Source organism: Cyprinus carpio, chromosome A15 (genome assembly GCF_018340385.1).
Source record: "Cyprinus carpio isolate SPL01 chromosome A15, ASM1834038v1, whole genome shotgun sequence".
Taxonomy (NCBI): domain Eukaryota; kingdom Metazoa; phylum Chordata; class Actinopteri; order Cypriniformes; family Cyprinidae; genus Cyprinus; species Cyprinus carpio.
The window spans coordinates 9,941,917-10,014,005 of NC_056586.1; positions in this window are offsets into that span (position 1 = coordinate 9,941,917).

Below are 72,089 nucleotides of genomic sequence, written 5' to 3' on the forward strand. Positions count from 1 at the left end.
AAAATTAACGTTTCCATAATGTCTGCAAAATGACCATGATAAAAAAAAATATCAAAACACCAATAACACATTCAAAATTAAATTATTATTATTATTATTATTATTATTATTATTATTTCATTTTTTAATCAACTTCTGATAACAATTATTATTTCATTTTTTAATCCAGTAAAAAAACAAACAAACAAACAAACAAACAAACAAACAAAAAAATAACATTCTGAATGTTCTTTAAATGTAGTTTGCAGACTATATATTAAAGACAACATAACAAATTTATCATAACACAATTCATTCAAATTTATCCATTCAAAAATAACTTCCCAAAAAACAATATCCCAAAAAACAATACCTAAAAAACAATACTTCAAAATTACAAAATTGCTAAAAAAATGTTATGAAACATTTTGTTTGGACATTGGTCTTATTTTATTTTTATTTTTTTCTAGTTTCAAAATTTTCAGAGGACATTCAGAAATAACATTTTCATAACTGAAGATGAACAAAATCAAAATAAAACAAAAACATATTAGCTGGGTTCTTGTAATAAATAACCAACATCTTTAGTGGATTGCTCTCCGCATTCATTCTGTGATGACCTCACTATTGTGTATCATATGACGTTGTCTTGAAAAGGGTGGGCAGGGGAGTATCCATCCTTGCAACTGACTTAGGGTCATCACTGCTGGGCTGCACCTGGTTTTAGAGACAGCAATCCTTTTTTCCCCTTCTATCTCTGGCTCTCAGTGTCTCTAGCTTTGATAAATGGTTCTGCATTGATGAGCAACTGACTTAGGGTCATCACGGCTCAATTTCCCCAGTAAGGATCTGTCATTATAAAGATATGGTTGAATCTAGCCACTTCAAAACCCGGAAAGGTTTACGTATGTTGATCGGACCATCTGTTTTGTCCACTTCAAAACCATATGCTATGGATAACCAGAAAGGTTTACGTATGTTGATCGGACCATCTGTTTTGTGTTGAACACACTTAAACCTGTTTGTCAAGACCAACTAAAAGTCGTCTTTTTAATTTGCATTATAAGCACCCGCTGATTGAATTTGCACAAGTAAAACTTCTTAAAGAAGAAAAGTGCTTGAGCTATCCCATAAGTTTACACAAAACATCTGGTTAATTTGAACTCCTTATTTTTCTTCTTTCTCTTTCAGTGTTTCATTCATTGTTTTCTTCCAAATTCACATTCTTAAATATCCAATTTATTTTATAAGATACATTCTAGATATACTACATTATGTCCTCAAACCTAAACCGCATTTAATATGTATTTCATTGTATTAGATAAAAATGTTGTACCAGTGGTATCTGCAAACAAATTATGCAAATTATTACATTTACATTTTACATTTAGTCATTTAGCAGACGCTTTTATCCAGAGCGACTTACAAATGAGGACAATGGAAGCAATCAAAAACAACAAAAGAGCAATGATATATAAGTGCTATAACAAGTCTCAGTTAGCCTAAACACAGTATACGTAGCAAGGGCTTTTAAATAATATAATAAATAAAAAGAAAACAGATAGAATAGAAAAAGAATAGAGCAAGCTAGTGTTTTTATAATTGTATAATAAATGAAAAGAAAATAGATAGAATACAAAAAGATTAAAAAGGTAGTTAGATTTTATTTTATTTTTTTAAATAGAATTAGAATAGTGAGTGAAAAAGTTAGAGGGTCAAATAAAGATGGAAGAGATGTGTTATTAATTATTAAGTTTTAACCGACTGCTTGGTTTTAGGGAAAATATGAAAATTGTTCCCCTCAAGTTAATTGTGTAGGGATGTTTATACAATGAACTTTATGAATAAATGCAATTTTTACACTCTCACCGGTTTATTTATTTGGTCCACTGACAATGTCCACCACATCTCAAATCATGATGTGCACGTATGGTGATTTTTTTAAAAGGCCAAGCGTTCAAAATACAGTTCAATAATAATTTCAACATTTTTAATAATTTGACAAGATGTTTGGAAAAGACATTATTAGGGGCAAAACTTGGTGCTATGAAAGTAATGTTACAACTGTGAGTCATAATGCAAGTATATATGTACATATGCATTTTATGTTATATATCTATTTTATTTTTTATTTTATTTAAAATATATTTTTCCCAAAAAAGTTTACATGGTTTCTTTCTCTCTTAATTTCTTTCTTTCTTTCTTTTTAGATTATTATAGTGATTATAATTCATATATGTATGATGGATATTCATAGTTTTCAGATTCAAGGTCTGGGACAAGAGTAAACAAATACTATTTTATACATAAAGGTAATTCGAAAATTGGAAAAAAAATAATAATAATAATTAAGGCATCATTCATATGTCTTTTAAATGTGACTTACCGCAAATGTCCAAATACTTCTTGGGGCCATTGTAGATACATGTGCAGGGAATATTTGTTTTCAAATGTTGTCGACTGTATGTGAAACTGCACATTTTCCCCCAATAACAGCTTGTAAAGACAGCATAGCTAATTCAAAAGATAATAGATGTGGCAGATTGTTTCATCATGCCACAAGCCAAGAGGAAAAGCTGGTTTCCTTATTGTCTCTTAATTTGCCCTTTTGTGTTGTCAAGAACAATGTTCATTTTCCCCAGCAACAGCTCCATATAATTTGTGCTCCTGCCTGATTGCATTTGTCCATGGAGCAGGTGCTAATTGTATCCATAAACAGATCTATTTATGTAAGAGTTGGAAAAAAATTACTAGCATGGTACTTGCCTGGCAGATTTTCTTCTCTAAGTGATTAAATAAACCTACACAATATACTTTATTTATATAATATTATGCAATATTATATGAAACTAGTCTGTTGTGGCACACAGGATGGATGACCCAATCCTGGCATGCATACATGGAGCGTGAAAATCTCAGATTGCATTCACCCACGCTCACATCTTAGGGGTCGGCCATGCTAAAATGTCATCACACCATGTGGCCAGCACCCAAAAGCCAGAAACCACTTCACCACTACGATGGCGTGAGGACTTTGATAGCGTTGCCCTTTGTCTGCCCCCATGCACAATGTATGGGGAGCCCTGCGGAAAATGTCAATGGTCAATTACGTCAAAAAATCCACTCGTTGGAATAGCAAGCATATCAAACCCCAGGCTTCAGATATTCATGGATAGAATCTGTGGACTCAATCTTAACTTGAATATTGAAGACAGATAAAAACTAATTTGCCTCGCTGGATCATTTTTAACCACAGCTGAAATCTTCTGACTTTTCATAACAGAAAAAATTGAGACAACCCCCAAGGGAGACATTTATGCAGAAGAAAGTACAACTTTTATTGCATGAGAAAGTGCTGTCGTTGCAGTGCTGTGCTGCTAAACAAACACTTTATTTATTTTTTATTTTATTTTTTTTGTTTAGTTTATTTGTTTGTCTTTAAGCAAACATAATTTTTAAAGGTTCAACACAGGGCCGTGGGGCCATTTTGAGGCGGTGATGTTGAATTCAGCTGGACTGAAGATCTGTGGGTCATTAGGGAGTCGTGTACGGCACTCTCTTAGAATTCCAATGCTAGCTTGGCCGCAATTGTTTGGCCACTCTCTTTACTTCATTAATGCACATGACCTACTCACAGGCAAACTTGGCAATGCTAATTAGCATATTAGTTTTCTCCAGGGTCATCCGCTGTCTTTTCATCAAGTAAATAGTTGATCCTGTTCTCACAGCTGTGGGGAGACACAGAGGTGTTCAGTTGGTGGCTGCAAGGTTAGTGAGTCCATGGGGCTGTAGGAAGAACACTGATGAGATATCATTGCTCACTGTTACTAACCTCACACAACAGTGACGTATGATGTTTGTCAAGACTGGGGAAGCTCAGAGGTCGCTTATTAAAGGCAAAAACTCACATTTTTTTCTTTTATTTTGTGCATAAACATTGTTATCATGTATTGCAAACCTGGCAGGTCTAAATTTAAGGATCTAAGAATTCTAAGGGCCAGATATACTAACAATTTGCACCAGCGCAAAGCTAAAAAAAAAAAAAAAAAAAAAAGATTGAAACAAAAAAAGTAAATCAGGATTTACTAAACACATCTGAAAATTAGCAACACATAGGCATGGGCAGTTATTTTTGCATATGCATTTGTAGGAATTTCCCTTTCAGAAGCTAAATTTATGGGAGGAGAGTATTTAAATAAATCATGCAAGGTGATTTACTAAAGTCTGAGGTTGTTAATTTACTGCTTCATCTCAAAAAAGCAGGTCTTAACCCATTTTGGGTCTGATTATCTTCTGATTATAACTGATTTGTGACACTACAGTAATTTGCACTGCAATTAATAGACTACTTTGGTCATTATGCATATGGATTATGGAACCTTTGTGTGTGTTGCTTCAAAAGAGTGACCATACCATACATAAAAAAAAATCCCTTGCTTTAGCAATTTCAATTCAGAATTTCAATCTGTGATATTTTTCTTTACAAGCAAGTGATAAAAGAAAGTCTTCATTTCAAGGTTTTGTACTCAGTCTCAGGCCATTCAAGATGTAGATGAGTTTGTATGTCATCTAAACAGATTTTGAGAAAATTTTCATTGCATCACTTGCTTACAAATGGATCCTCTTCAGTAAATATGTGCCATCAGAATGAGAGTCCAAACAGCTGATAAACACATCCCAATTATCCTCAAGTAGTGAACACGACTCCAGTCCATCAATTAACATGTCAGGCATATGGGCCCCACCAGCATGCTTTTTTTTTATTTTATTTCATCTTATAATAGTCTAGTAAAATAAAATTAATATCTATAAATTATATAAAGTGATCAGTAAAGTGAACTTGTTCTCCTGTCACTTCAATATACATCACACATGACGTTAAAGTCACCATGAAATCAAAATGTTTTTTTTTTTTTTTTATGGAATATTGCAGTTCATTATAAATGATTAATATGTTTACATCATTATTATTATTATTACTGTTTTTCAATTAATGTGCCCTCGTAATGTTTAATCAAAATAACTTCCCCTTGCAACGGCATCTCTTCAGTTTTCTGATGATGTCTACATTGGCGCAAGGGCAGGACAATCTGTCACTTTCATGAGATTACAACAATAGCAAATGACCATGATCCAATCAGTCCTTGATGGATCAAATTAAATCCCACACTACATTTTTTTTTTTTTTTTGAGAAGCTGTTTCACTCAGATATATGTCAAAAAAGACTATCACATCTTCCATTCAAAGTTGTTTGCAATCCCTTTATCAAATTTTGTAAGGATCCCTAAAGTTTAAGGCCCTGTGTGGTCACACACTTCGCACAGCATTTGCAACAGCTCAACTTTTACTGTTCCAGTGACAGCGTTGTACCTTTTTTCTTAGAATGTAGGCATATGGTCTATGTTTGTATGGGCATTTTATGGGAGGAATATTCTTTGAATAACAGCATATATTATGTCAACGAAACAATTCTACCATGATGTATAAATACTGTATAATTTAAACAAAAATGTATTATTGTAAATGCAAATATTTATATTAACAACAATGGGGAAATATGTCTTAATTGTCATGAAAGTAATTTTCATATGAAAATATTTTTATATATTCAAAGTCATATAAAGTTAGAAAAACTTAAAATATGCTAATATGCTTCACACTTCATGCATAAAGCATCTATTGTTGCTGTCTGTAGCTCCAATCAAGTCATCATTGTCTTATTTTGCCAGACTCACTTTTTCATAATGGGGCCTGTAAATATTACTGGTGTTTATCAGCTGAAAAAGTACACTTCAAAGACAAGTAAACTTCAGACATGGACAAGTGACAAAGACAAAGCGTGCGAGACAAAAAAAGAAGAAGCAATTTCCATCATAGAAGGCTTATATCTACAAATGAGTGTTTCTTTTTTGTTTCTCACATCCCTGCTATCTATCAGGAGAAACCAGACTTATATCATATTTAGAAGCTGCTGCATAAGTTAGAAAATTGCTTGATGCAAATCCTCTGAGGTAGTTATCCGCATGCTAATTCAAACAGGCAACTCATTTCCATAAACAAATTGGAGAGTCTAGTTTTAACCATGTCCATATCATCTTTTCCTGCTTTGTAAGACCGATTTATGTTAAAGCAATGCTCTCTGTCCTGCACAATTATATCATGCACAATATCATTTTAGACACTCTCAGGAACTATGCATCATGTTAACATGATTAAATGAGCATGTTTGTGCATAACTAAACAATGCTGGCAGATTACATGCTGGACATGTGAAACGGTCGACCAAATTGGCTTCATATCTGAAAAGTTGTGACAAAAATGCTGTAGAACTGGACGTTTTTTTTTTAACACATTTCTTGTCTAGTGACAGGATATGTACAAATTATATTTTTATTCTGTGACTATAGGTATATTGTGCATATAACAGGTCTCATTAGTATATACTGTCATCAGATGGGGAGGACAGTAACAGTAACTAAAAGTAATATTAATAGTAACTTAATGCTGGGAAAAAAAATGGTGTTGGCCTGGGTATACTGAAACATTTATTTATTTATTATTATTTTTACTCAGAAATATTACAGAAGTATTTGGTTGATCGAAATGAGTGTGTTTTTACTTTTACCTCAGTTTAATAGTATTGCATAGTAATTACAAAATATGTTTGCTGTATGGTAAATTTATAATCAAATGTTGTTTAATGCCTTCACCTGATTGAGGTCATCCTTGTTTCTGGGGGAGAAATCACTTCAATAGAGTTTACTTGTAAGTTGCTTGTAGTGTCGCTGACTACTGCTACTTTGAATTGGTAGCTTGCCTGATTTCTAGTTTCTAGTCTGATTTCAAAAACAGTAACTGTTTTCAATTATCTGTTTCCCAAATAATCCACTAGTTGGACTATACAGATATTATAAATATTAAACTATACAGCTAATCTGACATCACTGGTTGAGCAGTTGTTGCTGTGATGGGCTGATCGGGAGGCAATATTTTATAGAGTCATAGAGTCACAAAAATCAAATGTTACATGGCTGCACACTAGAACAGTGCTGTGAATGTTGTTAATGAGTGTCAAATCAAGAAGAAACATACTTTTAATTAATAATTCAATTGTAATATAACTGTAAGTTAATGGATGTGAACTAGTTGCAGTAGAAAATTACACTGATCTGATCTGCACAGCGCTATTATCATCCCTCACACATTTTTGGCTTCTAGCAGGTAGAGCGACTGCTTATCCTGTTTCTGTGAGGCAGACAGATAGCAGCCAACGTGAGAGGAGGCGGCAAAGTGGAGCTCAAATAACTGCTTGGAAAAGTTACCTGCAAGGTCACAATTCATTTTCAATGATTGGGGCAATCCTGCGAAACTGCCCTGATTCTGAAGATAAATTAAAGCAATAATCTTTTAAAAATACAGTTCTTGGCCAAGTTCTTGAAAAGTAATCTTTGTATTAATGCTATTTTATTTTTTTTATTTTTTTTTTGATTTCATAAATGTTATAACATTAACAAAAGTTATAACAAATTCAATAAAATTTTTATTTCATCTCTGCAAAAACACCTACATTATACAAATTAATACATTTTCTAAAGAAAATAATAAATAAATAAATTTCTCTATTAGTACTACTGGATCTTAGTGCAGCGTTTGATTATATAAGGAGTAAATAAAATATATATATAACAATAAATTTAACAAGAAAATACAATTTATTTATTTTTTTTCTTTCTTTTTATTTATCCTCTCAGCTATGTTCATCCTCTCAGCCAGAAAGAAAAGGCATCTGCAAGGATTTCCAGTTAGGATTTAAACCATATCATAGTACTGAGACTGCTCTCATCAGAGTAACAAATGACCTGCTCTTATCATCCGATTGTGATTGTATTTCTCTATTAGTACTACTGGATCTTAGTGCAGTGTTTGACATTATTGATCACAACATTCTTTTGAGTAGACTACAAAATTATGTTACCATTAGTGGAACTGAATTGTCATGGTTCAAATCTTACTTATCTGACTGTCATCACTTCATAGCAGTGAATGACGAGATATCATATTGATCAAAAGTACAGTATGGAGCACCACAAGACTCAGTACTAGGACCACTGATTTTTACACTTATATATATATATATATATATATATATATATATATAAATATATATATATAACTACCCCCTCCCGGAAGGCACATCCTTGTGGCGTGAAGTAGTCCTAATGAGGAGTGAGGGTGGGGGCTCAAGAGGATGATAAGGGACAGGTGGAGGGCAGGCAAAAGGGAAAGGACACAGTCCATAGGGCCAGGGTGGAGTATACGGTGGGAGGAGCCATGGGGGAGACAGGGCTATCAACACCAGGGGGCCAACAGACAGAGATGGATCCCAGGATGGAGACGGCAAGCCACAGGGCCAGGATGACACCAATGTTCCGGAGGGCCATGGCAGAGTGGATGGCTCAGTCGGGTGAGGCAGGGATCCGGAAGGGTGAAGCCGGAGCTATAGAGGACCAAGGTGGAGCCAGATGGAGGGAGGAGCCTGACAGAGCCAGAGGGATGAGGCAAATCAGGAGGAGTGTAATCCCGTAGCAGAGGATTATCAATGACTGACCAAGGTGGAGCCGGAAAGATGAGGGAGCCCGGTGGAGCCAGTGGGATGATGGGCTAGGGTGGAGATGAGGGAGCAAGGAGCCGATGGCTCGTAGGACTGAGATAGAGTCTGGGACTCAAAGGCTGGAGGCGGAGACAGGGGATCTTTATGCCTAGGCAGAGCTGGAGTCTGGAAGGCCCAAGGCTGATCAGGCTGGGATGGATCACAGGAGAAGAGGAGCTGGGCGGAACCAGCAGAGACGAAGGAGATTCAACGATGGGTGGAATCAGTGGAGATGTAGGAGATTCAAGGCTGGGTGAAACCAGCGGAGACATAGGAGACTCAGGAGAACTGGGTATTACTTCCCCAAACCAGTCTATTAAATCCATATAAAAAATGTCCATAAGTTCCTCCAAAAATTTCCAGAGGCCAGTTGCAGCTCACCCTCAGCAGCAGGAGTTGGGGCAGGGCTTCCCTCCTAGCCATTTTGAACTCCACGAGGCTCGCACACCTGTTCAGACATATCTTGAGGCTCTGTCTCTGGGGCGTTGATCAGCTATGTTGCTCTGTTTTGCAGTGGCTCATTAATCGCGGCGGGCTCTGGCTCCCCATCTGCGGTGGTCTCTGATGTCGGGATGAAGGCTGGCTTGACTCTGGGCCTGGAGTGGGGCTGTTCATCAGCACCCACTCCACAAACATGGCAAAACATTCTATTGAGGTAGAAAATACAAAACGAGCCTAATAATAATTACTCAATCAGGCACACCAGATCTAAAAAGTCCACCGTATGGTCCTCCAACGAACGATCCTGCTGCTCCAAGCAAAGGAGTTGGACTGCTGGTAAATTGAAAGAAAGCAAAGGAGTTGGGACTGGCATTTTGGGGATGGCAAACAAACAAAAAAAAAAAGAAAAATGCCACAATATTCTTATTATACTTTTTTTGAGGGTCTGCTTTTCTGTTACAGGCTAGTGCAGTATAAAGTGCACAATGGAGGAGTATATTCCAAGAGAGTTCTTTTAATAAATCCACAGAGAGAAAATAAGCACAACCGATAACCATAAACAACAGCAGACACTAAACTGAGGAAGACATAAGGTATAAATACATGAGGAAAGTAATCAGGAAGAACTGAAACAGGTGAGGAGCTGATTAGCACTGAAACCGAACTACTCAATATAACTTTTTTCCCCTTCAAATTTTATGGCTTTAATTCATAAATTAAAAAACATTGAAGAGGAGTCTTCAAGTCATTACATGTATGATCCAGTGTTATACGGGTCAACCAGCCAAATTATTCAGGTCTTTCTTAAGAACGATTAGTCGACTGTCTGTTAATCCCACTGACTACTTAATTTTATCTCTGCATATTAATTGAACTAACATAAATTCTGTCAGGACCACTATCATCAAAGATTATTGACAATTAGCATACAGTTTGGATTGGCGGCAAGAACTCCATATGCATTCATACAGCCTAGCATGGATAGGAACCAGAGAGAAGAGAACGGATAACCCCCCTAGGGTAAACAGAATAGAACCAACATAATATAATTTATGTTCAATAATTTAATGTACATATTTAAGGAATTAGTCTGATTCAAAGGGGAATCAGAAGGCCGAATCCTGACTGGATGAGAGTACTGTAGGAGTTAGGGATGGAGGAGGATAATTAGCTATTAAGCAATGCGAAAGCTGCTGATAACACTGAAGGATCTTATATATGGATGCTGTGATAGGTGTCATATCCCTTTAGGTAGACGTCTATCAGCTGAGAGTCAACTGATGCAAGCTTGACTAACGTGACCTGCCAAATCTAATGCTACGCTTGATATAAATGATTTTCACATTGAAAAAACAGCATACTTCAAATGTAACTTTTAAATCATGAATATTTTGTAGCTTGGTAATCCACAGTTTGAAAATGGCTTCCCTGACACTGAATATCATTGCATTCCATTATGGAAAGAATATTATGTCTGGTTCACTTCCCTTCACATGTTTTCTTATGTAGGTGTGTGAATGAAAGATATCAGGTTCAATCATCAGTAGCGTGATATTTCTTCATCGGGTAATATAATCCATCACGTGTGTCTCAGCAGGGTACTTACGCTGGGAGGAGGCCGTGGCTGCAGGAACTGGATTCTTATGGAGACAGACTGCAACCGATTGTAGAAGAAAGCTTAGCGAGAAAGGTCACAAGATGGATAGACTCTGGAATAAGACATAGACTGGAAAAGGGCTTGAGTTAGTTGATTGTAGAAGAGATCAGAGCTTTCATTTGGGCTGGAGGAAGACCTTACGGGAAAGGATGGACAATATGGCCACATAATGCTGAGGTCAAAAGGGGAATCCCATCGACAGCTTGAGTCCCATTGGATTACAGAAGATAAGGATATAGGGATGAGAGTTTGGACACATCAGTGCAACTGAAATACAATGGAAAACACACAAATATAGAACAGAACACGCATACATCTGTTCTAGATACAGCAGCCATTAGCAGATCAATGTCAGCTTAATCCATCTGGCATACACAGCACATGTTTTAATGATTAATCCTACAAAATTTACTTCCATACAACTGCAGTGCATTTTAAGGATGACTATTTTAAACAATTCTAAAGCATATAAAAAAGACACACTTAACTTTTAACCATATAAATATTACAGTATCACATTTGATACATACATTTTTAAGGTCTATAAATGATCAATGTGATCAAAACTATGCTGAAAAACATTTTGTCCACAATCTACTATGTACCCTCTGTTGTTTGATATATATATATATATATATATATTTAGGGCTGTGCGATATGGACAAAAAAAAACCTAGCACGATTTTTTGTTGATCAATTTTGCAAATTTCGATTTCAATCACGATTTTGACACACAGACATGCTTTACAGTCATAAATGCATTCAGTATAAATTCGAAACATATTTCCAAAAGAAAACCAATGAGAGCTTTATCAAAAAGTTAACATAAGTCAAAATAATCACTAACTAAATATCGGTGCCTCAGGTGCTGAAAAAAAAAAATTTCCAAACATACACCAAAAAAAAATAAAAAAATAAAATAAAATAAAACCCGTGTCCTATTGTAACGCGAAAGCACATTAAAATGATGCGCGAGCGCGAATCTCTCCGCTCTTATGCAGATTTCCTTTGCTTTGTCACAAAACCAGACGCATGCTCAGATACACGCTCCTCTCGCCCGGAGGAGAAATGCGCGCGCTTCAAACATGTCTCCTCTCACTCACTCACTCACTCACTCACTCACTCACTCACACAACTCTCTCTATGCTCATGCGCTAGATATTCATTCTTTTCGCACCTCTCGATTGCTAACCTTTTCTGTTCACATCTTTAACTTGGAGTTAGGCATATTCCCAGTCTGTTCTGTTCTCGCGCTCACTTAGGTGCGCTGCATTCTGATTGGATCGGATAGCATACTGCGGGAGGTCGGGACCACGGAAAATCGTGCTGTAAAGCGATTTAGAAATCACGCACGCTCAAATCGTGATTTTTATTACGATTTCGATTAATCGCACAGCCTTACAAAAATATACATATATTAATAAAAAAAACTTCCATTACAACCATTAAATATACTCAATTTTCATTATATATATATATATACATATATTAATAAGAAATACTTTTAGTACAATTGGTCAGGATGTGCTATGTGCCTTTTTTACCATGAAATGTACTGATTTTTTATAAAGTAAATGTACAAATACATTTTATATTGTTAGTAATATTTCAAGATGAACAGTTACTGGACAGAAACAGTTTAGGTTTAATACTTTTAAGGAATATATATTTATTTATATCTCATTTATAATTGTTTTGCACTGCATTATGCATTTTGCCCCCACAATAAAAATTAAAAAAAAAAAAAAGGGAAAAAAAATCACTGTATTATACATGACAGGCCACTAGTTGATGATGTCACATTGCCTGCGCTGCAGTGACTGCTCCTATAACACCAATCTAATAAAGAAACGAAAGGAAACTTTGACAAGCAACAACAGCAAATGACAGACTGGTTAACAGTTAAAGTGTGTGACCAAGTTACAACTTTACTCTCATCCATTCTACAAGTCTCATTCTGCATATACTGTACTGTATATGTTGGTATACTCAAACACACCTGCACTTGTCCATTCTCGGTCTAGAAAAGACATCTGGCGATTTTCCATGGAGATAGTATGTCAGAACTGACAGCTTCTTAAATGATTGATACTGAGATTGTTGCCCGTCCATCTTCAAATGACCATCAAGGTCACCAGACACTATCTGGCCAGTGATAACCAATGAGAAATGAGGAAATACTATAGAGAACAAGAACAGACAGCCCTTATAAAAAGCCCTTACCAGGATGCTGACTGAAGCAACAGCCTTTTTCAGCTGCCACAGCACTTACAGAGCTCTGTAGACTGCACAAATTGTGTCACAATGGTTCACCCACTGAAATGTCCCAAAATATTTCTTAAATGCCATTTCATTCTAGCTAAAAGCAACTCAGGAAATAATAATGCATGCACTGTATGCTGTTACTGAGCTTTTAATTTATCCACAGAAGACTCTGCAAGCTTGTTTTTGATGCATTCAGTCCAGGACAGTCAAGTCAAACATATTTGCATTTATGCTTATTTAGCAAGCTGCAAATGAGGAATGCTACAACACAGCAATTCATGCTAAAGTGACAATACTGCAGCACAAAGTTCCAAAATTGGCAAGAAGATTATGTTAGAACACAGATGTGGGTGTGATAAAGAACAGGGTAACACTTTATGATAATTATGTATACAGTAACAAAGCACTTATAAATCATTCAACTCATCAATCAAACTATTAATTTATAGGAATCCATTGTTTATAATCTCTAAATTGTTTATTCATTAATCGGCTATATACAAACAGTGAGTTCTTCATCCATTTCCACTGTAATTTACAAATTATTATTGTTTAATATGTAAAGAGTTATCTTTATCCGTTGTTTACAGCTTGTTAAACGTACCTAACTGATGTTGATATTTTTAAACCAGTAGTATCAGAGTTGTTCATGGTTATCAGGAGTAAATGGTTCTCAGATCTAGTTCCTAGATTAGGTCACGGAAAATACTAAACTGCTGCTAATTAAGTGCTTTGAACTATTAGACATCGATTGCATTAATTGTGAGTGTTTCTAAAATGTTTTTAAAAATACATGTTTATGGTTCAATTCTCACTATTAACTAACTATTAAAGACTTTTGCCCAAGTAAACTCCTAATTTGCTGCTTATTAATAGATTAAGTGATCTAAAATGTGGTCATGCAGAATAAGGCATTAAATAGGTGCTTTACCAATAAACAGCTAATATAATAGTAATGTGCATGCTAGTTAATAGTGAGAATTGGTCCTTAAAATTAAGTGTTACTAAATACATTAATTAAATACATTATATTAATTAATTAAATGCTCTGACCTAGTCATTTGACCATCACAATTTGGCCCAGTCAAAATCACTCAGATGCTTTCAATTGACCATTTTCTTGTGTCCATCATATAAAATTTAAGACCCGACTGCTCACTTGCTGTATATTCTGGAATTTTTTGTAGCAGATATGTGCAATGCTGTCTATGCCAAGGACATACTACAAGACTAAAGCTTGTCACCCTGCACACATTGAAAGATGGACAATTTCTTGTCTTCTGTCAAAAAGAGGTGTGCACACTACACAACTGATCACATACTAGGTGTGTCAATTTCAAGATTATTCTCCTCGACGTTACATTGTCACAAAAACTTATGCACATTGCACAAGTTTATTCATGCCAACATGCCAACAAACAATAAGGATGAAGGGATGGCAAAAAGATCTGAAAAATATGCATGAGACCTGGGGAGACAGTTTGACAAGGTTTTTTTTTTTCTTTTTTTTTCTCCTGGCTCTCGCTTCCCACTGCCTGGTCCTCTTGTTGCTCACTTCCATCTTCTTAAAAATTTATTGAAGGTGTATAACTATTTTTAGCCTTTAGTTTTGTTACGCAGAGCAGGGTTAATATCATTAACTAAAACTAAAATGAAAACATTTGTTTATTAAAATAGAGGTGAAATAAAATAAAATATAAATATTTGAATGAAATTAACAACTGAAATAATTTAAAGTACCACAATTACTAGCTGGAAATAATTAAAAACTGAAACAATAGATAGATAGATAGATAGATAGATAGATAGATAGATAGATAGATAGATAGATAGATAGATAGATAGAATCAAACAGAACAATCAGGGAACATGAACAGGAAGACCAAATATGGGCATAGGAAAATATGAGGGAAAACTAGATCAAAAGGAACATGGGACATGAGGGAAACAAAACAAAACAAAACACACAAAATTGTCCTTGGACGTGACGGACGGAGGGACAGACGGATAGATAGATAGATAGATAGATAGATAGATAGATAGATAGATAGATAGATAGATAGATAATTTCCAGCAACTGTTATTCAAGATGTTGATAAAAAAAAAAAAAAATAGTTTATAGAGTGGCAATAGATTCACAATTGTTTGTATAAGACTGTGTGAATTTTCACCCCTGTTACCAGCAAGAACCATTACTTCTGCAGTAGTGGCCTGTTTGTTGTGTAAATTACAAGTGTGAATTATTTTAATGGCAGGTCTTGCAACAGCATCTCGATTAGAGTATCTGTGCCGATCACCTGCTGTGTGCCGCTCACTTTACTTATTATTATTAATTCAGTTCTCTCAGAGTGATTGCTGCCTCTACCTTATAAAAGCAACCTGAGAATATTCAATATTCAAATTCAATATTCAAAGAGAGTCAAACCACCAAACTGCAGATTAACAAGATTGTAAACCATCGAATTTACAAGATGAACGATAGACATTAAAAGAGCATCGTGAGAAATTAAAACAACAACATTAAGAAAACAAATTTCTCTTTGTCATACCTCTTTACGATGTTTAATACGGGTTAGGCATCATACATCCCCAGAAGGAAAGAGCCAGACAGCCTGTTGGTCATCATCTGCTCGGGGTAGACTGAAAAAAGGGCCAAGAGGGGGGTTGGGGATGGCGGCAGCTGAAAAAACAGGGCCCTGGAGATGGCTAGTCCAAGGCTACCCATAACAAAACAGCTGGGATAATAGGAGAGAGAATGTAACATGGTACTGAGGTGCAATGTGCACATCTGAGGGTAGAAAATAGCAGACTGCATATCCAGACCCAGAGAAAACAAGACAGCAGGGGCCCTGGGGTTCAATTGGAGGTGTAATTGAAGGGAAAACTTAGATTATGGCCTTTGCCTTTCAGTTTGTAAAAGGCAGCTAAAGAGCCTAAATGAAGGTTCTAGTTGAGCATAAGGAGGAATTTAGAGGTAGAGAGGTTGATTTTGTTTGATTGGGGTCACTGTAAAAGATCTCTGTAAAAACAGCTGTTAGCAGTCATGCTACAAATGAGCCAGTTGCATGTGTCTGACCAAAGAAACGTTTAGTCAGAATTGAAAATTCTATTATCCGCCACAATGTTCTAAACAGCTTGAGCTTGGTTTCATGTCATTGATGTATAAGTACAATTGGTATTTGTTAGTTTTTTTTTCTAATTAATTGGTATTAATTGTTTTGCATGATTTTATTGTCAACTAAATCGAGAATGTGTTTTTTTTTTCTTATAGCTTGCATTAACTTATTTCTGCTAATTTCCACATTCTTAAAAGTACAGAGAGATAAAATGAAAAAAAAACTAAAAACATTTAAAATATTGTGCATCAATTTTCCTTATTAAATAGGAAATTTAAATGGTCAAATAATAAACATATTATTTTTATTGACTTTTTGTTTACAGATGACAATCATGTGAAACATTGCCAAGCTACAGAACGTTACCTGCAGAAATGCTAGTTCGTGCATACATGACCTCTAGACTGAATTATTGTAATGCATTACTATGTGGTTGTCCGGTAACTTCAATAAACAAGCTTCAGTTATACAGTTAATGCAGCTGCTTGAGTTCCTACCAGATAATGAAAATATGATCATATCACCCCACTTTTACAACCTCTACCACCTTACACTGCTACAACCTGTGTGCTTAATCATCCTCTACATCTCGCTACAATCCGTCATGCTTAAAGTCGCAAAACTCTGAAATTTTGGTAGTACCAAAGGATAGCAAAGTCTGCAAAAGGCAGCTCTGGAATAACCTTCCTAATAATGTTTGGGGCTCAGACACACTCTCTCTGTTTAAATCTAGATTAAAGACAAAGCTCTTTAGCTAAGCATTCACATAATGCATCTCATAACCTTGTTATCCAGTTATATCTGATCAAATGCGGATGATTATTCTTTGCTTGAAAAGGCATGAGCAGCAGCTATGCTAATTATTCTCCATTTGCTTTTCTGTTTCTACCTCAGGTGCCCATCCTGGTGTAACTATAGATTACACAAGATCCAGTCTGGACCCAGCCTATTTTGAAGACTTCAGATGACCCAACACCTGAGAAGAGATGACATTAATAAATCGGCATCTAAAGGCATGAGATTTATCACAGAGGTGCCATGCTATTTTATTTTTACAGACATCCCAATGAAAAACAAGTATCATCCAAATAGGGCTTTTGACACAGTCATGAAGGTCTGATGGGCTCTCCTCTAATACATAATTTCCTGCTGTATTTCTGCATGTTAATTCACACCAAATGACTTTAATTTTTGGAACAGATCGGTTTTGTAAAAAAAAAAAAAAATAATAATAATAATAAAATTTCTCTCTAGTGTGGATTATGCCAAACTATGTAATACGTTTTTTTTTTCATTTCATTCAATTTCATTATTTTAATGAGGATTGTTTCTTCTTTATGAAATCAGAACAGTTTAACCACCAACAAGTTTGACTTTGTGCCCCCGAAAATTTCAAAATGAATTTTTAATAAAGTGTTTAAAACATGCTCATTATGCAAGAGGTGAATTTGACTCACTTTGTGTGCAAATTGGCTTTTTAATGCATGTTTTATCTATATTAATAGATAGAAAAAAGTGTCACATCACTGACCCGAAGAACAACATGAATTCAATCTGTTCTTCAAACAAAACTATAATATGGTTTCAGAAGACTTACAACTATTTCATGACTCACTCCGAATTCTATTATATTATTTATTTATTTATTTTTATGAAACTCACAAACAGTATCATGCTTCATCACTGTATACAGTTACATACACAAACACTTAAGCAAACACACAAAACATCAGTGCAAATTAATGTATCAAAAAAAAAAAAAAGAATAAATGAAAAAAATAAAATAGTAAAATAATAAATAACAAAGTCTTCTTGCAGAAAGTATGAAAAAAATAAAAAATAAAATAACATTGTCACATTATTGTGTTTATAGCGTCTTCAGCACAGTAGATTTCTGTAGAGTTCTTTTACACTTCTTTGCTTTTTGCTTTTGTTCCAATTTAGCTGGAAATGAAAAGAGCCATTGAATTGAATTTCCTGAGAGTTTGCAGGTCATGTTGCAAGTCCTTGGGACCACCTACAGATTTGATAAACCTGCCAGTATATGACATTTATACTTTGAAGCTTTGTTTATTTTCTCTCTCTGCAGGTCTAGAGTCCTTGGGAGTCAGGTTGCAAGGGGTTGAAATGCCTTCACAGAGAACAAAACATGAAAAAGACTCCAGTACTAATACAGAGATGGGAATGATTGTAGGTCAATATGTTTAACGTTCAGTTTACATCAAATCAACGTCTTGTCAAGCTTTGGACATCAGTTTGAATTGCATATTCAACCTGTTTTTTGATGAAAATTTTGATGTCAATTTGATGCAGCTGCTTGAGTTCCTACCAGATAATGAAAATATGATCATATCACCCCACTTTTACAACCTCTACACTCCTACTTACTTAAATGGTTTAGTTCCTGTGTACTTAACCAGTCTTCTATCTCACTACAATCCATCTTGCTTATAAAAGTCACAAAACTCTAAAAATTTTGGTAGTACCAAAGGATAGCAAAGTCTGCAAAAGGAGATCGTTTTTGCATTGGCTCATAAGCTCTGGAATAAACATGAAATATGAAAAAGGCTCCAATACTAATACAGAGATGGGAAAGATTGGAAAGGTAGGCCAATATGTTTAACGTTCAGTTTACATCAAATCAATGTCTTGTCAAGCTTTGGACATCAGTTTGAATTGCATATTCAACCTTTTTTATTTTTTTTTGATGCAAATTTTGATGTCAATCTGATGCCTTTTCAACATCAATTGGCCACTCGTATTGTGCTTGGACCCCAATGATCACCACTTGTGATCATGAATCTCCGGAGCAGGTTATGTTCAGAGAAGTTGCTATGGCTACTTACTTACCATGAAAGTTACCTCCATTTTTGGAATTGAAAGCTGAGTTTATCCGCTTACCCAGCTAACAAAAATGAGTTGTCAGAACATTTTGCTAACATATCCATTAAGTTATGAAAACGTTAAACGTAAGTTTTTTTTAATATATCAAGAACATTTTTTGTGGGGTTTCTGCGAACGTTACAGGAACATTCAATCCTACCATTCTGAAAACATTACGAAAACTTCATTACTGAATGTTCTTTAAATGTTTAAAATGGCCAGTTCCTCTTCAGGAACTCAAACTGCGTCAGAAATGCTTCAGGGAATGCCCCCAGCGTGAACCGCTCTGAATCACGTGTGTAATCAGTCCAATGGATGGGCAAGACGTCATAGGCGGTTGACGTCAGAGACCAGGAAGCTTAAAAGCATGTGTGGCGAAGCCGGCATTAGCCTTCTGTCTTCAGCGAGCGCTCTGTGTATGTCTGTCACATTTTCCGTTTTGTCAGTCTTATTTAGTGTTGTTTGTCATCCAAAAATGTCAAAAGCACTCTCCAAATCAAAGCATCATTTGGGCGAGGGCAAACAGCATTTCAAACTGTGTGTTCCTCCCTGCCCGCGCTACATTTCGGGTGGGGATACACAGTTTGTTCTCTGCATCTCTGCCAGCGCATGCTTCATCCACTTGAGGCTAATGCCGGCTTCACCGCACATGCTTTTAAGCTTCCTGGTCTCTGATGTCACCCGCCTATGACGTCTCGCCCATCCACTGGACTGATTACACACGTGATTCAGAGCGGTTCACGCTGGGGGCGTTCCTCAAAGAGTTTCCGACACAGCGTCTCGTTCCTTCGAGGAACCATGCTTACATACGTAACCTGAGACTTTTTTTTTTTTTTCATTTATTAAGAACGTTTTTTTTTCTTGGTGTATGTGAATGTTACAGGAACACGCTGTGTTGAAGTGCACAGCGTGCCGGACGTGGCCCGGATTCATTTTTAATATTTACTTTACTGTTCACTAATCTTTCATTTAGAATTGCTAAACAGCCAAAATGTTTACTTGCCCCTAACCCTAACTCATCTCATTATGATAAATGCATTTTAAAAGTAAAGAACTCACTTGATTAAGTTGGCATGAGAAAATTTATTTACAAAACAATTTATTTACAAAAGTATGCAATTACAGCAAAAAAGGAAGAAACAAAAAAACACAAGTTATATAGACAGTATATATATAAAACATAACAAAATTATTTAATTCCCTTCATACTGTCCATACCTGACAAACTTGTTGGGTTTGATTACCAGCATTCTTCAAAGTATCTTCTTTAGAGTTCTGCAGAAAAACAAAAGTCAGAGGTTTGGTAAAACGTAAATGACAAAACATAGATGTTCACTAGTCATCGCTATGCAGAAATATAACATTGAACACTGCAATAAAATGCTTGAAAGATACACATTCAGTAGATTCAAAGCTTGCTGTTGATCAGGTCTCTTCAGTTATTATTCCCTGCAGTAACTGCAGAAAATAACATGGTGAAACGGTCAATGCAGACGTTTTACTTGAATTTACTTTCTCATTGGCTCTAATGTTCCTTGCTAGTCCAGCCAGAAAAGTATAATAAAGTTGATGTCCACGAACTTGGACTCAAAGCACTGCTCGGTGTTCACAAGTGTCTGAGTAACATTTGCCATTCCTTCAGCGATGACACTTCTCTTGATATCTACAAAACATAGAAATATTAAAATAAATATGTAACATGTTAAGAGAAATAATCAGTTACTCAGTTACTTGTGTCTCTACATCCTGAGTGAAGAAGCAATTAAAGTAGCAACAAAAGAGATGAATGGTGATGCTGTGTTTGTGTTGTAGTCACATGTGTTTTGGCAGAGATGAGCATCTGCATAGTCTGCTTACATTAAGCATCTGTAAAAGCAGAACAGAGATATTGCAGATGATCTCATACTAATGCATATATGACTGCAGTACATTCTCATCATAAAAATAACTGAAACTAGCTTATGTATTTAGTTGAGGTTATTTGAAAACAACGACCTTATAAACTAAAACAAATCTTCACTCTCACGTACTTTAAGAAATATGGGGGGAAACAATGTTTGCTTGTTGCAACTGCATTTACAAAAATAAGAATGCGGAGGCTAAAAATACAAACAAACCTTTCTCTGCGTAGATGCTGGACCGCCATTAACCTCCCCTACCTCATGTTTGTTGGCGGATTGTAGTGTTGCTCGTCAGTCAAAACTCTAGACCCACACAACACTTCAAACAAAAATGAAAAATATAACACTATCGTTTATTTATTTTTAACTTACGTTTTGCACAAAGTTTGCTGCAGTCTCACGCGTGAGGTAAACTTTTGCAGTTCCTTTATGAGCTAGCACCTGCTAGTAAAATACAATGCTTACCAGAAGTGTTTTATCGAAATGAGTCCATACATCCATATCTTTTGGTAAATAATCCATTGTTTTGTTTGAATTCAAACCACACAAACAGACAGCACTCACGAGCACAGGTACGAGACTATGCCCACACTGCACGAGTGAAGGTGTATCATCTGAGAGCACAAGAAACCAGGTCAAAATACATACAAGCAAGCGTATATAAGAATGACCTGCTGCGTTACATAAATATAGATTTGCTGTTGTTATAAATATTAGAGAATATTCTGTCCTATAAAGCACTTTTTTTTTTGGTAGTTAAACATTATAAGATACTGTAAAGGTCTTAAGTCAAGTTTAAAACAGTTTTATGTTAATTATTGCTATATTACTGTAATTATCTACTGAACGGATCCGGACTCTACAGCCAGACTCGGACCGGTTATGGTGAACAGGAATCAGGCCAGTGCTTTACAGCGGCATCACAAACACTTGCGCGACAGTGAGCTGTGGGCCACACTCGGCCCGGATAACACTCGCTGATGCCGAGTCTGAGCCGGAGGCGCCGCAGGGCAGCCGAGCTCAGGCCAATTACTACATGCTATCTGGGTTAGTCAAGTAAAAATAACACTATAAAGACGTTACAAGAACGTTGTTATGAGAACGTTTTCGCTCAACATTATGAGAAGATCAGTCAAGTAAAATAACACCATAAAGACATTACAAAAACATTGTTATGAGAACATTTTCGCTCAACATTATGAGAACATCAGTCAAGTAAAAATAACATCATAAAGACGTTACAAGAACGTTGTTATGAGAACGTTTGGTCCCACTTTATATTGTGTCCCTAATACCTGTGTACTTACATAGTAACTAAATGTGTATATAGTATGTAACCACAGTGTAAGTACACAATGGTACATAGTATCTACAGCTGTAATATTTCTGTAACTACACACATGTAACAACCCTCAGGATGCTTTGTGTAAGTACAAATGTGTAACAGGACATTGGTAACAACACTTTTTTTACAGGAATTATATAACTACATTTTGTACATTTTGTAACAATGAAATGTATAAGAGTAATTGGAACCATTTGATCCAGGGGGTGGAGATGGGTAGGTTTAGGGGTGGAAATGCGATCCAGGGGGTGGAGATGGGTAGATTTAGAGGTGGAAATGGAATCCCGGGGGTAGCGTATGGGTAGGTTTAGAGGTGGAAATGGGATCCAGGGGATAGGTTTAGGGATATGTGAAGTGGCAGGAGTTGGATGCACCACTGTAATACCAGTGTACTTACATGGTAACTCCTCAGGAACTGTCCACTTAATATAAAGTGTAACATTCTGGACACCAACCACAATTTATATGTAAAGCCTAACTTGCTGGCCACTGCAGTGTAACATCAGAGTAATTACATGATAAATCTAATATAAAGTGTAGCACTTTCGTTAGGAAAAAAAAGTGCCATTAGTCCTGTCACACATTTGTTCTTTCATTAACAAAAAGTGTTGTTACCAATGTCCTGTTACACATTTGTACTTACACATACCATCCAGTGGGTTGTTACATATGAGTAGTTACACAAACATTAGAGCTGTAGATACTATTTACCAATGTGTACTTACACTGTGGTTACATACTGTGTACACATCTAGTTACTATATAAGTACACAGGTATTAGGAACACAATATAAAGTGGGACCAAACGTTTTTGCTCAACGTTACGACAATGTATGTTAACAATGAAAACATTATAAGACTGTTCCATAAACATTATGTCAGGAACGCTTTTTTTTTTCTAACATTTACATAACTTTTACATTACGTTAGTGAAAGTTTTGGGAACATTCCCTGTTAGCTGGGTAGTTACCCTTACCCAGATACGTCTGCAAGATGTCTGTTAAAGATCACATTGTTTGGAAAGCACCTGCTGTGTACAAACATCTGATAGACATCTTTAAGATATCAGTTTTACATACAATCTAAATCATAAACATCTAAAATACATTTTCTAAATGTCTTTTTGACATCTACAGTTCTACAGATGTATTGCAGATAAGCAAACAATCTAAAAAATACGTCTTGCAGATGTAAATGCAGACATCAAATAGACGTCTCCGTGATGTACGTGTGCTATCAGGGTAAACACACAGTACCCGGGTATGTCACATAACCTGCTTTCTGGAATACCCCCTGGATTTTGCTGTCACAGCCATGAATCATGATTTGTTGATTGGATGAAGGAGTTGGGACATTCTCATTCTATAGAATATTTGATTGAGCAAAACTGTTGTGCAGGATCAGTCATTAACATTTTAATCCATTCTCCCAAAAGAGGTCTGTAATTTGTATCTCTTTTATGAGAATGCTAGCATTTAAATGGCCTTAAAACTAACACACATTGAATAAAACCCACAAAACTTTTGTTTTTCAATTTTAAAGATGCATTTCAATGAAAAAAAGTGTTCTTTGGTGAGTGTATTGGCAACTAAGCAGAAACCGCTGTACCATTTTTCACCACAGCTCATATTGAAATAAACATGCAGACATTCCTTCTAAGATACAACTATGTGCAAGTTGTGCTATGAATTTCAAGTCTGCTGCTATCTTAAAGTGTGAGCCTTTTATTCCACTAAGGGCTGCTACAATCCTATTATCCGTTTATGACCTCCCCTTTCTGCCATGTAAGGATCAGGCTTTGATAGCAGCAAAAAGCATTTTCCAAGACAGATGTACATTAATGGGTGTTACCGGTGCCAATAATATTCTCTTTAGGCCAGCTGGATTTGAAGAGGGAAATGGGTCTATTAATTAGATAAATTATAGTTCTGTCACATGAGGCTTTATATTGGTGGTTCAATGCAATGACGGCATGTTGGGAAGGAGGAATAACCTAATGAGAGGTCCTGACCTTGAATGCTCTGGAAGCAAACACCGCCTGCTCAGCAAACAGGCGGTTTATGATAATAGTTCAGGATTTTATGTGTGAGCATTTTCAACATGGTCTTGATAGCTTTCCCGGGTGATTGTATGTAATGTGGTTTACATTTGGATACAAACTGATATGTATAATATCACAAGTGCTATTTTAAAGTTTCCCAATATTGTTTTGGGAGTCTCCTAAAATAGGATTACATGCATGCAAGTTAAAAAAAGGCTTTCATTTTCTCAAAATGTGCATTTAATATCACCTCATTTTCCAGCGATTCTCAAATGATTTGTCTGAAGCAGTTCTAAGATTCAGTCTCTCTAAACACCTCCTTTACGTAAGCCTACTCTGCTCTGATTGTTCAGATGGCCCAGTCTGTTGTGATTTGTCTACCATGTACAGTGTGTGTCGGAAAAGATACGCCCATTGCCATAGTTCTGTATTTTGAACACTTGATAGAAATATTTATTATTTATCATACTTATTTATTATTTTAGTGGAGCCACCTGGTCCAAGTGAACTGGGTACTGAGCCATCTTTCAAGATCAAGCATTTTGTCAATCCTGTATTGAACTCCAAGAGATTCAGTGATGCCAGATCAGGTGGACGATTTCCAGCCCAAAGCTCACCAAAACCCACACAATCCAGCAGCCCCTCATTGTGGAACACAAAATCCAGGCAGTGTGGTTGGACCCACATTGACAGGTGGAGATTGGTAGGTTTAGGGGTTAACATGGTTGGGTTTAGGGATTAGGGGGTGGAGATGGGTAGGTTTTAGGTACATGTCAGGTAGGAGGAATTGGATCTGCATCCAACCAGGCCCTTGGACTTGTGTTCTGCAGTGAGGACCATCTCGCCCAATCCAAAAAAAAAAAAAAAAAAAACACCCAAACCTTTAACTGTCAAAATAATGCGATATAATTTTATTGCCATGTCAATCAAGGTTGACAAGGTTTTTTAACTCCTTAAAACAAACAAACAAAAAAAAGATAATATATATAATAAATAAAATAATATAAAAAAAATAAATTTCCCTGTTACGGCTCGCTAGCTCTAGCATTCTGGCCACTTCAAATCAAACAAACAAAAGAAATATGACAGTTGTGTGAGTTATCTGTGTCAGCACGTCTCTCTCTACAAACAAGGAATATTGATCGATCTATTGAGAGAGATAGAGAGATGACTATTTTGTGTCTGTGAGTTACCCGTGTCTGCACGCCTCTCTTTACAAACAAGGGAGTTGCTTAGTTACTTCGATTTTACCTCATTGCTGAGGAAGATAATGTAGCAATCTAGTATTTATGCTATTTTATTAATTAAAGTCGCGGGGCAGCACCAACAATAAGTTTCTGTGTGTGCACAGCGCAATCTGCAATCTATGACCCCTCTCCCTCTCATTGTCTTTATGTGCGAGTGATGTGTGTGTGCATGTGTGTGTGTGTGTGTGTGTGCGCGCATCAGTTAAGGCAGCACATTAATATAGAACAGTCATTAAACTTACTTGGAACTACCTGTGCAGAAAACGGTTTTAATGCATACCTGCCAGCCAATCAGAATTGAGTATTCAGACAGACCATGGAATAACTAAGTATAAATGCCCAGGTAGACACTAGCCTATGTCAAAAAGACAATCAAGAAATTAACCGATACCCTCTGAAACATAACATGCATCATTTCAGTGTCAAGAGTCAAAATAAGCCAATTTAAATGGAAAAAGTGCCCAGAATAAGTGATTGGAAGCAACGTAATTAGCAGGTAGGCTATTTCACACTCTTCCACGCACACACCATGACAGTCAAAACTGTGTAATTCATTGATACTGTGCGTTAATCCGATAACAAAAAAAAAGAAAAAATCTATAAAAATAATGTGCTTTCGATTCTTTATTTTTGGAGACAATAACTTTATTTACCATGAACTTTTAGCTTTACAACTTTGCAAACTTTGTTTACATTCACATATGATACATTACACACTGCATGAAAGGCAATATTGGAAATGGCATAATAGGGGCACTTTAATTTTTTAAAGCTATTTTAAAATGTAATTAATTTCTGTGATGACAAAACTGAATTTTCTGCATCAATACTGCAGTCTTCACTGTCACATGATCCTTCAGAAATCATTCTAATATGTTGATTTGGTGCTTAAGAAACATTTTGTACTTTTTGTTTAAAACAGTTGTGCAGCTTCAAATACAGGTCCTTCTCAAAAAATTAGCATATTGTGAAAAAGTTCATTATTTTCCATAATGTAATGATAAAAATTAAACTTTCATATATTTTAGATTCATTGCACACCAACTGAAATATTTCAGGTCTTTTATTGTTTTAATACTGATGATTTTGGCATACAGCTCATGAAAACCCCAAATTCTCAAAAAATTAGCATATTTCATCCGACCAATAAAAGAAAAGTGTTTTTAATACAAAAAAAGTCAACCTTCAAATAATTATGTTCAGTTATGCACTCAATACTTGGTCGGGAATCCTTTTGCAGAAATGACTGCTTCAATGCGGCGTGGCATGGAGGCAATCAGCCTGTGGCACTGCTGAGGTGTTATGGAGGCCCAGGATGCTTCGATAGCGGCCTTAAGCTCATCCAAAGTGTTGGTTCTTGCGTCTCTCAACTTTCGCTTCACAATATCCCACAGATTCTCTATGGGGTTCAGGTCAGGAGAGTTGGCAGGCCAATTGAGCACAGTAATACCATGGTCAGTAAACCATTTACCAGTGGTTTTGGCACTGTGAGCAGGTGCCAGGTCGTGCTGAAAAACGAAATCTTCATCTCCATAAAGCTTTTCAGCAGATGGAAGCATGAAGTGCTCCAAAATCTCCTGATAGCTAGCTGCATTGACCCTGCCCTTGATAAAAAACAGTGGACCAACACCAGCCGCTGACGTGGAACCCCAGACCATCACTGACTGTGGGTACTTGACACTGGACTTCAGGCATTTTGGCATTTCCTTCTCCCCAGTCTTCCTCCAGACTCTGGCACCTTGATTTCCGAATGACATGCAAAATTTTTCATTTCATCCGAAAAAAAGTACTTTGGACCACTGAGCAACAGTCCAGTGCTGCTTCTCTGTAGCCCAGGTCAGGCGCTTCTGCCGCTGTTTCTGGTTGCAAAAGCACACGCCTGTGCATGGTGGCTCTGGATGTTTCTACTCCAGACTCAGTCCACTACTTCCGCAGGTCCCCCAAGGTCTGGAATCGGTCCTTCTCCACAATCTTCCTCAGGGTCCGGTCACCTCTTCTCGTTGTGCAGCGTTTTTTTTTGCCACACTTTTTCCTTCCCACAGACTTCCCACTGAGGTGCCTTGATACAGCACTCTGGGAACAGCCTATTCGTTCAGAAATTTCTTTCTGTGTCTTACCCTCTCGCTTGAGGGTGTCAATGATGGCTTTCTGGGTTAACCTCTTACCCATGATTGCGGTTTTAGAGTAATGAACCAGGCTGGGAGTTTTTAAAAGCCTCAGGAATCTTTTGCAGGTGTTTAGAGTTAATTAGTTGATTCAGATGATTAGGTTAATAGCTCGTTTAGAGAACCTTTTCATGATATGCTAATTTTTTGAGATAGGAATTTTGGGTTTTCATGAGCTGTATGCCAAAATCATCAGTATTAGAACAAAAAAAGACATGAAATATTTCAGTTGGTGTGCAATGAATCTAAAATATATGAAAGTTTAATTTTTATCATTACATTATGGAAAAAAATGAACTTTTTCACAATATGCTAATTTTTTGAGAAGGACCTGTATATATATATATATATATATATATAGGAAAACATGATAATTATTTTAATGATTCTTTGATGAATATAAAGTTTAAAAACAGCAATTATATAAATATTTTGTAACAAATGTCTTTATTGTTACTTTCGATCAATTTAATGCATCCTTGCTGAATAAAAGTATCAGTTTCTTTGATAATAAATATAAATAAATAAATCAATTACTTATTACATTTTATTTTATGCAAAATTTATTTAAAATACAATTTTAAACATTAATGAAAAATAAAGAAAGGCTGACATACTTTTAAAATATTTCGAATTTGGCACTACACTGACAATATAATAATATAACAATGTACATAGCTTTTTTCAAATTAAATTATTATTTATTCTTCAAAATATTATTAATAAAAGCAATTTATTTTAAAACTGGGTTATGTTTACACATTAGTTTTCAACTTAAAACATAAGAAAAAAATATGGATTAGGCTGTTCGTTTACATGATGTATTGTTAAATAAAGTGCACATTTTTTAAATTGTTAATGTTATCATCTCCACGAAAAAAAAAAAAAGTGATTTTGTGAAAATGGTGATGTGATGCACATGCATATTACATTTTATAGGCATTTGTGCATATGTGCGCAGGTGCGTGAATGTTTCATTACAAAATGATGATGACTTCACTGAATCATCAATGAACTGACTTTAGCTGAAAATGACTCTTTGTTATTGTCCTCATGAATTATTGACAATTATTTTTCTTATTTGACACTGTAAAGCTGCTTTGACAATCAGTATGGCATGCATAATCCAGCGTTTTAGTCGTTTTTTTTAATATATATATATATATATATAAATTCTAACAATCATATATATATATATATATATATATATATATAATAAATTCTGAAAGTAAAAATACTGAATCAGAGTCAAGACATTGGGTTCTCACAATCTTTCAGCTAAAATTTCCTCAGCAGTTGGTGTAGTTTACCAGTTTCAGTCACACTCCTGCCATCTCTGAATTGTGATTACAGGGTTGTCAGGATAGAGTCAAACCCTTTGAGACGGCCTAAAAAGGTAATTGGAGGGGAAACGCTAATGACACATTTATCAAACTGGACCAACACCTTAACCCACTTCTCAAATGACCTCCCACGGAACACTGAATCACTGTGAATCGCGGCATATGGGAATGGAACATTACTGCATTAGACCGGAGTCCATGCCATCCATTTAGGAGTTTCATGAACAGCAACACATAGAACTGAAACCTTTCTTTTTAAACCAGAGCATTTAACAGCCTTATCTTATAAAGGTATTTTATTTAACAGAATATTACAATTCCTTGAAATGCTAAAAATTGTCAGTTGTAGTATCTTTCATTGTGACAGTGAAAACACCAACAACCCAACATGTTTAAACCAAGACCTCAAATACTTTGTAATAATGTAATACATTACATTACATTTACATTTAGTCATTTAGCAGACACTTTTATCCAAAAGCGAGGACAATGGAAGCAATCAAAATCAACAAGAGAGCAATGATATGCAAGTGCTATAACAAGTCCCAGTTAGCTTAATGCAGTGCATGTAGCAAGTTTTTATTATTATTATTTAATGAATAAAAAGAAAACAGATAGAACAGAAAAAAAGACCAAGTTTTTTTTTTTTTTTTTTTTAAGAAAACAAGCAGTTAGTAAATTAATAGAGTGAAAGTCTAAAAGGGGCATTTAAAATAATAATAATAATAATAATAAAATTAGAGTAGAGAGTGCTAGAGTTAGAGGTTCAAATAAAGATGGAAGACGTGTTTTTAGCCGATTCTTGAAGATAAGGACTCTGTTTGGATTGAGATGGGCAGGTCATTCCACCAGGAGGGAACGTCTCAGGTTATTTGACTGTAACCCTGTTCCCTGAAAAAGCGGGAACGAGATGATGCTTATCAAACGCTAATGAGAACATTCTTTGTTCGACCAGTTGCGAAGCACGTGTGTCAAATACGCCAAGAATTGGCTTAAATAAACTCAGTGAGTTACATCATTGATTATGTGCACCTGCAGGTTATAAATAGACGTGAAATGGACATACCTTCAGGTTACGCTTTGTCTGAAGAGACGCCCAGGCACGTCTACAGTGCGGCATTGAGTAGCAGCATCTCGTTCTTACTTTTTCAGTGAACAGGGTTACAGTCAAGTAACCCGAGATGTTTCCAATCAAAAGCTACTCTCGATGCTGTGTATCAAACGCAAATGGGAATGAGAATACCAACGTCGCCGCACTGCAAGTGTCTGGACCCCCAAGGTTGTGTAGTGTGTGTGCACAAACATTGAAAAAAGGTCTCAGACATGCCTAAGGGATGTTGACTGAAGGACATGCGAGCCCGGAGTAGCATGGACATCCAAACTATAGAATCTGACAAATGTGTGCGGAGAGGATCAACCTGCCACATCACACACTTGCTGCAAGGGTAGACCTCTTGCCAATGCCATAGAAGATGCAACCCCCCTGGTTGAATGGGCCCTAACTCCTAACAGCGAAGCTTGACCAGCGTCTCGTAGGCTAGGACAATTGCATCACTCACCCAATGTGACATAGTTTGCTTAGTGGTAGCCGCCCCACCGGTTGCGGCCCCCATATCACACCAAAAGCCTGTTCCAACTAACCAAACCTGAAGATCACGTACACGAAAAACTTAACATCAATTACAGAATACAGTAAGTGAAGTCTTTCCTGCTCCATTGTCATGAATGGCAGAGGGCAGAAGGCTTCAAGAACGACCTGATGTATGGTCGAGAATGGAGCTTTCGGAAGATAATTAGGGTAAGGATGCAAAATAGCTTTGACCAGCCCAGGGGCAAAGTTTAGGCAGGACGGCAAGACTGACAGAGCCTGCAAATCCCCAATTCTCTTCAGAGAAGTAATAGCCATTAGAAAAACCATCTTTAGGGTCAGAAACCTAGCAGGTGCTGACTCTAGTGGTTCAAAAGGGGTGTTAACCAGACCCTCAAGCACTATAGCTAAGCCCCACAAAGGGACTGTTGCTCTAGTAGGCGGCTTCAATCGCTTGGCTCCACGAATGAAGCGGGCGATTAAAGGGTGCTTTCCCACAGAAACCCCATCAATCAGAGCATGGCAAGCCAAAATGGCAGCCACGTAGGTTTTGAGATTACCAGGACATGTGCCTGAGGACAATTTCTCTTGCAGGAAATCCAGCACTGCAACAACTTGGTGTCACAGTGTCTGGGTTGTGTTCCCTGGGTAACCACTAGATGTCCTCCTTCCCCACGGTGTCTGTCACTTAATGAACCACATTACCCACGATCCCTGTCTCCTCATTGCACTCAGCTGTCACTGGTTAGTAATCATTGCACACAGTCAATTCCCCATTAGCGTTTGTCATGTCCCTGTGTATTTATACCGGTCTGTCTTAGTACAGTATGTGTCACGGAGTCCTTGTTTATTCTCGTCCGTCTCTAGTCGTGTCTAGCCTGGTGTTCTTGTTTGTTTATTTTGGATATGTTTGGTTTTGACCCCTGCCTGGACTTTTTATTCTTTGGATTGCCCCTAAATAAAGACGTACTCGCATTTGGATCTCTCACCGTGTCTCCTTGTATCCCAGACGTGACAGAAGGACTCCGTCACACTGAGATCCAGCGGTATGTCTGCTCATGTTTCCTCCCCAGCCACAGAGCGGGAGAGGAATAGTTTTGAGGGAACTCGCCTGGTGGTTTTCCGGGGGACCAGGGGAAGTCGCCGAGGAGGGAGTGGTCGAGAGGAGGTTCAACATCGCTCTCAACCATGGCCCCCCTTTGACCCGGGGCTCGGGTGGGATGGATCAGAGCCACCGTCTCACCATGGCGGACGGAGAGGGGAGAAGAAGCACAGGTCCGCCATGGTGGCGCCACTGCCCATGATGACCGCAGGGGCAGCGCCACGAGGCAAGATGGACACCAGCCCAGCGCCACAGCACAAGATGGCCGCCAGCTCAGCGTGCCCAGCACCACAGCACAAGAGGGCCGCTAGCCCAGCGCCAATGCCCAAGATGGCCACCAGCCCAGCACCACAGCACAAGATGGCCGCCAGCCCAGCGCCAATGCCCAAGATGGCCACCAGCCCAGCACCACAGCACAAGATGGCCGCCAGCCCATCGTCACAGCACGAGAGGGGCGAATCCACACCGGTGTCGCCAGACAAGATGGCCGACTCAAGGCCTGAGTCGCTGGACAAGGTACCGTCGACTCATCGTCATAGAGGGCGGAGGAGGAGACAGGCATCGACCGTTCCTCAAGGCCCGGAGGCCGTTCCCGAGCAGCCCGCGGCCGTCCCGGAGGAGGTTCCCGAGCAGCCCGCTGCCGTCCCGGAGGCGGCGCCCGAGGCAGAGGCCGATACGGTGCCCGAGGTGGTTCTTGAGGCCGAGGCGGTTCCTGAGGGCATTCCCGAGGCGGTTCTTGAGGCCGAGGTGGTTCCCAATGCCGAGGCGGTGCCCGATGCTGTTCCGGAGGTCGAGGCGGTGCCCGATGCTGTTCCGGAGGCCGAGGCGGTGCCCGATGCTGTTCCGGAGGCCGAGGCGGTGCCCGATGCTGTTCCGGAGGTCAAGGTGGTGCCTGATGCCGAGGCGGTGCCCGATGCTGTTCCGGAGGTCGAGGCGGTGCCCAATGCTGTTCCGGAGGTCGAGGCGGTGCCCGATGCAGAGGCGGTGCCCGATGCTGTTCTGGAGGCCGAGGCAGTGCCCGACGCTGTTCCGGAGGCCGAGGCGGTGCCCGACGCTGTTCCGGAGGCCGAGGCGGTGCCCGACGCTGTTCCGGAGGCCGAGGCGGTGCCCGATGCCGAGGCCGATGCGGTGCCCGAGATGGTTCCCAAGGCCGAGGCTGTTCCCGATGCGGTGCCCAAGGCCGAGGCGGTGACCGAGGCGGGGTCCGAGGCCATTCCCGAGGCGGTGTTCCATGCGGTGCCCGAAATGGTTCCCGAGGCTGAGGCGGTGCCCGATGCGGAGGCCGAGGCGGTGCCCGAGATGCTTCCCGAGGCCGAGGCCGGTCCCGATGCGGTGCCCAAGGCCGAGGCGGTGACCGAGGCGGGGTCCGAGGCCATTCCCAAGGCGGTGTTCGATGCAGTGCCCGAAATGGTTCCCGAGGCCGAGGTGGTTCCCGATGCCGATGCGGGGTCCGAGGGGTTCCCGAAGCCAAGGCACTTCATGTTTCTGCCCGAGGCGCTGTCCGATGCGGTGCCCGAGATGGTTCCCGAAGCCAAGGCACTTTATGTTTCCACAGGCCGTCCAGAGCACCTTCACGTCTCCACAGGGGCCCCGAAGTGGCAGGTTCTGTCCTGGCCGCTCAAATGGCGGGTTCTTCCCTGGCCGTCTGCACAACCTGAACTTTCGGGTCCACCCTGGCCCCCTAAACTGACTGATCCACCTTGGTTACCGGTAGAGCCATCGCTTCCTGTCCCTGTTCCCCTACATGGGCCTGGCCCTCCATCCCTCCCCCTGTTCTACCTCCACCAGTCCACCTCCCTCCTGGTCTTCTGGTTGTGTTGTTGTTTTTGCTTTTTTTTTTTGTTTCTCCACTTCCTGTCCCTGTAGTCTTGGAGTGTCTGGTAGCCACTCCGTAGAGGGGGGGTTATGTCACAGTGTCTGGGTTGTGTTCCCTGGGTAACCACTAGATGTCCTCCTTCCCCACGGTGTCTGTCACTTAATGAACCACATTACCCACGATCCCTGTCTCCTCATTGCACTCAGCTGTCACTGGTTAGTAATCATTGCACACAGTCAATTCCCCATTAGCGTTTATCATGTCCCTGTGTATTTATACCGGTCTGTCTTAGTATGTGTCACGGAGTCCTTGTTTATTCTCGTCCGTCTCTAGTCGTGTCTAGCCTGGGTGTTCTTGTTTGTTTGTTTTGGATATGTTTGGTTTTGACCCCTGCCTGGACTGTTTATTCTTTGGATTGCCCCTAAATAAAGACGTACTCGCATTTGGATCTCTCACTGTGTCTCCTTGTATCCCGGACGTGACACTTGGCAGTGAACTGAGTCTACATGGTGTGCCATACACCAATTTTCGAAAATGTGCCATTTGAAGACATAACTTCTTCTAGTGGAGGGAGCCCTTGCACTTAGAATAGTCTCTACTATGTCAGCTGGAAGCCCAGCATCTCTTAGTTTGTCCCCTTCAGGGGTAAGACATTAAGGTTCCAGAGCTCGGGCAGGAGATGAAACACTGTCCCCTGTGCGTGAGATAGGAGATCTCTCCTGACCAGCATCACCCACTGTGAGCCATCTAGGAGGGATATTAGATCTGAGAACCATACTCTGGTTGGCCAACGGGTCACTATCAGTAAGAGGCGAGACCCCTATTGACGGACCTCGGCCAGGACTCCCGGGAGCAGAGCGATCGGGGGAAATGTGTAAAGACCCCGTCTGGGCAACGTATGGGCCATGGCGTCCAGAACCAGGGGAGTTGGAGGAGTCAGAGAGAAGTAGAGGGGACATTGTGCCATCTCCCATGAAGCAAAGAGGTCCACCTCTGCTTCGTAAAATCTTTCCCAGTTTTGACTGACTACTTCGGGGTGGAGTTTCCATAGCCTCTTAACTGCTGGAGGAAGTATTTCAGGGCCTGAAATAGAGCCTTCATTTCGAGGCAATTGATGTGCTAGCCAAGAAGATGACCTCTCCTGATCCCTTGGGTTGGACGGCCATCCAAGACCGCACCCCAACCCGTTAGGGAAGCGCCTGTCGTTAGCATCTTGCGACGACAACACGAACCTAGAGTGGGACCCAAAGTCAGAAACCAGGGTCTGAACAACATAGAAAGGGTATGAAGCCCCTGGCGTGTAACCCTTATTTGCCTCTTGGGATTGGCCCTTGGATGAAATCCCCTGGCTCTGAGCCACAACTGAAATTATCTCATGTGTAGGAGGCCCAAGGGTATCACCGTGGATGCAGCCGCCATGAGACCTAGAACCTTCTGAAAGTAATGAACTGTAATTCTCTGGCCTAGATTGATGTTCTTTAGGGCATTTAGAATGGATTTAGAATGATCTAGTCCCTAAACCCCCAAATACATTGTCCTCTGAGCAGGAGAGGGAATGCTTTTCATGGCGTTGAGTCTCAACCCCAGAGATTCGAGATGAGCTAGGATGACATCCCGATGTCGAAGCGCAAGCTCTTGACACTGAGCCAGAATCAGCCAGTCGTCTATTTAATTTAAAATGCGGATGCCCTGGAGTTGCAGAGGAGCCAGTGCTGCATCCATGCATTTTGTATACATGCGGGGTGACAAAGCTAGGCCGAATGGAAGAACCCGATACTGGTAAGCTTTGCCCCTGAAAGCAAACCTCAAGAACTTCCTGTGTTGTGGCAAGATTTCTACATGAAAATATGCATCCTTGAGATTGATTGTCACAAACAGTCCCCCGACTGGATCTGAGACACAATCATTTTGATCGTCAACATCTTGAACTTTTATGTTCTGAGGTAGTGGTTCAACCCGTGAAGATCTAAAATTGGACGCAACCCCCCATATTTCTTGGGAACCAGAAAATACCGGCTGTAATAGCCTGACTCTCTGTCTGGCAGGGGAACACGTTCTATGGCCCCTTAGTCCAGCAAAGCTTGTAATACCTGTGTCAACAAATGCACTCGTTCCGGGTTCACGGATGTGGAGACCACGCCGTTAAAATGCAGAGGCTGATATGCAAACTGAATCCTGTAGCCTTTCTCTGCAGTCCTTTCTATCCATGGAGAGATATTCGGCAGTAGCTTCCAGGCCGCCAGCTTCTCTGAAAGGGGCACTAGTTTTGACACTTCGCTTTGATGGGGGGATGCTAGATGTCTGGTGTCCTGAAACATGGCAGGAGGCAACCGAACACCTAACATTTAGCTGGAGACCGCTGTTCCTTGAAACACCAGTGGCAGCAGAGATTGTACAGCAGCCCCCTGAGGGTGCCAGGAAGGATCCTCTACTTTCTTTTGAAACTTTTCGCACCCCTCCCCGGGGGTAGGGGGTGGGTTCACACCCACACGGTCCCGGGCGCTTGAGCCTCAGGACTTCTTTTTAGATTAAATAATCGTCCTCATATCCGGCTTCTTGCTGGGCTGCTGAGATCATAGAGCTGCTCCCCAGTCCCTATGAGGGGGCACATGGCTCGCCACACTCTGCTTCTGTGACTCTCGCCGCAGAGAGACCGGATTGGGTCAGGGCTGGGTGGCCGACAGCCCTGATGCCTGAGCACGGCAGGGAAGAAACTTATGAAAGCTTCTGCGTGTCTCTTGGCCTCCCTGAACCTAGTGACGACCGTATTCATGGAGTTGCCAAATAGTCCAGAGGGCAACACGGGGGCATCAAGGAGGAACACTTTTTCCCTATCCTTGATGCCCGTGAGGTTGAGCCACAGGTGTCTCTACGTGGCAACCAACGCAGCCATTGAACGGCCAATGGCATAGGCCATCTGCTTGGTTGCACGAAGAGACAGATCCATGGCTCAGCGCAGCTCTGAAAACACCTCCTCACTAATACTCCTGCCCATGCTCAGGTCCTTCAGCAGGTCAGCCTGGTACGCCTGCAGAACCGCCATGGTGTGCAGAGGAGCACCAGCCTGACCAGCTACTTGAAATGCCTTCCCCACCAGCGACTGAGTCACCCCCAAATGATTGGTGGGGAAGGTTGACTGCTTAAGTGACGACGAACTCCCAGGGGAGGGATGAGTCTCCTTGACCTGAGTCTCCTCCACCTGAGGCATCGTCACATACCCCTGCACCTTAGCACCCACGATAGTCGAATAAATTGATGTCATGGATACAAAGATACGTGAGGAGTAAGACTTACTCCACAAATGAGATAACTCATCATGAAGGTCTGTGAAAAAGGGGAGAGATCAATGTTAGAAAATCTGTCATTTAATTTGGAGTGCCTGGGGTTCTTTTGCTCCTGTGGCCAGTCTAACTGAAGCCTGGCCACCGCGTTAGTCACCATCTCGAGTAACTCCCCAAATGCTTTATCGCCGTGCGGGGGGGCTCAGAGGCGGCACTCTTGGTCTCCATATCGTCGGAGGCAAGAGAACCCATGTCCTCGTCTTGCTCTGAAGAAGCGCCGTGGCGCGCTTCAGCAGTGGAGGCGGGAACTTCGCGATCTGGGGAGAGCGCGAGAGAGAGAGGAGACTCGTCTGCACGTAATCAATGATGGGTATGTTTGACACACGTGCCTCACAACTGGTCGAGCAAAGAATGTTCTCTTTGCATTTGATACGCAGCATCGAGAGTAGCTTTTGATAGGGAACATTTAATTTAAAAGTCTGTGAAAGCGATTTTGGGCCTCTTTGGGATAGCACAATAAAGCAACGGTATGCATTGCAACTGCTGCCTTTTTATGCTCAAGCTGTGATCAGCTGCAACTGGATGCAATAATTGCATGCCAATGTACATTGGCTCGTTTAGTTTACACTCAAAGTAGATTGGTCTATCGAAGCAATATCCCAATTCCCAGGCTCAATCAAAGCCACATCAAAGTCATATTGTGCAGAGGACTCATCTGGTTCCTGTGGTCTTGTCCCGGTGGCTGTCTAGGAGACATAGTCTTCACTAGGGATCTGTCTCTGGGGCCCATCTAGTTGTCCTGGTCTCCGCTGACATTCAGGGCTGTCAAGGTCATCTCTAGGCACTGATCCACCATCTGGGCTGGATACGTACTGGATCTGGGTGACTGCAGTGACCATCTGATCTGCATACAGACTGGAACTGGTGGCTTTGGTGACCTCGGAATAAGAAAGAAACAGACTAATATTAGCGTAGATGTCATTCTTCCAATGATGTAGCAAGTACATTGTGTGTTATTGGAAGTGTTCCCGGGCCCAGTTGTCCTAAGTAATGCAGCCTAAAACTCCTTTAATGGATTTGAATATTAGAAATGTCTTAGTGTGTTATGTGTAAGCCAGGTTAAAGAGATGGGTCTTTAATCTAGATATATTCCAGAGTTTTGGTGCTAAATAGGAAAAGGATCTGCCACCCGCAGTTTATTTTGAAATTCTAGGTATAATCAAATTGCCAGAGTTTTGAGAACGCAGCAGGCGTGGAGGACTATAATGCAATAAGAGCTTGTTCAAATACTGAGGTGTTAAACCACTCAGGGCTTTATAAGTAATAAGCAAGATTTTAAAATCTATACAATGTTTGAAGGGAGCCAGTGCAGTGTTGACAGAACCAGGCTAATATGGTCATACTTCAGAATCAGAATCAGAATGAGCTTTATTGCCAGGTATGTTTACACATACGAGGAATTTGTTTTCATGACAAAAGCTTCAGCAGTGCAACAGAATGACAGTGACAGAACAAAAAACACTGATAATAAAGGAATAAAAAATATAGAACAAGTAAGTAAGGAATAACAATATACAAACTGACAATTGTATGTGCAGGTATATTACAATAGACAGTTTTGTATGTACAGGTATATTATGTGCAAATTTGAAGTGTAGACTAAGTATGTGTGTTAGATAAAAATGTGTATGAGTGTATAAATAGTGTTGTGTGTTCCACAGTTATTGTCAAGTGTTCATGAAATGGATTGTCTGAGAGAAGAAACTGTTCCTGTGTCTGGTTGTTCTGGTGCTCAGAGCTCTGTAGCATCAACCAGATGGCAACAGTTCAAAGAGGGAGTCTGCTGGATGTGAGGGGTCCAGAGGTTCTAGTAAGAACTCTAGCAGCTGCATTTTGGACCAGCTGGAGTTTGTTTATTAAGCGTGTAGAACAACCACCCAATAAAGCATTACAATAATCTAACACTGAGGTCATAAACGCATGAATCAACATTTCTGCATTTGACATTGAGAGCATAGGTCGTAAGTTAGATATATTTTTGAGATGGAAAAATGCAGTTTTACAAATGCTAGAAATGTGGCTATCAAATAGTACAGTAGGTGGTCAACCAAAATGAGCTTTTTGCCGCCGCATCTGCAAAGTGCATTTGCAGCTTTTGACCGCTGAGTTGCGCTTTAACCTCGTTATCAAACAAGCGCATCAAAGCACATTTTCGCAAATAGCCATCAGCTTTGCCTCGCCGATGTGTTACATTTGAAAGCTGCAGTCAGAGAAAATGAAAGAAAAACACTGTAGTTAAATTATTGAATATTCACAGATGAAAGTTTAGTAGGCTACTTATGAATTTATGTGTGTTTCTTAGAACGAATTCAAACAGGATAAATGTCAAGCCTATGAGCCTGTGCTTATATTTTCCCTAAGCTACACAGTATTACACCTTATTTTAGATTTGACACATTTAATAGGTGTGCAGTATTATTTATATAATATGATTTATGTGTTATATTATCCTAAAGAAATGGTGGTTTACTTTGCATTGGAGCATTAAAAGTGGTAGCCTATTTCAGTGAGCTAGGCTACATGGATTTATATGCAAAATGTCAATATTCTCACATATTAAGCCTATATTTGTCACAAATACATTTTTAATTTATATTTTATATAAATATAAATATATATTTTCCTTTAATAAAACAACAGGCATTTTTGTCAGGCACTACTTTGTGTTTCGTTACCTGTCATTTATTTTGACAGATAACTTCTTGGAAAAAGATATCTGTCTGTACACTGATTAAGAAATTGTTGTGTGTTTTATAAATTATTTCCTTTATTTTAGTAAAACGTGAGGAACTGTATAATTTCTCTCCCATTATTTAGGCCTAATTAAAACAAGAAATTAATCAATTAAACCTTCATGATTTAGCTAAATCCTTGAAACTCTAAAGAATGGACTGATTAATAAAACGTCCTCACGTTTAAACTCAAGTTCTCTCATTGTAATTACCAAAGTGCAAACAATGTAAAAAAGAGCTTCATTAATTGACAAATTCAATGATTTTAAAGGGAGACTTTTTAACTTGCTTTCATGCAATTTAAGTGCATTTAAATGCAAGTGTGTATCATATTTCTTAAAATATCACCGTGCAAGATTTGCGAGGCATGCATGATGCTGAGTGCGACTCGCAGCATTTATTCTTATTTGTCTACATATTTTATCTTCATTTCAAATCTTGTTTGGTATTATTTTGGATAACTGCATGTAAAAAAAATATATATTTACTTTGTAATACACATGCAAAATGTGAAACTTCCAGAATTCGCAGTCTATAGCATTTTATAATTATTTGTACAATAATATTTAACTTAACCTGCTTTATATCTTTATTAGTTCATGCAAAAGAGATTTATTAAAAACAAGTTTATAAGAGTCATGAATCCATTTAATCTTGATCAAGAACAACGAATGATCAATGATTTGGAGCGGCATCGGCCGTTGGATCATTTTAAAATGTCAAATAGTCCTCAATGTACAGGTTATAACTGCATCTGTCTCAGTTGTAGACTTGTGAAGATTATTTTTTAATGCGGATCCCGTACTGTAACCGAAAAGAAATGTGCTCTATTATTATTCATATTCAAGTGTTTGTGCGAAAATTATTAATGTGCATGCATGACAATTAGGGTGCCTCACATACATGAGAAATATATCTACAGAAAGCTTGAAATGTAAGCATTATGTAATCTGTGAAGGTTGCATTTCTCTTTAAAGGCGCGTACAGTATACTGTGGAGATGAGAGTCAGCACTGTGAATTTCATCTTGCAGCTGACAAGAACACATTTGTTTATAAATAAATAATTAAAATGTCTCCTTTTTCACAATTATTAGGCTACTTCTGCCTGTGCTTTGTGGCAAACTTGATGCATGTGCTTTAGCGCGGAATATATTAAGGCTCATTATGGATTATAGATGTTAATTTAATATAAACATGTGATTATGAATAATGACTTAAATTAATGACTAGGCTACTAGTAACTAGAAAAATCTTACGTGGGGGGCAGACCTATTAAATACCCTCTAGACATCTCTGTTAAAGTTTTTAAAGCATTTTATACACGTTTGCATAAATTCTGAAAAGATTTTTGTGAATCCGGCCCCAGGTTTTGACTGCGAATGTCACACCAGTAACGAATTGCCCAGTAATGAAACTAAAATTAATTAGACCTACATGACGTCTCGGGACAGTTTCTTATTACTGCAATATATTTTTACATTTGTATTGCCAAAACGACTGCAGCGTTGCCGCAAACAATTAAAACTAAAAAAAATAAAATAATAAAAAAATAAAAAATACAAAGCAACAAATACATTAAGAACAAATGTTTTTGTCTCTTTCAGCAGTTTCTTTGTTTCTCTCTCAGAGGCGCCTCATCTCTCCTGAGAAAAAACAAAACAAAACATTATATTGTAATGTATCTAATACTCTGTATGCAGTTGCAAAAATGACAAAAGCCAAACCAAACAAGGCATTTGTCCTACTTTGACTAAACCTGCTCTGCACGTTTGAAACCCTCGTAAGACACTGTCCATATAAAGCGCAAGAGATTCACACCTTTATATCAACCCCCCACAAGCTATACAGAACTACCCCAAAACCCAACCCCCTCCAGCTGATCTGAATTCGGTCTGTTTTTTTTTTTTTGGCTGCGAGGAACGGTGTTGTCATGTTACTGGGTTGAATTATGCTGCCTGCACTCACAGCAGCCCTACTCTTTTTATTCATTATTTTCTCGCAGCCCATATTATTATTTTCACCAGAGCATAATAATAACACATTCACAATTGATAATTAATCATTCTTTTTGCGAAAATCATTGTTATTTGTGAATGTAGGCGTTTGAGGGAAGGTTTAAGACCAAGCAGAATCCTCTGCCACATGCTCCAGCTTCACAGCGCGCGACTCGCGCAAACTGCACCTTAGTTCACCTTCCGCAAGTTTTGAGTTTTACAAAATCAGTTTGAGGCAAATGCAACTTCGTTGATCATGAGCCCAACATTTAGCAAGGCAGGAAAACATTCAGTCTACATGGAGGAAGACGTATTTCATTGTAAGTTAATGCTGTTAAAAAAAAAAAAAAAAAAAAACTAGTGTAGCCTATTCTTAAATTTGGACCTCATTATTGAAGTATAAATCCAAACACCAGAAGCAACTAAGTGTTCTTTCATTGAAAAGTATGCATTTTATTTATTCACAGGCTATATGGTTGAAATAATATTTTAGTTCAAAACTTTAAGTGCCATTGTTTTTAAAAAAAGCTTTACTGACAAAAGTTTCATAGACCTTCAGTTGTAGAGCATTACTACCCTTGTACAGTCACAATTGTATAATGGTAAAATTTACTCAGGCCAATGGGATTTTTTGTATGACATTATTTATTTATTTATTTATTTTAGAATAATTGTAGCCTACATAAATGGGTGAAGCAAAACAAATATGATTATTTCTGATAACTTTTTAACTGCATGCAGACATGCCTACATTATTGTACATTACAAATATTTGGATCGTCCCTTACTCTGTCCCTTATTTTCTTAAAGAATAAACACTTATTTTCTACAAGAATAAACACTATTTTCAAAAAAGAGAAAAAAAATAGAATTTAACTAGAACAAATTAACAATTCCTGTATAAAATGGGACAGCAAACTTTATATCAAACATTTTTAAATTGTCCACAGCTGAGCAACACGGGAGGCAGGTTCTGCGCTAAAGCGCACAAAGTGAATGTGCATGCACAATTTTTTTTGTTGGGGGGGGGGGTCTTTTTTGTTTCTTAAAGTAATTTTCAGATGCAATGAAAAAAAAAATGGATAAAAAACATACACAAATCTTGTAAATAGTTAACAACATAGCAACAGAGTCTGGGCCTAATCTAGGCTAAGTATACTATAATGTAAATTTGTTAACCCACAGTAACACATTTTAACCAATTAATCGCCTATTTTCGTTTGCTGCATGTTTTTATAAACACACTAAAAATAAATTACGTTTTTGAGAGAAAAGAAAATGTATAAGTCATGTATAAGTCACATTTTATTACATTCAGAAATAATAATGGTAGCACTAATAATGTTATAATGTACCAACAGGATATTTTTAGTTCCCCTCACTTTACAAAAAAATCCTTTAAATTTAACTAGCAGAACAGAACAAGAATTAAAATATATAATTCTAATGGATAAATACAATTGCAGAATATAATAATAATAAAGGCTTAGCTATAAAAATAAAATAAAATATAAATTATAATAATTTAAAGCGAAACATTACCTCTTTCTTTCGGGACAAGTCCAAACGTTTCCATATTCGTGATGTTGCCCATTTGAAGCTTAACTATTATTCATTAGGTAAAATAGGCTTTGTAGTTCACACGTGTTTCAGTATCGACAGAAAAAAATCATAATTAGCAAAAATATGCCAAAGTGGACACGTCTTATGGCACGGTGATCGGCTGCGCTGTTTCTAAAGGATATGTGCGCGAAGCACCAGCGCGATCAAACAGCTGAAAGAAAATACTCCATTTTTGGTCACACAGTAAAGGCATAATTCAAAACTGCAAAGTGTTAGCAGTTTTAAAAATCAAGAATAGTTAATAAGTTAATAAGAATTATTTCTAAATGCTGGACCGTTCTCATTTCGCTCTGCATATGGAACCTATATATATATATATATATATATATATATATATATATATATATATATATATATATATGTAATGATTGTTAAATAACAATAGCATGCATAAGAGCCTTTGTGTAAAGGTCTTTCTTTTAATTTTTGATGCGTACACTGTAGCCTAAGACTATCCCACGTCTTGAAATTAACTCACTGTAAATTTTCTAATGGTTTTTAAGGATGTTACAATATTATATTATGTTATTTTTGTTGTTTTACTTCGTCCTTTCATCTCCGTTTACAAACCAACATTTTACAACTAGGCTACAGTCAGTTTGCAATCCGTCCCTCTGTGCCACCTGGCGGCAGTTTCGCAAATGATTTTATAACGCCGTGGCCCTGCAGCAGCGGTACACGTGGCGGTATTACCCATTCTGGTTGTCCACCTACTGTACACCTAGGTTCCTAACTGATGACGAAGAATTGACAGAACAGCCATCGAGTTTTAGACAGTGTTCTAGGTTAGTACATGCAAAGGTTTTAGGTCCCATAATTAACACCTCTGTTTTTTTTTTTCAGAATTTAGTAGTAAGAAATTACTTAACAGTATTTTTTTTTATTTTTTTTTTTTAATTGACTATGCATTCCGGGCCACAAAGTTATATAGGGCCGCAAAGTTATATAGAGCTGAGTGTCATCAGCATAACTGTGAAAGATTACACCATGTTTCCTGATGATATCTCCCAGAGGTAACATGTAAAGCGTGAAAAGTCACAGCCCTAGTACTGAGCCTTGAGGTACTCCATACTGCACTTGTAATCGGTATGATACCTCTTCATTCACTGCTACTTATGCGGTCAGATAAGTATGATTTGAACCATGCTAATGCACTTCCACTAATGCCAACAAAGTTTTCTAGTCTATTCAAAAGAATGTGGTCAATAGTGTTGAACGCAGTGCTAAGATCCAGTAGCACTAATAGAGAGATACAACCATGATCAGATGATAAGAGCAGGTTTGTAACGCTAATGAGAGCAGTCCTAGTACTATGATAGGGTCTAAATCCTGACTGGAAATCCTCACAGATACCATTTTTCTCTAAGAAGGAATATAATTCTGAGGATACTACCTTTTTTAGCATCTTGAACAGAAAAGGGAGTTTCGAGATTGGTCTGTAATTAACTAGTTCTTTGCAGTCAAGTTGTGTTTTTTAATGAGAGGCTAAATAACAGCCAGTTTAAAGGTTTTTTAGGGACATATCCTAATGACAATGGCAAATTAATAATAGTCAGAAGAGGATGACTTCTGGAAGCACCTCTTTTAGAAGCTTGGATGGAATAGGGTCTAACATAGATGTTGTTGGTTTGGAAAATGTAACATGTTTATACAATTCTTCCTCTCCTTTATAAGAGAATGAGTGGAATTGTTCATCAAGGGATCTACAGTGCACTGATGCGATACTGTAGCTGATGGATGCATGGTTACAATTTTATCTCTAATTTTATCGATCTTGGAAGTAAAGTAGTTCATAAAGTCATTACTGCTGTGGTGTTGGGAAATGTCAACACCTGTTGATGCTTCATTTTTTAATTTAGCCACTGCATTGAATAAATACCTTTGTTTTCTTCTAAAAGAGATGAAAAGTAATCAGATCTAGCAGTTTGTGATGCTCTTCTGTAGGATAGGGTACTTTCCTGCCAAGCAATACGAAATACCTCTAGTTTTCCTCTCTTTGGAATGCCAGTACGCTCATTATGCCTCAGTGTCAGACTGTTTTCCTTAATCTTCTTTAAGCGTAAAGGAGCAACTGTATCTAAAAGGCTAGAAAAGAGAGAGGACATAGTTTCTGTTACATCATCAAGTTGTTCTGAGCTATTGGATATGCTGAGGAATTGAGATAAATCAGGAAGATTACTTGTGGTAGAAGTGATGGTTCACACTCAGGTATATTAATTTAAAGTGTATTTTTCCATAGAAAGTGCTCTTTTTAAAAGTATGCTACTTATTTTTCACAAGGGTAATTATTGTATTATTCACCCAACTTGTGTATACAATTATTTATTTTCATATTCTGTAATAAGCTGAGTAGGTCTTATGAAGAATTGATTCAGCATTTTATTATCTGCGTCTATTATCTGCGTCTACATCTCACACCTACACTTATTCAGAGATCACAATTCAGCACCTGTTGCTTGAGTGCTGGTTGCACGACTGGGAATTATGTTCACACACACGCCTCAGCAATCCTTCCAAAGCTATTATGCTGAGGAGCCAAGCACATGTGGGAAGGAAGCAGCCAGAGCATGGGAGAAAAACGTGCTATTCCTGAGATCAATAATAGTATCTGTGTATGAACATGCTTGCTGGAAAGGATGAAGATTATGGGTGTAAGTCAGGCTCAAAAATACCCACAAGTCATTGTGTTCAGTCGCAAGGCTTCATCTGATTCAATTTGTAATTGTTTACTCTGGAGGCAAGATTACATAAACAGGGCCCAATGTTACTGTGATTTGCTGACCAAAATACGATGAATAGCTCAAAGTTAGAAGTGGAAACAGTGCTGAAATGTAATTAAAGCAAAGGAAATGGATTTTTGAGCGTCTGTTATAAGAAACGCAATCTTGCACACTACATTTATGGATTTGGCACTTAACAGCATGATAGCATCTACATTTAGATTTAAAGAGGCTGTTATGCCAGCAGGGCCCACCGAGGCCTGAGAAACTGCACCATTGACTTTGAGTCATGTATCACAAAAAAATGTATTTCAATGCCAATGACCAAACAGCTGTGCTGAGAATGGAGGAGACTGTGGATGCTGTAGCTCTCACAAGGGAAATTTCCCACTAAAATTCCAATTATACAAATGTTTGTTTTCTCTAAAAATGGTTTATATTTATTTGCATCTATTTCATCTTTATTGATACCATCCATCCATCAAATCTATCTATCTATGGCTGGTCCGAAAACCAGTCAGTATCGAAAATCATGCTGTCTAATCAGCATCTTGATATGCCACACCTGTGAGGTGGATGGATTATCTCGGCAAAGGAGAAGTGCTCACTAATACTGTCAGGGCTCTGCCCTGGCAGCTTTGTCTGTGTTGTCTTTGTTTAATGTTTCTTTGTTTGTCTTGTGTCTTCAAACATTGCTTTGTTTATTCCTGCCATGTGTTCCTGTGGTCCAACCTCCTTGTTTCCCTTGGTCACGCCCTCTTGTTTAGGCCTTGTCTTGTCCTCGTTTCTGTAATTGTGCTCACCTGGTCCTCGTGTACTTTCCTCCCTTTATATTGTGCTGTTTCCCTCTTGTGGTTGCTGGTTCGTCTTGTGTCATAGAGACAGTTACTAACTTGCTGCTCTATATTCCAGTCTTGCCCTGTTACTGTGTATCCTTGTTGGAGTTTTTGCTCCTGATTTTCTAGTTTCTGATTTTGGTTTAGTTCTTTAGTAATCTTGTTTATATTTAATTGTAATATCATATTTAGTTACTTATCAGTCTTGTTTCTACTCTTGAACTGTTTATTTTATTCTTTAAATATTTTTCAGTCTAAACTTGGATATTTCCATTTATATTTTGTCTGACTTTTTTTTTTTTTTTTATTGTTTTTTTTTTTTTTGTTTCACCTGTGTTTTGCGCTGAGTAGTGCTGTTGTGTGGTCTTGAGTTGTGCCTTGTTGTGTATTCGTTTGTGCTGTATTTTCCCTCCAGTCCTGCTCTACCAGCCTGAGACTCCCTGCCTGTTGGTTCCCCAAGGTGGCCTGTCAACCTAACCTGGTGTTGAGAACCGAATCTCTGTTACTGCCTGCTTTGAGCTCCTTCACTCTGCTTGCATGCTTTGTGGTTCTCTGCTCTAGTTTTCTCCCCATCCACAAAGGCACAAATACAAAATTATAAAGGCAAACACAGGAAACACCCTAAGACAGAACTTTGCTTTTTCATGCAGCACTGTATGAGGAATTGTAGTGCAGTCTGTCTACACATCCTGATGTGCCAGTTGGCCCACAGATTCTCATCTACATCACAACGAATATCTTCCATTGCAATGCAATGTGGAACTGGCGTCAAGTGAACCATCTCACAACTTCATATATGTGAATGAGGCCTACTTCAGCTAAAAAAGCAGAAGATGTGGTCGAAATGTCATCAGCCACAGAGCTACTGTTGATTTGCCAGGCCAACTGAGGGGAAATATCCATTGTCAGAATTTGTAACTCTTGTGTTGTCCTCTGTCTATATATGCTTTCCAATTAAAGGTTCATGAGATGCACCTTTGAGCAATTTCAGAGAACTGGTTTATCATTAGCTGATCTACATTCTCTTCATTAGTGAAAGTCAAGATTCACCTGCACAATTTATGACAAATTTACAAAAACTCTAATAGAAAATTTGCTTGACAGTTTATGACAACTAGATAGACCATTTTGCATTTAATGACTTATAGGATGAACTAATGCCTAGATGTAGGCCTAGGGATAAGACTGTTGCACAGTGAACTATATAATAAACTTTGAGCAACATGACATTAGCAACTGATTATATAGGAATACGCAGACAAATGTACATAATCATCGCAACTTGTTGAAAAAAATGAGAAACTGGTTTTAGGATGTGTACAAATGACTAGATGATGTGGAGGTTATACAAGTAGTTTTGAGAATTTCATTTCTGATTTGAGAAATGCACCAAAGGGACTGAGAAAAACTGTAATTCACTACAACCCTGGGTACCATTCTGATGCACACTTGTTTTTAATCATGGATGCTGGCCTGAATTTGCATACTATCTTATTCTTGTCAATATCGTGCCAGCATAGGTCACTTTGTTAATTCATCCACTGTCCTCTGAGAAAGATTAAAGCTCCAAAAGTTAGTTCCTTGTATTTATCACATGGTAACAGTGCTGCACTTAAAAGAAATAGTGAAAGAGTTATTTTAAAACTAGTAAATTTGCTAGTAAATTTCATAATTACAAAGTAACACAAGTAACAATTTAATTAAATGTGAAAATGTTCTTATAACAAATTTGAAAGTTCTGATAGCATTTATAATAAAACAAAAATAATAATAAAATATAGCTGCAAGCAACCATTATGGGGCCAAGCACTCCAGAGGCAAATTGAGGAGCTAAGCATGGCATGGAGCATCAGACCAAATGCAACAATGAGCAATAAAAGCAATTTTAGGATATTTGTAATTGAAATGACTAAAAAAATCATAAATACAACCTCCAGTAGCATGATTTATTGGCTTATCAAGTTTGACCAATAGGTGGCACTGTTATAAAATCAATTTGGTGTACTCTGTTTGACTTTTCAATGACACACACAAAGTTTGGTGTCAATATGCCAAAGCATTGCAGAGATACAGCCTCAAGTGTCACTTTGGCATCATGCCTCAAATTCGTAGCCCTGGTATGCGAAAACGGATTTGTCTGTCGACACAAAATCCATAACATTTTATCTGCATGGTCTGAAGATGATATGATTCGATTTTGGTGAAAATCAGACCAACGGTCTAGGAGGAGTTTGAAAAAGTAGTTTTTTTTTAAGAAAATCAAAATGGCGGACAGGAAGTTTGGCTGACTATGGCAACATTGGTATCACTGTTCTCAGCATGACCCAAGGATTCTATCAATACAAGTCTCATTACAATAGGCAAAATTCACAGAAAGCTATTAGCATTTATATGAAATTTCATTATAACTTTTGACCACAAGGTGGCACTGTCTCAAAACTATTTGAGTACTTTTATTGTCTCGATAGCACATACAAAGTTTTGTAATGGTACACCAGTGTATTCGTGAAATATAGCCTTTTATAGCATAATACTCTATTGTAGTCAATGGCAATCGCATGTTTTGTTCAATTATAACACCACCAAGAGGCACAATCCCACAACATTTTTATGTGTCCTTAGAGTGTGCCCATACATATGTGTGTCAAATTTGGTGAAAATTTCTCATTTTGTTATGGAGTTATAGACATTTTTATATATGTTATGGAGATTATAGACATTTTTATATATGAGAAAATTTTGGCAATTGAAAAAAATGTTTTCAAATTTCTTATGGTGGTTTCGTGTCACTGATTGCTGAATTGTCAAAAATGTTTTTAAGCAAAATTTAAATGTTGCCACTAAGTATCAAAATTTGGTATCTGGCAATTGGGCATTAGTTGTATTGGCATTAGTGTTGCCATTTTGGGCCAATGCCCAAATGGCGAAATCATTCGGCTCGGCATGATACTTGGGGACACATCTCCAAAACACTGCAGGTAGTCTCTGTTTTGTAATTTTTGGCCAAACCATTCAGAAGTAATAAGGAAAAATATTTTTCATATCTCCTGACCACTTGGGGACACATCTCCAAAACACTGCAGGTAGTCTCTGGTCATGCTCCTCATAACAAATTAATTTTATTAATTATACATTTTCCTTCTGTGGCTAACGGTTCAAAAGTTATTACGGTTCAAAGTCCATTTTTTGGACAAGTGGTGGTGCACTTTTCATAAGACTTCAAATTTGCTTGCCGATTTTATCAGGGCTGCCATAGCGATCCAACGGATACAATAGGTGCAAAAGAAAAATAAACCCCAACCCATAAAAAAAAAACTATCGCACCTTAGTGCTTGGCCCCTAAAAACAAAAACAATAACTACTTATTCTTCTTTTCAAATCTGTAGAGGTGCATTTTTTTATGGTAAAATAATCACTCTTATTGTTGGCTACTTTAATGTGCAGAGTTAACTATAATCACAGTTACTGTATAACAACAGTATTACTGCAACACCATATCTTGGTTCTGTAAAACATAGCAAGTGCAAACACAGCAGAAACAAAGCAGACTCTGTGTCCATTTCCAGGCCTTCTCAATCCCTAACATCTCTCCAGTTCTGGAAGCCTTTTCCAATATTAACATCTCCAGCCTGCTCACTCTCTCCTCCCCATCATGAATGTAAATGCCCCTATTACTGATTGGCTACAAGAGTGCTGCGGTGCTCAGTATGATTAGTCCGATCCACTTTGTTTTACACAGCCAGGACTATGGGGGAGCTGGGGGTTTTGTGCAGGGTGACCAAAGGGGTGGCCACGCTTCGATCTTTGGGGGCCGAAGATTTTGTGCCATTTTTAATTTTTTAATTTTATTATTATTTATTTATTTAGTTTTGTGAAAGTGTGTGGGTTTTGTAATTTAATTGACACACTGGATTTGATTATTAATCAGAAAAGGTTTAATAAATATTGATATTTAATTTTTTCCTGCTGTTGAGCAATCACTGAAGGAGGCCTAGGATCCTGATCGCTTTTGCAAACATACAGTGTGGTCACAATTATGAATATGGGACCACTGATATAAACTTCTTGTATTTTATTTTTACAATGATAATTACAACAAAAAGAAAATAGCAGAAATAAGTTTAGCACGCAAGCTGTCTATCAGTCAAGTCTAAAGCAAGACGCATGCAACCCATAATCATAGTTTATGTGTAATGAGGAGGCAGTGGTGTTAGGATCCATGTGCAGCTTTATTAGTTCACAAGGTAGGTCATACAGGCATAAATCAGTAACTGGCATCAGATACAACAAAGACTGGGCAGATTCGTAAACAGAGTTTGTGATCAGGGTCAAGGCAGGCAGCAGACAAACAATAGCACAAATCCACAAGGCAGGCAGGGTCAGAATAGGTAGGCAGCAGGCAGTCGTCAACAGGTAAACAGTCCAGGTAATCAAACACAGGGAAACTGCTCAGAAATGTCTGCATGACAAAACAAGACTTCACAATGAGAGCAGGGAAGGCAGTTTAAATAGGCCGGCCAATGGGAAACACCTGTGCAGGTAATCAGTCTCAGGCATGGGGCATTGTGGGAAATGAAGTCTGATATGATCGGTTAATACACCAGTCATGGTTCTCTCTGGTGGTGATCGGACGCAGCCACAGAGGCTGAATTTGTGACATTATGGGTAAAAAATTAATAATTAAAAATAACTTTTAAAACAAAATGTTATTATCCTCGTTTGGCCGAAGGAGAACTAGCCCCCCGACTGAGCCTGGTTTCTCCCAATGGTTTTCTTCTCCATTCTGTCACCGACTGGTTCCTTGCCACTGTCGCCTTTGGCTTGCTTAGTTGGGGACACTTAATTTCCAGCAATATCGTCGACTTGATTGCACAGATACTATTTACACTGAACTGAGCATGGGTGTGTTTCTCATCCCTTACCAAAAAGTAGTATACTTCAAGTTTATTTTATTAAGTATACTTAAGTTAAGTTCAAGTATATTTAGACTTTTTGTAAGTATAAGTCAAGTATACTTAAATGTCATTTTAAGTATATTTCTGAGAAGTACATAAAGCCCATTTCTGAGAAGTACATAAAAAGTAAACTAAAAGCATACTTTCCTATTTTTAGGTTAAAAGAAGTATACTAATAGCACACTTGAATAAACTTCTTTTTCGTAAGGGATACAACGACATAACTCGATGATTAACCACCATAGTACGATGCATTGTTGTTGAAATGAACTAGCTAGTTACGACTGTTTCCTGAACACGGTCGCATCTCTGTTGTTTGAACCACATTAGTTCATCAACATTGGGCCATTGTTGATGTCACACACATGTGGTGGAGGAATAACGTCTGCTATTTAACCGATTAGACATCAAGATGCTGCTGTATTGAACATGGCTCCTGATGACTAATTTACTATTTTTTGTTCCCTGTCATTTTGCTTTATTTGATGTTTGATTCATTGTGGGTTTCCTCTTACATCATACGTAAGGTTCCCTTAGGTATTTGTGCACATGCACACTCTTCAAAAATGGCACTTTTACATAGATTTAAATGCATTTATATTTAGAAAGAATATATATATATATATATATATATATATATATATATATATATATATATATAGAGAGAGAGAGAGAGAGAGAGAGAGAGAGAGAGAGAGAGAGAGAGAGAGATTGTACTTCATGTTAGCTTGCTTATTGTGCCCAAGAGCATATTTATTTAAGCCCATCCCTTGCTAACAAGAAACTATGCTTCAAACCACAGGTCGTTTGCCACGCTGTTTGCAAATGTTCGTTTAAACTATGGTTTCGGGAAACACAGAATCATTAAATGCTGGTAACGACAGAACTTGGGACCATAGTTGGCTAACGATGCTTTTGGGAAACGCACCCCAGGACGATGACATCACTGAATTTGATGATGAACTCAGGGCTTAAAGTTCTCCGGCACCATGCCAGATCTCCGGTGTGCAGCATTTGGCTGCAGAAAAATAAATATAATAATCCTACATTTAAAAAAAAAAAAAAAAAAAAAAAAAAAACTTGATATTACTTTCGAGTCCATGAGTTTGCCTAACAATGGTATGAGAGGAGCACAGCTCTTAAACAAACTAACATTACTAACCAATCAGAATTTTTTGCTCTTATAAATACGAGACGTGCATAATAGTATCCAATTGCAGAGTTGCAGCTCTGATGAATGGAGAAGGGTGACACGTTGAAAAAGCTGCAAGGCCCAGTGGTCAAAGATGTCCATCTTACACATATTTATATAGGAAAACTAATGAAAAAGCAGTGAAGCTTTGTAAACAACTCCATAAGAACGATATGATCGCCAGAACAAATTTACTGGGATTTTTGAAAAGGTCCTGTTCACACATGATCTCTTAAAGGTAACTTACCAGTAATTTACCAGTGAAGACTAAATTACTGAAAACGGGCTAAACTCTTCCTCTGTATATGCTGTGAATTTGAATTGCTTAACGTTCATCTGGGAAAACTCACTAGAGTGTGCATTATGTCACTAGATTTGTAACGTAAATCATTTATAAGCCTTTGCCAACACAGAAGAATACATCAACCTGTGTTTAAATAGAGTTTGCATGTGGCTAAGTATGAAAATTAAATGGATTTAAACATTGTTTAATCATGCTGTAAAGTGAAACATCATCAGGCCGTTGGCGCCCTCCGCAGGTATTTGTTATAAATCATAATGTACTTAAGCTGGTTATGTTCACATTATGAATAGGCATATTACATTAATTATTTTAAAAGTGTTGTTCAATAAAACCATGTAACTACTTGGTTTTGATATTTCTTTGAGCCAATTATTATAGCCTCATCGTTAGTTTATATATAAATAGTCATACTAAAGCCTGGTTTTCACTTAAGTCTATTTGTGTTGATTAAAAATATCAGATTATTCAATTGTCAAAATAATCACTAAATTACTTCATTACCAAAATAATCATTAATTACAGCTTAGATTAGTTAAAATATTTCAAAATACAAGTGCATTGTTTTACTTTTTGTAATTAGAAGACAAATATTTTGTCATTGCAGATTTCTTAAAAATAGCATTAAAATATTGTCTTATTCTAGTGAACCAAGTATCTGCAATTTAATAAGTATTTGTATTGACACACCCCTAGTGCCGATAAGTGGTAATATAGCTCATAATTTTCCAAGTGTATAATATAGCTTTCATTCTTCAGGTCAACAATATATTCATAAAAACAAACAAACAAACTAACAAACAAACAAACACCAGTTTGAATAAGAAAAGCAATAACTTTGCCATAGTATCCTTTCAAATGTTAAAGAAAGGAACCCCCCCCCCACACACACACACACACACACACACACACCACACCTTGCATTTTCCTGTTTGATACAGTAAAGCTGCTTTTGCAGAATCTGTATTGTTAAAAGCAATAGATAAATAAAGATGACATAAACCATATAAAGTGCTTTTTGACAATCTGTATTGTTAAAAAGCAATTGGAATGTTCCAACTTTTTTGAGATTTGTTACTGTTTATTACAAGTTGTCAAATTAATTGTAATTCAAATGCATTACAAGTTGTCAAATTAATTGTAATTCAAATGCATTTTGTTTTATTGATAATAATTGACAATATTATTGTTAATAAGAGAGGGGCAATTCTGATTAATTTTGAAAAAAGGACACGAGCCATGTGCCTGGCTTTTTATATTTATATATTTTTATATATTTCCTGCTACTGTTAGTTTGTAAAAAAAAAAAAAAAAAAAAAAAAAAAATAAAACAAACAAAACAAAAAAAAAATTAATCTATACAAAGAATGTTGATGTCAAGATAACACATTAAAATGTAAATGGTGTTTACAAAAACTGTCCATTTAGCAAAGAATGCCAGAGACACAATCAAACAATAATGCTGTTTCATGAAGCAGAATATTTCTGACTTCTCTGACTAATGTACATAGACTTTCATCTGCGGTGGTGAGTGCTAATATCTGCAGCGATCCAAATCTGATGATGATTAGTCATGCTCACATTTCCATTCAAGACCCATTTTCACACACTGGGCTCTGCATTGAAATGAAACAAGAGTGTACCCCTCAGATTATACAGTCACAGTGAACAAGAGTTATTCCTGACACAAAGATTCTGTTTTTGAAAAGGAACCAAATTAGCATTCAGCCTCTAGATAAAATGCCATTCTGGGACTCAGCAATCTTTTTAATATTATAATTAGTATTTCATATGTATTATCATCTTCTCTAATAACTGCATTTATTAAGAAATCTGACTTGTTCACCACTGGTAGCCAGTAGGGATGTCACGATCCACTGAACTCATGATTCAATTCATGATACTGATTTCACGAATCGATTTACTCATGATTTATTTTATTTTTTTTCAAAACAAAATTAGATTTAAAGGTGCCATAGAATGCATTGATACAATCTTTTAAATTGTTCCCTAGAGTGTGTATGTGACGTTTTATCTTAAAATATCCCACAGATACCCCTTTAAATTAAAACCACCTTAAACTAAAACCACCCTTTCCTTCACACTCCAAAAACGGAAAATTAAAAAAATGAAATTTAACCACTGCCTCCTCTGTTCGCCAGTGCATCACAACACATGACACTTTTAATGACTCCTTGGCGCTGACATTGTACCTCCAGCAGCTACAGCAAGAAAACAGTAATGGAGGACCGCTGCTTCTCACTCAGGGCTGTGTATATGCTAATACTTTCCCCAAGTATGACGTCATAGTAGTGAGAAATCTGGAACCGCTAGTGTGGAGAGACTGTTTATGATTTATAGGAATTATAAAACAATGAGTGGGTGGATTTTTACCATTATAGGCTGGTTGTTTTCACACACTGCGGCTCTTATCATCTGACCGTGGTTGTATCTCTCTATTAGTGCTATTGGATCTTAGCGCTGCGTTCGACACTATTGACCACAACATTTTTTTGCATATACTAGAAAACTTTGTTGGCATTAATGGAAGTGCATTAGCATGGTTTAAATCATACTTATATGACCGCCATCAATTCGTAGCAGTGAAGGAAGAGGTATCATATTGATTACAAGTGCAGTATGGAGTACAACAAGGCTCAATACTAGGGCCGTTACTCTTCATGCTTTGCATGTTACCCTTGGGAGATATCATCAGAAAACACGGTGTTAGCTTTCACTGTTGTGCTGATGATACTCAGCTCTATATGTCTTTGCGGCTCGGTGAAATATACCAATTTGAAAAACTAATGGAATGCATAGTCGATATAAAAAACTGGATGATGAGTAATTTCTTACTGCTAAATTCAGAAAAAAACAGACGTGTTAATTATAGGACCTAAAAACTCTGCATGTAATAACCTAGAACGCTGTCTAAGACTTGATGGCTGCTCTGTCAATTCTTCATCATCAGTAAGGAACCTAGGTGTGCTATTTGATAACAATCTTTCCTTAGAAAGCCACGTTGCTAGCATTTGTAAAACTGCATTTTTCCAACTCAAAAATATATCTAAATTACGACCTATGCTCTCAATGTCAAATGCAGAAATGTTAATCCATGCGTTTATGACCTCAAGGTTACATTATTGTAATGCTTTATTGGGTGGCTGTGTTTTGCACGCTTAAAAAAACAAACTCCAGCTAGTCCAAAATGCAGCAGCTAGAGTTCTTACTAGAACCAGGAAGTATGACCTTATTAGCCTGGTTCTGTCAACTCTGCACTGGCTCCCTATTAAACACTGTATAGATTTTAAAATCTTGCTTATTACTTATAAAGCCCTGAATGGTTTAGCACCTCAGTATTTAAACGAGCTCTTATTACATTATAGTCCTCCACGTCCGCTGCGTTCTCAAAACTCTGGCAATTTGATAATGCCTAGAATATCAAAGTCAACTGCAGGCGGCAGATCCTTTTCCTATTTAGCGCCTAAACTCCGGAATAACCTACCTAACATTGTTCGGGAGTCAGACACACTCTTGCAGTTTAAATCTAGATTAAAGACCCATCTCTTTACCCTGGCTTACTTATAACACACTAATACGCTTCTATTATCCAAATCCGTTAAATGTAATCGCTCAATCCGTTAGATTTTTAGGCTGCATTAATAAGGTAAATTGGAACCGGGAACACTTCCCATAACATCCGATGTACTTGCTACTTCATTAGAAGAATGGCATCTACGCTAATATTAGTCTGTTTCTCTCTTATTCTGAGGTCACCGTAGCCACCAGATCCAGTCTGAATCCAGGTCAGATGGTCACTGCAGTCACCCGGATCCAGTACATATCCAGCCCAGATGGTGGATCAGCACCTAGAAAGGACCTCTACAGCTCTGAATGTCAGCGGAGACCAGGACAACTAGATGAGCCCCAGATACAGATCCTGATACTGAGCTGCATGATGACATCACTGAATTCAATGATGAACTGCCTTTAACTGTCATTTTGCATTATTGACACACTGTTTTCCTAATTAATGTTGTTCCACTTGCTTTGACACAATCTGTTTTGTTTAAAGCGCTATATAAATAAAGGTGACTTGACTTGACATGACACAACTGTGTTCAAACACCAAAAGTGATTTTTGCATTCTATGGCACCTTTCAGACAATACATCCATATAAACTCCCACCTCCAAATGTATCATGATTTGTTTAACATCTCAACCAAATTTAATTGTCACATACTTGTATCCATTCTCAGCTGGCTTGTGGTGAATCGTTACATCCGTAGTAGTGATTCCAGTTTTTGAATATTACTTCTTAAGGTAATTGGTGCTTTGAGTAATCTGGGAGCTTGACGGTGCTACACTGTGAGGAGCAGGACTTCCGTGGGGGCTGGTCCGGAGGAACATTCCTGATCATAATCATTAGATCTCCCTTGTCCCTAACCAGTGCAGCCCCGAGACCTTTACGACCAGAGGAACCGGACTTGGTAGAGCTTTTGGGAAGCCTCATAATGAATGAGAGCCACAACTTCATCCTAGCCATGGAGATGCGCTCGCAGTGTGGGCATGAACCATCCACAAAAGCCGTCTCAGCATGCTTACAGCCCAGACACACAAGACAGTGATCCTGTCCTTCATCATAGGTAAGGAACCTTCCACACCCAGAAGAACACGGTCAGAAAGACATCTCAAAAGACACTCTTGACCGTCCAAACAGTAGGAAATTGCTCTTTTAGGCTGGAGCACCCAGGGGTGGAACACGCCACTTATCTGTGCTGAATAAGGCAGACACACCTGTGAATGCCCTGTCTTGATGCAGCCGAGAGCCTCCTGCAGACTGTTGAGTGTTTCTTGAATTTCTCTTGATAGGAGAAAGTGTGCTTACAAAGCGATTGGCTTTTTGACCCCAAAAATCTGAATGAGTGGATATACGCCGCCATCTTTTTTACCCGTATGTACGGGGAGTGGCATTTCAAATTGTTTCTTGTAAGGCTCAGAGGTGATTGGGGCTCCCAAGTGGGACCCCTAACATCAGTGTCAATGTAACGTTTGAACGTGACCGACTAATAGGGAACACACTATTACTCCCACTGACTGAACACTTACAAGAAGCAATTTAATATCGTTTTGGAGAAAAGTCACCACAAGCACATTTTTCCAATGAGTCTTGGATGAAAGTTATACTATTGTTTGTGACAATATGAAATGTGTGTGTGTGTGTGTGTGTGTGTATGTATGTATCTTGGTGTGGGTGAATTGAGTTCAGCCCCCTTTAAAGATCTTCTATAACCTTGCAGTCCTCCAGAGATTGAAAGGAAAATGTGCCCTTTCTGCAATGGGGGAAATTGCTTGTGAAAAGCCAGTGACAGAATTCTAACCTTGGCCACATTTGAGGTCCCCTCGACCAGCCAGTCCACTGTCGGAACTGATAGAATCAACAACATTGTGTGTGGGTTTGATTGACAGGTCAGGAGGAGACATCTGTCTGGGGCGAAGTGGAGTCCCAGGATGTGAGTCCACAGCGATATCTGAAAACAGCAGCCTTTGAAATACACGTAACTCCTAGAGGCCTGGCAAAAAGAGTGCTGTGAAAAACAGATAAACAGTCTGCACTGATAATAAACAATATGCATCCAATCTGCATTTTAAATAGTCTCAGATTTGAGACTGGGTCTTATAATTTAGAAACTGTAAAATGCATGTGGCTGTACACTTATTTCAATTTAGTAAGGGGTTTATTACAATAATATTACAATTTTGTAAAGTTCTGATTTCTTATGACATTTTCGTCATTTGACCCAGGCTATTATAGTTAACTATAATTAATAACATAATAAAAATGTTACTTGAAATTAAATATTAGGTAAAATAAAATGAAATAAAAATATTTCAGAAATAAAAAAATGAATAAAAACTATATAGTAGGGGTGTAACGGTACACGTATTTGTACCAAAAGTTTTTGATGTGTAGTAAGTGACAGATCGCTTTATAATCGCCTCAGTTCAAACGGCAGTGCGGAAAGCAAGTCAGCTTGATCATCCTTTACTACTAGTTTTAACGCGAAATAAACATGAATCAACATCCCACGCCTCATGTAATCACTCAATCGGTGTTTCAGCCACGGAAAGAAGGCAATAAAACATCTTGTAAATAAAATGTCACATAGCATTTCATTCACCTCAGGCCAGTCATCAGTGTCCACAGCTCGTTAGTGTGCTGTAAATGAAGTCTACAGAAGAGCATTTTCGTGAAAGATTAGACTATACACATTATATTTTACTTTACCTGTTAGTGATGTCTTAATTAATGTTGAAATAAATCAGTTATGAAACAAGTTAAGAGATGCACTGTGTAAATAAACATATTTCAATATTCTACAAATATAATTTTTTATAATTTAGAAGTTCATTCAAAAACTGCATTATGTGCAGTTTACATGTTTGCATACATTTTTTTTAAGTTTAGTGTTGCTCGTTATATATATATATATATATATATAATAAAAAAGGAATTTGTAACTGTAATCTTATAGTACTCTAAACTAAAGTGAGCTCTAAACTTTAGAGCATAAGCCGAGGTAGATTTTTATCCCTAAGAAAATTTTAATTATAACTGAATTTATTTAAAGAAAGAGCAATTAAAATAAAAGAAATTATATAAATAAGAATAATAATAAGAAAAAAAAAAAAAATAAAAACAATAACAATAATAATAATAAATGTTTAGTTTTTCCCCCTGCTGTACCGAAACTGTACCGAATCGTGATGTCAAAACTGAGGTATGTACAGAGCGGTCATGTTTGTGTACCTTTACACCCCTACTTTATAGACATACTGCATATTAAAAGTAAAAATAACATTTCAAAAACAACAAAAATACTAAATGTTAAAAATAAAATGCAAACATAAACTGATAATAATAACAGCAAGAATAACAATAAAATTTAAAACAAACAGACAAACAAAAATAGTTTATATGATTATAGTTATAGTTATCATGCCTTATGTGAACTAAACAAAAAGTGTGAAATTAGAGTAAATTTCTGATTAGTATTTCAGTTGTGATTTCATTGCTATGAAAAAAAATACTGTGAAAATACAAGCAATCACTGGACTAATATTCTTTAGCGATGTAATATTCGTAAACAAGCAAGTTTTTTTTTTTTTTTTTTTTTTCTCAATTTAGAATTGAAATGAGAAGGCCTTTTGAATTCCAATTCAATTCTTGAATTTGAACTGTGGTAGCAAACAGGATGAAGAACTGCAATTTGAATTTGAATTAAAGGAATTTTCTCTAGTAAAGCAATTTTGCAAAAGAATGTTGACTTGTTTGAACATTTTAAAAAACATAATGTTAGAATCAAATTCTGACTTGATTCAAGGGGAACTGTTTTGTATTGTAATGAATTTTAGATAAATGTTGGTAACTTCAAACAAAGCAATATATATATATTTTTTTTGCATTTTAGGGGCCATTGTAGCAGGATTACTAATGATAAAAAGAGCCATGTGTGCTTTAATTGTGTAAAATACATTGTTATAAAGACTGTACAGCTCAGAACAGCACAGCACAAATGTCCACAAGACATTCCTACAGTAATAACATATTTACATCAGTATATCAGGGGACCAAAGTAATACATCAATCATTAGCATCTTTCTGCATGTTTAGCCAGCAGGCCACTGTGTTCAAACAGTCTCCCCCAGGGGAATATCTTGAGCTGATTCTGAAAGTGCCACCCACAGGAGGTTTGGGTCTGCTCGAGCGGCCGCTCTAATTTGACGTGCGAGTTTGCACAAGGCGCTTGCCTCGTCACTCACTTTAAAGTGTCACAACCCCTCCAGATGTACATCCTCTCCTCCAACTCTTCATTGACTATGCTTAATTCATTACTTGCCCCTATGATTCCCACGCTTTCTCTGGAGATTTTTCCGTGACTTATTGTATAATTCACATATGTGTTGATTCCCGTCTGTTTATGGCAGGATGCTGTCTGTTAAAAGGGTCAGTGTGATTACTCTCGTCAAAGGAGGTTAAAAGCTGTCAAACTAGCTTCCAGGCCAACTGTTTTGGGTTCTGTGCACGGCTCCTGGGGCCCACAGAACGCCCTTGTCTGAGTCCCTCGACTCAAGCTCATGTCAGCCTCTGTGGTTGATTGACTATTTATGAGCAAATGGTTTGATTGAAAACGCAGTCATTTTAGAGTACTGATCATGTATACCCTTGTGGAATGACAGTCCTACTTGTAATTTTGTTGGCCGTAATTAACAGCCTTCAGGTAATCTGACAGAAATAACAAAAGTGAGACTAGGAAATGAAATAGTGACAACCATGTCTGAATTGAATCAGATGCCATACTTGAGAAACTCAAGAGGAACTCAAGTAAATCCACAGTATGCAAACATCTGGGTTTTCTTTGTTATCTTATCAGAAGATGATCTCTTAAACAATTCATATTAATTAATTGGCCATGGACATTTTCACTGAAAATAAACGTTTGAAGTTGTAAAAAAAAAAAAACCTGTACTTGCAGATAATATAATATGAATGAAATAAAAGACCACTTATAAGTATAGATAAAGAGAGTACACTATCATCACTGTGTTTCTTACACTTACACTTTTAAGAAGTTTACTTTGTCAAACTAAAAGTTTCACTTTAATGTATATTTTCATCATTAGGTTTTAATAAACTTTTATCATGCTTTAAAGAAGCACACTTATTTTGATATGTTAACTAACATACATGTGAAGTATACTTGATTATAATTCTGTAGTGTGTTATTTAATATGATATTTAGATTAGTATATTTATATGTTCTAAATCACAACTTCATCAATATAAATGTGTAATTACAAAAAAATAAACAATGTTCAAGTTTAAATAGAAATTACATTTTTAGTTTACCACAAATGTGTGTCAGCAGTACACTTTAACCATAATTCACAGACAATAAAATTATTAAATTACATACAAAGATGTACTTAAGTCCTACTTAATGGGTCAAAAGGACCCTGAAGTTCAGCTATTTAATATAAATATAAACATTTAAAATAAATTTAAACTATAATAAATTTGTAACAAATTAATTGCAATGAAAGTGCAAATAGGTTCTCAAAAGCATTACATTCAGTTCATAATTAAGTATATTCTTTTGAAGTAATTTCTGTAATATGCATTATTTATTATTATAAGTATGCTAAAGTGTTTTTAGCTACACTATTAAGTTTTTGCAACTAAAGTCATTGCTATTAATGTCGCAATGTCACATAACATCACATTGAAATTTGTACTGAGCTTTATTAAATAGCAAGCTCCCTTATGTACTCATATGTAAAATCCAGTAAAAAAATTTTTTCAATGGCTAATAAGCATTTACCAATACTCTGAACTCTTAACACAGCAACACACCTACATCACACAATTAGCCAAATAGTTATTTAGTTAATAAATACAAACTCTACATTTCAAAATGCTGAATACCTTTTTCTACATATACTAACTCTATCAAACACAGCAAACCCAATTCAAAACTGAGTCATTCGGACAAAACATTAGGACTACTTTTCTATCCAATAGGAACATATAGACAATCATTGCACAGTGACTGTTAAAATACTAACAGTCGACTCATTCAGACTCATTCAGTTTTAGACAGTATGTTGCCAAGAAAGAGACAGAAAAATCATTCAACACTAAAAAACCCATGGAAAAGTGGGTTTCAGTGAAGGTAACTGAAACATGTATGTATCACCATAACATTTACAAGAAAGTAATGCAGTTTTTGATTGGCTAAAGCCATCAAAAAAAGAACTGTTTGAGTGTATTTTGACAGTCAACTGTGCTATGATTTGACTATATGTTCCTATGAATAGAAAGGTAGTTCTAATGTGTGTTTGTCTGAATGACTTGATTTTGAATGTGGGTTTGCTGTGTTTTTGATGCCAGGAGTTAGTAATGTAAGAAAAAGGTATTCAGAATTTTTGAAAATGTAGAGTTCGTATTTCTGATTTGAACAAATGTGGTTTTGGCCAGAATAAAAACTACAATTACTGTTTTTACTATATCGTCTGCTAATTGTGTGATGTATGTGTAGTTGCTGTAGGTTAAGAGATTAGAAAAGTTTTGAAAATCTTTAATTATTTCTGTAAACGCTTGTTTTCGTAGACATTGAAAAAAAAAAAAGAAAGAAACAAACAAAAAAAAAAACCCCTGTAAGAACATGGCTATACTAAATTCAGGAATTTAGAATGGCTCCATAAAGTAGCTATTACACAATGAGCAATAAACACTAAACAATACTCTGCAGTGAATGGTGGTACGCGACTGATTTATATATTGTGTTATTGGTAGCAGCTGTGTGTGATTGGTTTCAGGTGAACTTGTTATTAGTGCAATGGAACATGGGAAATGTAGTCCAGGGTGATGTGTAACGGTCTGTGTGGTGTGAGAATCAATATAATGGGAGGGTGACCTCTGGTAGCAAGTGGACAGAAATGCATGGACAGGATTCATGACACACAAATTGTTCTCCTTTTTATGAAACTTAATTGAATCTTCATCCGAACACAAAAATCGGTACCTGTGGATTCAGCAGCAAACTTTGCTCTGTGCTTCAAATGTCTGATATACCTGCTTCAGCACTGGATTTTCTTATTGCAAACAATCCACAAATTCTCTCTCTGTGGGTGATTTACAAACAGCACTTCTGTGGGAGATCTCAGCAAAACAAATATCAGTCATAAGCCTGTGTTCAGATGCAGGCACTGCTTCAGCCAATAAATGACATTTACCTGACAATCAAAACTGCAGAATATATAAATCTATGAATATATAAAAATAAAATAAGTTCTGACAGAGTTAACAGTCAAACACTTTAATTAAAAATGTTAAGTTTAACTCAGTTCACACATTTCAATAATTTGACATTGAAACTGCTTGCACTCACACAGCAATTCTGCACCATGTCAGCAGGTCTGTAAATGATGGAGAAAGACTTTCTTGATAATTAGTTTGTTATAAAATAATTTCTGACTAATCGTTTAGCAGAGATGCTCTCTGATTTTTTTTTCGTGTTTTATGTTTTTCTTCCAGAAAACTTTTTTTAAATTATACATTTTTAATACCAGTTTATGTTTAGAACAAAGAAAAACACTTCTTCTATGTTTATGATATGATATTAATATGTTATTAACTTCCTGCCCTCCAAAAGAGACTGGCCCATGCAACATCAATAACCCAAATATTAAGTAAAATGCCATGGCACTCACTGTAAGAATGAGTCTGGTTGCTCTTCACCTACTAAATCTGAGTTATTGCTGATCTCTTGAGTGCATGCATGGACACACAGACTGTAAAAAAACAGACTTCAGAGTAGAGTGTGTCAGAACAGGGAGATTCTGGGAGTGTTAATGGAAGAGCTCCGCAGGCAGGCAGTGACTCTGACCTTGGTTTAATCTCAGTCACCTCATGAATGATTGATAAATAAATATGAAGCTCAAGTCTCTTCAGAGGCTGAAGAATCTAATCTCATCAATAGCATCTGTATGAGTGTCTGTGCAGCCTGGTCTGAATCGGACCTGTTTGTTCTTGCTGATTAAATGACAGCAGATGAAATACCGAAGATGGGGTGACTAAGATTAAAGCATTCACTACTTTAATTTGTCACTGTCAGACATGTTAAAAATATAATTCACTCAAAAAGGAAAATTCTGGCATCATACAATCACCATTATTAATATTACAAATACTAAAATAATAATAATAATAATAATAATAATAATAATATCATTTTTATTATTATTATTATTATTATTATTATTATTATTATTATTATTATTATTATTATTATTTTATTTTTATTTTTTGAGCCCCACTGACTTTCATTTTCTGGGCAAAAACATTCTCCAAAACGATCTTCTTTTGCCTTCTGCAGAACATAGAAAGTGGAAAAAAGGAGAAATCTTTTAAAAATTGAGTTTTAAACAGATATTCCAAATTCTTAGAAATCTGCTGTTTGTGTTAATGGTTCAAAAACCTTTATACCAATTTCAAGAAAAGTTTCAATTTAATGACTCTAAAAATGTTGTGCAGTAAAACTATCAAGTCAAAAGACCCCTCCCCCCCCCATTATTGCATATTATTATTATTATTCAAAATAATTTTTATTATTTTTTGAAGGGTTATTTATTTATGCAAAAGAGGTAGTTGTATAGTACGGACTGTAAAGTATCTTTTTTTATTATTGTGTGAAGTATTACTTCATAAATACTGCATTTTGACTTGTTTCGTTTAGGAAACATTCTTCAACATATTTTCTTTTGTATTTTGCAGAACACAAAAAGTCATACAGGTTTTTATTGTCAGGAGTAAACGATGACACAATTTACATTTTTGGATGAAGAGTAAAGAATCATTTTTAGGTAAAGAAACAGTTCCCTGCAAAATTAAAAGTTTTTCAATTTTATTATTTACTCATCTTCCTATTATCCTAAACACATGACTTAATACTACTACTTTAAAATCCATACTTTAAATTTATTTAAAATATCCAAATCTTTGTGTGTGTGAGTGTGTGTGTGTGTGTGTCAAAAAAAATATATTATTATTTAGTCTATTTGCACTCTATTTAATCTCTTTGCTGCATGTCTACAAGAAACATTTGAAGATTAAAAAGATCTTATTTGATATTGTCTATGGGATACGTCAGCGATTACAGGTGTACATTTGTCTTTTGTCTGTGATAATTGTGCTGTTACCACAGTTAGATTTCATTGCATCTGATGCTTTGATATGATGCTTTCACAGCTCAAACTGTTAAACATCCCAATGGTTTCTAGATTTTAAGAAGGCAGAAGGCTCTAATATAGAGGAATATAGGACATGCATTAGATAAGCTTCCACGACACAAATACATTTATATAAATCAGCACATTCACAAACAGCATCCATTCTAAAAGAAGCATTGCCTTACAAACACAGACAGATGCCCTCTAGACAAAGGGTTACTGACTTAACAAAATTCAGCACCACTGTTGTTTTGCTTTAAGCTTAATTCTCAAACCTCAGCAGTTATCTGGTGTTCTATTCCATAACAGCCCCAGACGAGAGCTTTAAAATAACTTTTGTTCATAGACAATAGACAGCGTTGAGCTGAATTGTTAGTCAATACTAATTTCAGCCTTCAGCATGAGCTCTTCCAGAAGATATTCTTCCATAGATTTTTCTTTATTTATTCTTGTCCTCACTCTACATTATAAGGCCCAGAAGATAAATTACTCTTGTATCTTTAGATGTTAATATTACATTCAAATGACCTCAGAAGAGAACCACTGCCGGGTAGTGTGTAACCTAAAACCCAGGCAACATTATTCCATTCCAGGCTACTGTCTGACCTCCTCCATTATACTTTTCAATGAAGCACCTCTACTGATGTAGTGATATGATTTAAAGGTATAGATCACCCAAAAATTAAAACTATTGCAGTTTCTTTACCCTGTTACAAACCTGTGTAACAATATTTGTTTTGAATAATGCATGGGTTGCTATTTCACAAGCAATTGCAATAAATTACGGCTTCAAAAATGACACAGAAACACTGTAAAAGTATCACAAATGTGGTCCAAACATATGCTACAGTATATTCTGAGTCTTATATGATTTGTGTGAGATGATATATTCCTTATTTACTGATAATCTTCACCTCCCTACCCAGGATCAGCTAAATTACTGAGTCAAACAAATTATTTATTCAATATCTGTCAAGAGTTTAAATGAATAGGCTAACACCCTAATTATGATTTATCATTGTTTTACAGACTTTGTACATTTAGGATACTTCTATAGTTCTTCTCATCATTTTTCAAACTTAGAAGCCTCATTCCATATTTAATACTTGAACAATTCTTTTACAAATTCTCCTTTCATGTTCAGTAAAAGAAAGTATGTCATAAAGGACAGTTAAATGGTTCAGATGTAAAGGCAAACTGTTCTAAAATTGAGTTATAAAAAAGGAAGGATGTTAGATATTGCAATCTGAAAGTAAAAGTATATTTTCTTGGACAGGTTTCTGTGAATTAAAACAAACAAACAAACAAACAAACAAAAAAACAGATGGCTGTTCTTATCAAAATTCAGATGATTCGTTTAAATACACTGGTTTACTCAGGAATTAAAAACAAGTGGCTGTCTTAAAAATTCAGTCACTGAATCATTCACACAAACGATTTATTACACAACTCTTGGAATGAATAAAGTTACTGTTACAATTATGGACTTCTGTTCCTTTTGTGTTCTCCTTATTTGGTCATGTTCCGTTCCTCGTTTTGTTAATTGATTACTCCCCACCTGTTTCCATTCCTCTGATTACTTTCCTTGTGTTTAAATACCCTGGTTGTTTAGTTCCTCCTTGTCCGCTATTGTTGAGTGTTGAGCGTTTGATGTTTATGTTCGATGATCTGTGTTTGGTTGTGCCCCGGTTCTCCTGTGGATTATTAAAAAATCCAGGGGGGAAGTCGTGGCCTAATGGTTAGAGAGTCGGACTCCCAATCGAAGGGTTGTGAGTTCGAGTCTCGGGCCGGCAGGAATTGTGGGTGGGGGGAGTGAATGTACAGCGCTCTCTCCACCCTCAATACCACGACTTAGGTGCCCTTGAGCAAGGCACTGAACCCCAACTGCTCCCCGGGCGCCGCAGCATAAATGGCTGCCCACTGCTCCAGGTGTGTGTTCACAGTGTGTGTGTGTCCACTGCTCGTGTGTGTGTGCACTTCGGATGGGTTAAATGCAGAGCACAAATTCTGAGTATGGGTCACCATACTTCTCTGAATGTCACGTCACTTTCACTTTTTCACTTAAAAGTACCCTTTTCCATATCTCCTTCTTTGAGCGTTTTACTTAGCACACCAGCCCCTTGTAACAGTTACAGTGAGTTAACAAATTGTTTACTCAAGTGATTCATTCAAATACTGGCTGCATCTAGAATCGCATACTCTCTTCTGATTAAGTGATTAATTTGCAAGCGTGTTCTATAAATTTTGAATGTGTTTAGTAAGAATGTTATGTAATGTTATCATTTTCATGTGACCTATCAGCGTTAGTTGCGTTGCTTCACTGCTATTCACAAATTCTCTCCAGTGGCCTTATTGAATAATAAAATGTGTCCATTGGATGTGCACTTCAGAATCTGTACCAGGTAAGTACCAGGTAATCCGGGTACTTTTTAATAAATACTTTAAATTCGGACATACAGTACTAGTCTTTTCACCTACCATGTGGTAGGGATGTATGCATAATCTGATGCAGCCAATGATTCAGGCAAGGTTTGACTCACTTTGAATTATTGTCTGAGTCAACAAATCACTCTCTCAACCAATTTGTTGAAATTCACTGAAAAATTCAGGAACGAAACAAGTGACTGCAATTTTTGATTGGGTCATTGAATCATTCACTCAACTGATTCATGAAAAAACTGGTTAATTAAAAAATGAATGAAACTTTAACACTGTAGTAGTTAAGAGATATATGTTGATGAAATATCATATTGAGATAAAAGTTCATTATTTTCCATAATGTAATGATAAAAACTTTTATATATTATATACAGGTCCTTCTCAGAAAATTAGCATATTGTGATAAAAGTTCATTATTTTCCATAATGTAATGATAAAAACTTTCATATATTTTAGATTCATTGCACACCAACTGAAATATTTCAGGTCTTTTATTGTTTTAATACTGATGATTTTGGCATACAGCTCATGAAAACCCAAAATTCCTATCTCAAAAAAATAGCATATCATGGAAAGGTTCTCTAAACGAGCTATTAACCTAATCATCTGAATCAACTAATTAACTCTAAACATCTGCAAAAGATTCCTGAGGCTTTTAAAAACTCCCAGCCTGGTTCATTACTCAAAACCGCAATCATGGGTAAGACTGCCGACCTGACTGCTGTCCAGAAGGCCATCATTGACACCCTCAAGCGAGAGGGTAAGACACAGAAAGAAATTTCTGAACGAATAGGCTGTTCCCAGAGTGCTGTATCAAGGCACCTCAGTGGGAAGTCTTTGGTAAGGAAAAAGTGTGGCAAAAAACGCTGCACAACGAGAAGAGATGACCGGACCCTGAGGAAGATTGTGGAGAAGGACCGATTCCAGACCTTGGGGGACCTGCGGAAGCAGTGGACTGAGTCTGGAGTAGAAACATCCAGAGCCACCGTGCACAAGCGTGTGCTTTTGAACCAGAAACAGCGGCAGAAGCGCCTGACCTGGGCTACAGAGAAGCAGCACTGGACTGTTGCTCAGTGGTCCAAAGTACTTTTTTCGGATGAAAGCTAATTTTGCATGTCATTCGGAAATCAAGGTGCCAGAGTCTGGAGGAAGACTGGGGAGAAGGAAATGCCAAAATGCCTGAAGTCCGGTCGGAAGGTCGGAAGGTCTTAAAAAAAAAAAAAAAAAAAAAAAAAAAAACTGTCATTGATTCAAAAAGGTAATGATTTATTAATAAAATTGTTTAGCAAAATTGAGAACTAGTGTTTACTTTTACAAATTACAGTGTAACAGAGTTTTAATTACAATGGCTATATGTAAACAAAAAGCTCCAGTGACCTATAATTACAGTTTATTTATTTATTTTATTTTTATTTTTTTTTAAGTGAACCATGGATGGGAAAATTGCAGGTGCCCCTGGCTAAATGTTTTGATTTAGGATCTTACCACACAGCAACATGTTTTTTGCATAGAGATGGATAAGTCCTCAAATCAGCTGCACGGCTGATTCAAGGTGATAGCTGTGATGGAGACTAGCACACACTGACCTCTCTTTTTCCAAAACTGTCAGCCCTGGTATTCTCTCTCGTCCATAAGCGGCCTGCTTACGCACTCCCTTTTTGTCTCCACTACCTCTCCCCTGTCCTTCTTCTGGGCTTATTAAAAATGAGCATGACAGCCGCAAAGAAAATGGGCCCATCAGTTAGTGGCACCAGAGTGTAGATATGATGGATGATGAGAAAGTTCCCCTCTAAACTTTGGGGTCTGACCTTGTTGCCGTTAATGTTACATGTACCCTGCCCTTTTACAGATAAAGTCACAACTCATCAACTAAGAGACCCAGATGGATAGAGCAAAATCAATCCTAGAGATTCGGTACTCAGCCAAGGACACAACAAAGCAGTAAATTCAAAAGGAAGGTGATTACCTGGAAACCACTTAGAGCACTTGAAGAAATATTGTTAAAAGTGGGCTTTTGTTTGACTGTACATGAAGGACTGGGAAAAAAATAATAACTTGAATTCTTCATAACTTGACTGTCTTCAGAAGCTAAAAGAACAGTCTATGGTCATATTTACATTTGGTTTTAGCATGCCTTGCGTATATGGTGCAATTGTGTTTTGATGCATGGTTGACTTTTTTTTTTTTTTTTCAAGGACATCCAAATATGATGACATCTTTGCAGGGGAAATTATTCCTACAATATTAAGGCAGCTCTACATTTTATCATATATTGCACCACAAGGCTCAGTACTAGGAGTTTTCACACTTTACATGTTACCCTTGGGAGATATCATCAAGAAACATGGTGTTAGCTTTTACTGTTATGCTGATGATACTCAGCTCTATATTTCTTTTGCGGACCGACGAAACATACCAATTCGCAAAACTAACAGAATGCATAGTTGATATATACAAACTGGATGTCTAGTAATTTCCAAATGCTAAATTCTATATAAATAAAGGTGACTTGGCTTGAAATTGAGAGCATATGTCATAATTTATATATATATTTTTAAGATTGACAAATGTGGTTTTACATATGCTAGAAACATGGTTTTCAAAAGAAAGGTTGCTATCAAATAGCACACCTAGGTTCCTTAGTGATGACAAAGAACTGACAGAGCGGCCATCAAGAGTTAGTCAGCGTTTTAGGTTATTACATCCAATAATTACCTCTATTTATTTATTTATTTAATTTTAGCAGTATGAAATTACTTGTCATCGAGATTCTTATATTAACTATGCATTGCATTTTGTGAATCGGTATGTTTCGTCGGGCCTTGAAGAAATATACAGCTGAGTAATATCAGGATAACAGTGAAAGCTAACACCATACTTCTCCCAAGGGTAACATGTAAAGTGTGAAAAGCAAACTTGAAGAACAGTCTTGCTGCGTTGTCTTCTGTTGTGTGGGCGTATTCAAGCCGCGTGCTTCAGTGAAACATTTTCATCTCAAAAGCGCGTTCAGCGCGGGGGCATGGTCACATTAGAAGGGAGACGTGAAAAACGGACATCGCGTTGTTTTCATATGGATTACTTTATCACAGAATATTTGTTTTCGGCAGCACTTGTTTAGTTTAAAGGTAGACATGTCAGGCTTTCTATAGATCTATCTCTCATGTCTCTTCGTTGAGTACTCACTGAGTTACAGTTCATTTTAATGACGCGTTTGTAAATGAAGATCAGCGCAGACAAAGGCTGCAGACAACACTCCTTGTTTGTTATCTTTATTTTATAAGTGCACAAAGTTTTGTTGTTATTATGTCTGTATACAAAAAAAGTAGACCCTTTACAGATTCGATTGATGTATTGCTCTTATCTGTACTATCAAAACTGAAAGTGTAATTTAAGTTCTTTTCGGGGTCATCAGGAGAAAATGCCTCATAACGCGTATACGTGTTAATCGACTTCAGAAGGTTAACTATGTATGCCAATTATAATACATCCTGAGATTGCTAGAAATACAGCATTCATACTGAAAGATGCTCATATAGTCAATAATCGCATTTGATGGCCGGTTATACAGATGGTTATCATACAGATGTGCCATATAGTCAATAATCACACTCTATACAAATAG